At 34.0% G+C, this 66,304-nt stretch overlaps 8 protein-coding genes across 13 annotated transcripts; 3 read left to right on the forward strand and 5 right to left on the reverse strand.

Moving 5' to 3' along the window:
* The first annotated feature begins 2,921 nt into the window (after nucleotides 1-2,921).
* Nucleotides 2,922-5,398, forward strand: LOC133673911 (vacuolar protein sorting-associated protein 2 homolog 1). Its single transcript, XM_062094843.1, has 5 exons — nucleotides 2,922-3,130; nucleotides 3,217-3,347; nucleotides 3,464-3,568; nucleotides 4,679-4,939; nucleotides 5,039-5,398. Exons 1-5 carry the CDS (start codon nucleotides 3,094-3,096, stop codon nucleotides 5,174-5,176), a joined length of 672 nt encoding a protein of 223 aa, XP_061950827.1. The 5' UTR covers nucleotides 2,922-3,093; the 3' UTR covers nucleotides 5,177-5,398.
* Nucleotides 5,399-13,170: 7,772 nt separating this feature from the next.
* Nucleotides 13,171-13,823, forward strand: LOC133674727 (uncharacterized). The gene has a single exon (XM_062095934.1). It carries the CDS (start codon nucleotides 13,276-13,278, stop codon nucleotides 13,642-13,644), a length of 369 nt encoding a protein of 122 aa, XP_061951918.1. The 5' UTR covers nucleotides 13,171-13,275; the 3' UTR covers nucleotides 13,645-13,823.
* Nucleotides 13,824-14,063: 240 nt separating this feature from the next.
* On the reverse strand, nucleotides 14,064-16,968 carry LOC133674726 (replication protein A 70 kDa DNA-binding subunit A-like). Its single transcript, XM_062095933.1, has 2 exons — nucleotides 16,567-16,968; nucleotides 14,064-16,067 (listed from the first exon to the last, which is right to left on the reverse strand). Exons 1-2 carry the CDS (start codon nucleotides 16,824-16,826, stop codon nucleotides 14,315-14,317), a joined length of 2,013 nt encoding a protein of 670 aa, XP_061951917.1. The 5' UTR covers nucleotides 16,827-16,968; the 3' UTR covers nucleotides 14,064-14,314.
* Nucleotides 16,969-26,597: 9,629 nt separating this feature from the next.
* LOC133674128 (growth-regulating factor 1-like) lies at nucleotides 26,598-29,023 on the reverse strand. Of its 2 annotated transcripts, XM_062095116.1 has the most exons (4): nucleotides 28,093-29,018; nucleotides 27,503-27,965; nucleotides 26,897-27,396; nucleotides 26,598-26,772 (listed from the first exon to the last, which is right to left on the reverse strand). In XM_062095116.1, exons 1-4 carry the CDS (start codon nucleotides 28,274-28,276, stop codon nucleotides 26,765-26,767), a joined length of 1,155 nt encoding a protein of 384 aa, XP_061951100.1. In that variant the 5' UTR covers nucleotides 28,277-29,018; the 3' UTR covers nucleotides 26,598-26,764. The 2 variants fall into 2 exon arrangements, with proteins under 2 accessions (XP_061951100.1, XP_061951099.1); XM_062095115.1 differs by having other exon boundaries at nucleotides 26,598-27,396; nucleotides 28,093-29,023.
* Nucleotides 29,024-31,540: 2,517 nt separating this feature from the next.
* Nucleotides 31,541-34,966, reverse strand: LOC133674699 (uncharacterized). Its single transcript, XM_062095906.1, has 4 exons — nucleotides 34,772-34,966; nucleotides 34,538-34,627; nucleotides 33,354-33,428; nucleotides 31,541-33,257 (listed from the first exon to the last, which is right to left on the reverse strand). The coding sequence occupies exons 1-4, from the start codon at nucleotides 34,964-34,966 to the stop codon at nucleotides 33,123-33,125; spliced, it is 495 nt and encodes a 164-aa protein (XP_061951890.1). The 3' UTR covers nucleotides 31,541-33,122.
* Nucleotides 34,967-41,491: 6,525 nt separating this feature from the next.
* Nucleotides 41,492-45,054, forward strand: LOC133673684 (12-oxophytodienoate reductase 3-like). The gene is made up of 5 exons (XM_062094543.1): nucleotides 41,492-41,695; nucleotides 41,873-42,013; nucleotides 43,074-43,204; nucleotides 43,364-43,546; nucleotides 44,186-45,054. The coding sequence occupies exons 1-5, from the start codon at nucleotides 41,625-41,627 to the stop codon at nucleotides 44,845-44,847; spliced, it is 1,188 nt and encodes a 395-aa protein (XP_061950527.1). The 5' UTR covers nucleotides 41,492-41,624; the 3' UTR covers nucleotides 44,848-45,054.
* Nucleotides 45,055-46,547: 1,493 nt separating this feature from the next.
* On the reverse strand, nucleotides 46,548-47,362 carry LOC133673685 (uncharacterized). Its single transcript, XM_062094544.1, has one exon. The coding sequence runs from the start codon at nucleotides 47,307-47,309 to the stop codon at nucleotides 46,677-46,679; it is 633 nt and encodes a 210-aa protein (XP_061950528.1). The 5' UTR covers nucleotides 47,310-47,362; the 3' UTR covers nucleotides 46,548-46,676.
* Nucleotides 47,363-49,589: 2,227 nt separating this feature from the next.
* On the reverse strand, nucleotides 49,590-52,661 carry LOC133674145 (uncharacterized). Of its 5 annotated transcripts, none has more exons than XM_062095144.1 (5): nucleotides 52,523-52,661; nucleotides 52,213-52,351; nucleotides 51,171-51,323; nucleotides 50,844-51,019; nucleotides 49,590-50,666 (listed from the first exon to the last, which is right to left on the reverse strand). In XM_062095144.1, the coding sequence occupies exons 2-5, from the start codon at nucleotides 52,342-52,344 to the stop codon at nucleotides 50,570-50,572; spliced, it is 558 nt and encodes a 185-aa protein (XP_061951128.1). In that variant the 5' UTR covers nucleotides 52,345-52,351; nucleotides 52,523-52,661; the 3' UTR covers nucleotides 49,590-50,569. The 5 variants fall into 5 exon arrangements, with proteins under 5 accessions (XP_061951128.1, XP_061951131.1, XP_061951132.1 ...); XM_062095147.1 differs by lacking the exon at nucleotides 52,523-52,661 and having other exon boundaries at nucleotides 49,590-49,834; nucleotides 50,552-50,666; XM_062095148.1 differs by lacking the exon at nucleotides 52,523-52,661 and having other exon boundaries at nucleotides 49,590-49,862; nucleotides 50,552-50,666.
* Between the last annotated feature and the right edge of the window lie 13,643 nt (nucleotides 52,662-66,304).

Consider the following 66,304-nt stretch of genomic DNA (forward strand, 5'->3'; position numbering starts at 1 on the left):
GCCAAGGCATAAGGATGTGTTTTTGCCAAACACACCCTTAGCAACACAAGTTGGGCCAGCTGGGCTTAAAGCCCAGGCCGGATCCTTTTTTTTTTTTTAGGGCTAGGTCCAGCCTACCCAGTATGGGCGAGGCTGGACCCAGCCGGCCTAGCTTGATCAGTGGCCCAAGCCAGTGACCCGGTTGGGCAGCAGGCACGGGTGAATCAATTCACGCGGGCCCTGTTTTGAAAAGCTCAAAATAGAGTGAGAAGGAAGCTTTACCTGACAAAGACTAAGACGAAGGTAATGGTCCTAGCACCGGCCAATGAATGTTCTCTTCTTCCTCCTCCTTTCAGTTTCTCCTCCCTCTGCTCTTATGTTTTTTTTTTTTTATGAATTATCTCCTCTGTTTTCTATTTTGTCTTCTCTCTGCTTTTTGTTTTTTTTTCTTTCTTCTGTCCCCAGAGCTCTGTATTTATAGGGGACGTGTCTGGTCTTCTCTCCGTGCACGTCTAGTCTCTAGATAAGCACCGCAGGAAGGGACGCGTTGGTGTTTCACTAGGACTTGGATACCTGAGCTTGATCATTATCTTCTCGAGGTAGTGATCTTCATGAGGATAGGGTTTGAGACTTCGTGTTTTGGTTGGATTGGGACACCAACACTCCTGCCATTGTTGGACTGTTTATGGTGGTTTCCTCCAAGCGCCAATGGCTTGTTATGGCGGCGAGGGACACGGAAACGAATTGAGAAGCTGGTGGTGGAAGTCGTGTGCATCACAGTGTGTCTGGTGGTGCTCTGCATTTTCTTCACCGGCAGTCTCCTATGTTTCCAAAGTAAGAAGATGAAGAATAAGAGTGACCAAAATGACGTCGGATCTGTGGGTGGCCCGTTTCTCAATTCAGCCCCTAAAGTTTTGAACTTTTGCATTTAAACCCCTAATCTTTTAAATTTCAAGATATATCCTCCTTAAAATTAAATTAAAAATAAGTGGGTCAAAATTGGTATATAACAAATTCATATATTGTTTATGGCTATCATTGTCAAAAACCTTGATTTTCTTTTACAAGAAGTTTCTTTCATTGAGGAATAACTACTCAGTTCGACATTTTAAATATCTTATACCTCCATACAGTAGTGGTCCTAGCTTTTGATTATCATCTAAAAAATAATAAGGTTGCAAATCATTTAAAAAAATATATTTCTAGATTTTGTTTAAAACATCAAATATGCTTCTATCAATTAATGATTTGGACAAACCATCATCTTTATTATTTGTATTATATCATATATTAATTCCACAATCAATCCATTTGGATTTGTACTTAGTTTTGTAAGTAAAGGGAAACCTTCTGGTTTGGATATAAGACTATTTCATTTATAAGTTTTAGAATCATTTCAAGGAATTTTTTGGGATGACTTTTCTAGAGGTTGGTGACAATGCCATTTTAGGAGAATTAAAGTAAGTTTTATTAATTGCTTTAATTATAGCTTTAATTATTGCTTCTTCTTTTTTTTATTGCAAGTTGTTCCTTTCAAACTAGTTTATTGTTGAACTTCGCATTCAATTTAAGTTTTTCTATAATTGTTTGACATGAATTTATTGGTTTTCGCTATCATAAAATCTACACCCTTTTTCATGCATTAGGTTTTATGCATAATTTTTTTCACTTGCTTAAAAGAAACAAGTTTATATAGGTAACATATAAATTAAAGTATGTTAGGACACAATCATCGTATTTAATTAAAGTTGTAATTAATTAAGTCCACCAATCTATTGGCATTCATAAAACAAATAATAGCATTATAGGAAGGATGATTCTATGAACCAACCTGTATCACTATACCCATTTGAATTAAAAAAAGAAGAAAAGAAGAATATTAATCCCCCAAGTTGCCTTTAATAAAGAAAAATTATATAAAAAAATTATTATTAATGTTGTTCTTGTTTGACTTACATTGGTAAGAGAATGTTGGTTTACCTGCACCTTCGTCTTTGCAAGGCCTCCATCGGAATTCTATTAGACAAGGCAAAGCTATTTTTTTATTATCTAATTGATTAAGCCTCAATCTAATTCATATAATGAATCTATAAAATAATATAATGATTCTTTTCTCAATTTATAATTAAATAGTTATAAAACTCAATCACAAGAAGTTTAAACTTTATATTCTAGACAAGAGATTGCCAAATATAGCTGAAATTATATCGCATCTCGAATTAAGAGACCCAAAAATTATGTGAAAGAAATAAGAGACCCAAAAATTGTGTGAAAGAAAAAAACTATGGATTTGAAAGAAGAGAGATGATAAAGAAGAAAGTGAGCACAAACAAAATGGGTTGAGACTTAAGCTTTTGCTCGGTAATAGACTTCAATCGTTAAAGAATTTTTTTAAAAAAATTTATTTTAAAAAAATATTAAATTAATGTTTTATATATTTTTTTCATAATTTTAATATATTTATTTTAAAAAATTGGATATATCAAACTTAATCAAGGATTTTTTATCTTCATTTCTAAAAATATTTAGAAGCTTTTATGATAGCATTTAATTTTTGTTTCGAAACAAAAAAAAAATAAAAGCAATAAAAAACAAACATGTACAAAAAGACAATGATAAAGATATAAAATTATTTATTATAATTTTAAATTGAATTTTTTTTTTCAAAATAAAAAATATAAAAGAGAAAAATTTATTTGTCCGCTCTATTTCAATACATCCATCAATTACTTGGTACTAAGTTTAAAAAAGGTTTTTTTTTATCTTTTTACTAATTTTAATACATTAATATAGGAATATAAAAATAAACAAATAATAGAAGTCTACAAGAGAGCACGAGTGCGTGAGATGAACCGGTAGATTACAAAAGTCTAAAAGCATGAATGGGGCCTACCATGACAAGGAGACACGTGTAAAATCCGATGATTCTCTGATTATTAACAACTCCTCTAACCGCGTAAAAGAAAAGTAGGGTGGAGGGAAGAATTTCGGACGACGAATACCTCTTCAAGGCAATCTATCAATCTCCCTTCAGACAAAGACTCTGCCGGATCCGATCTATCAGTTTAAGCTCCGGGCGGCCTCCTCTTCTCCGATCCCAATATATACATCGACATGAGTTTCCTCTTCGGCAAGAAAAAAACTCCCGCAGGTATTTATTTATTTTTCATGTTGATTAAGGATGAATTTGAAATTTTATTGGATGCTAATTTGGTTATTGATTCTTGTGAAATTCAGAACTTCTGCGGGAAAATAAGAGAATGTTGGACAAATCTATTAGAGAGATAGAGAGGGAGAGACAAGGTCTACAGACGCAAGAAAAGAAACTAATCGCTGAGATCAAGAAAAGTGCTAAGCAAGGGCAGATGGTGGGTCAGCTGCTATTTAATTCATTTGTTTTTTTAAGAATTTAAAGCTGGATTTTTTGTTCTTTTTTAAATTCATGTGGTTAATTTTAATTTTAATTTTTTGACACTGCTTGCAGGGAGCGGTGAAAGTAATGGCCAAGGACCTTATTAGGACTAGGCATCAAATAGAGAAATTCTATAAGCTCAAGTCACAGCTTCAGGGTGTATCTCTTAGAATTCAGGTATCTCTTGCTTGCTACTACTTCTTGTCTATGTTTGATGCGTTCCCTGATGCTGATGACTTTCCCTTTACTTTTTTATTTCTTAAAAAATATCTGTATCATATATGTATATATATTGAAAATATTTAGTGTTTTGCTTCGCTTACTCTGTGTATTGTAGCAAAACAACATGCATAATTTAATGTTTGTTCTTTTCGGGGGAGGGAGGAATTTTGAAAAGTGACTTGACTGATTTTAAAATCCAAGCAGGTTTTCTTTTCTCACTGTAATTAATTCCCTTCGAATCGTCACCAAAACGTGAACTATGGTTTTCGTGTGCAAGATCATCACAAAACCGAAAGACCAAGAGCATTGGCCCATGTTTTGTTGAAAAAAACTATAACTGCTTGTTTCGTGGCCGAAAATATATTGCTGACAGTTAATAATACATACTGAGTTTTTGTTTGGCTGGCATGCTAGAAATCTTGGAATCTTTGCCACATAGCTATTTTCATGTAGAACAAAGAGACTGACAGAACAAAGAATGGCTTGAATACACAGAAGCCTCTAGGCTATGCCGCTGCATTTTTTAATCCAGAATGAAGTACCTTTTGAATAACAGGAGAAGAAAAAAAAATTCAGAACTTGATATCTCATTTCATCAGACAGGCTTCCTGAGTTCCTGAAGTCATAGATTACATCTGCTTATATATAAGCATGGTAAAACTCTGGAGAGGCTAATCAGAATAGGAGATAGGATTTTAACAAAATAAATTGCCAAGAATCCTAGTTATAAAATGACATCAAATGTTGCCAGAGTTTTATATATAGGCAAGGCTTTTCTATCGAAAATATTCATTTTTTTCCATGCTGCATTGCATTTCAGTTCATTTTGTTTGGTTTTGAGATTGCAAAATATTTAAGATGGGGAGACATGTAAATTTTGATTCTGATTGAAGTTCAAATTTTGAGGTGTTCTTTTTCTTTCCCTCATTTGTGTCTCTAGGGTTTTCAGTGTTGTTGATTTTACAATTTTATTGAACCCTTTTGTTTCGTAAAAAATGTAAATGCATCAAAGTTGGTCATATTGCTTGATGATATTAAGATATGGATGTTTTGAATAAATTTCAGACACTGAAATCGACGCAAGCAATGGGAGAGGCGATGAAAGGTGTAACAAAAGCGATGGGCCAGATGAATAGGCAGATGAACTTGCCATCATTGCAGAAAATTATGCAAGAATTTGAGAGGCAGAATGAAAAGATGGAAATGGTGACTGAGGTGATGGGTGATGCCATTGATGATGCCTTGGAAGGGGATGAGGAAGAGGAAGAAACTGAAGACCTAGTGAACCAAGTTCTTGATGAGATTGGAATTGACGTCAATCAGGAGGTAATATAGTCATTTCAACTTTTACTTTTCCATGCATGCTGGCTAAGTGATTGAGGTTTGAATTGATCATTAATCTATATACAACAATTGTTCTTGCAGCTTGTAAATGCACCATCATCTGCTGTTGCTGCCCCTGCTGCAAAAGGTAAGGTTGCACAAGTGGAAACGACAGGGAATGAAGACGGTGGAATAGACAGTGACTTGCAGGCAAGGCTAGACAATCTGAGAAGAATGTGATAGCGGAATAGACAGTGACATGCAGGCAAGGGTCGACAATCTGAGAAGAATGTGATCTCTTTCCTATTACTCATGTAAAATAATGATTTTAGCTTTATTGTTAAAAGCGAGAATGCCTTGGGGCCGTGTAATGTAATATCTATGAACACTCTGCCAGGAGTTGTTTACTTTTGGTTTGGTGACAGTTGTAGATTTTAATAAACAAAAAGTTCTGATGATGAATTCATATTGTAAATGCCAGAGATTTTGTGTATGAAGATTGGTGCCATGGAAGTGCAAAGATATCAATGCATGACAAAAATTACATGAAGTTAAAAGAAAGATATATATATATATATATATATATATATATATATATATATATCCACGAAAACTTCTGAGTAACCATTACAATCAATAGTTAATTGTGTCTTTCTTTTCTTTTATGTTGGATATTCATCTTTTTTCTTTCTTTCTTTGATTCCAAACAATATTTCTTGGTTTCCCCGAGTGTTAATTTTATAAAATCAAATTATAATTATAATTGTGGTTAAAAAAAGCAGTCAAAATAATACTCCATTTGATGTTAAAATAAAATTGAATGGTCAATTTGATATTTTGGAGAAGGTCAATCACACCACCTCATAAAAAGACCTCATATTAAAACGATTCTAATAACACCAAAGAAGATCGTTGTTGAATCTTGGAAGAAGTCATACACGCCACCACGATACAGTTGCTTTCTTAACATGTTGGCCCGTGTTTTAAATACACCAGCCACTTCTCCACTTTAATCCCTGTTTCGGCAAAATAATAATATTATTAATAATAAATATTTGTTTCAATTTCAAATTTAGTATCTAAAGATTCAAATATTTCAAATCAATAAAATTGTATTTTATTTTGACAAATCGAGTATTAACCAAATCTTGAATTTTTTTCTTGGCACCATGAGAACCCAAAATCAAGCTAAAGAAATAAAAAAATCATCAAGTCCAATCTTACATCAATAATATATGAAATAATTAAATTAAAAAAAATTGAAAATTTTGTCTTTGATTTGACGAGAAGAAAAAAAAGCTAAATATTTGCTTTGGTTTAAATTTAACCCCTAAAGTTTTTATTGTTTTAAATAATTAAAATTAAATTTTATTAAATTAAATTAAACATTGAATTTTTTTTCAAGACACCACATAAACCCAAAATTAAGCCTAAACACATTTGGTATTTGCCCTGACCTGCGTCTACGTGGTGTGCACCACTTGATGATTGATTATAAGATTGTAAATAGCTAGCGCTATAGCAGCTGTGCCACCATCTGGAAGGCCATAACTTTGGCAGGTTAGACTTTTGTGGATAGGAGGTGGTGGCGGCGACTAGAACAAAGGGCCTAAAACGACTAATCGAGAGAGATTTCTAATTTTCTGTCGTTTTCTATTAACTATAACTAAAAATTGATTACTGAAATTCATTATTGTCTTAGGTGAGTTACTATGCACTTTGAATGAATTTATTATAGATTGCACTGTGAGTAAATTTACTATGAATTACAATATTTTACACTATAGTGCGGATACTGTAGACTGTGATGCTTTTACTATGAGCTACATTGTTTGATGGGAGCATGTGGTGAGGCTGCAGTCTGTAGGATCCAAGCGTCACGCTGGAGGCGTGCATACTGGGGCTGTAGACACCTGACACTTGGCTGTCAGGTCTGGACGCTGGGCAGGCCACGCCCTAGGCTGCAATCACCTGGCGCTCAGTTTGCCCAGCCTTGAGTGCTTGGGCCACCTACATGTGTGCTAGGCAGACCCAGCGCACACGTGGTGCTTGGGTTGACGCCTGTGTGAGAAATATTATTACTTTTATTATAATTAATGAAATTTATAAAATGATTAATAAATTTGAAAGAAAATTATTATACAATATACTAAAAGGGCTAAGTGTCCCTCTTACTGTTTACTCAGAATCAAAGCATTGTGGATTGGAGTAGTGTAATGGCAACCCATGTTGGATGTTGGGCGCGGCCAGACCCAACCTCATTTTGGGTCTGACCGCGCCCAACGCCAGGTTGGGCCTAGACGCATCCGTGTCCAATCCCATGTTGGGACTGCACGCGACCGCACCCAACTCCAGGTTGGGCCTGGACCCGTTTGTGCCCCACCTCAAGTTGGGTTTGGACACAACCGTGCCCAACCACATGTTGGACTTGGACGCGCCCGTGCCCACCCCACATTGGGCTAACGCGACTGCACCCGATCAGATGTTGGACTTGGACGCATTCATGCCCCACCCCATGTTGGATCTGTAGGCGGCCCTACCCAACCCCACGTTGGCTTTGGACACGTCCCCGCCTAACCCCATGTTGGGTCTGGACGCAACCGCGTCCAATGCCATGTTGGACCTAGACGCGTCCATGCCCAACCCCATATTGGGCTGGATGAGACCGCGTCCACCTCCATGTTGGACGTTGACGCGTCCCCGCTTAACCCCACATTGGGCTGGACACGACCGCGCTCAACGCCAGGTTGGGCCTGGAGGTGACCGCGCCCAACTCCAGGTTGGCCTGGACCCATCCGCGCCCCACCCCATGTTGAGTCTTGACGCGACCACACCCAACCCCACGTTGGGTGTGGACACGTCCCCAACCAACCCCATATTGGGTGTGGAGGCGTCCCCGGCCAACCTCATATTGGGTATGGCCGCAACCGCGCCCAACCCCATATTGGGTTTAGACTCGACCGCGTCCACCTCCATGTTGGAACTTGACGTGTCCCCGCCCAACCCTACATTGGGTCTGGATGTCATCGTGTCCACCACAATGTTGGACCTGGACGTGTCCTCGCCTAACCCAACGTTGGGATTGGACGCGTCCATAGCGAACCCCACGTTGGGTCTGGGCGCGGTTGGACCTGAACGCGTCCCTGCCCAACCCCACGTTGGGTCTGGATGCGACCGCATCCAACACCATGTTGGAGCTGGACGCAACCGCGGCCAACTCCATGTTATTATTTTTATAATAATTAATATTATTAATAAAATAATTACTAGATTAGAAAAAAAAATATTATTAATATTGAAAGCAACAATAGATTTGAATTGAAAGGTAAAAATTAAAATTACTACGTGGTGACACGTGGGGCTTGGGCTGGCTGCCTGAGTGCTGAGTAGACCAAGCACACACGTGGCGCTTTGGCTGGTTGCTTGTGTGATGGGCAAACCAAGCGCACACGTGGCGCTTTGGCTGCTTGCCTATATGCTGGGTTGTCCATGCGCACACGATACGCGTTGGCTTGCGGTGGCGAGTGCCAACTATTATTATTTTTATTATAATTCTAAATATTCATCTAAAAATATTATTATTTATGTTAGAAATATTTTTATTTATCTTATAAATATTATTTTTTATATAGTTAAAATTATTAAAATTAAAAATAGTTTATGTGTATTATAAATATTATTTTTTTATTATAATTACAACTATTAAAATTTAAAATAGTATTATCAATATCATAAATATTATTATTATAAAAAAAAACATTAATAGATTTGATTAGGATGGTAGAATTACAAATTATTATTAGTGTTATTATTATCATTAGTAAATTGAAAAAAAAATTATTAATACCATAAAAAAGAAACCATACATTTTTAAAAAAATAATTAAAAATAGGATCCAAAATAGCCTTGGATCCTGTCCAGGGCAGGACCCAAATAGCCATGCATCCAGGTTGGGCAACACTCAAAATAACCTTGAGTCCATCCATATGCAGGACCCAAGGCTAGCCTTGGATCCTAGTCGGGTAGGACCCAAAATAACCTTAGGTCTTAGCCGCGAAAAGATCCAAATATTCTTGGGTCCTGCTGGTGCACGACCCAAATAGGCTTGGGTCCTGACTGCAGGACCCAAATAAGCTTGGGTCCTCGCACGGGTACTATAGACTTGGAGTGCTTTCACTGTGGACGGTACTGTTTGGTAAGGGCATGTGGTGAGTAGGCTGCAGCACCCAAAATAATCTTGGGTCATTGGTAGTGCAAGATCCAAAATAGATTTGGATCCTGCTAGTGCAAGACCCAAAATAGTGATGGGTCCTTCTAGCATCAGGACCCAGATTTTTAATAAAAATAAAAAGTGAGTCCGCGGCGTAACGCGAGCCACCTAACTAGTTACAGTCTATTTGTAATCATTCAATTCAATTTAGATAGTTAAATGATTTTTTTTTTTAGACTCTCATAAAATTATGATTTAAATTTCAAATGAAATTTAATTTATAAAAAATATTCAAAAATAAATCAAAGGGATGCTTTTATTTGCTACACTAATCTCTTACAGAGTTTTTAACAAATATATTTTTTTAAATCTTTTTCAACAAATATTTAATAAACAATTAATATAAGATAGTTCTATTTATATCTTCTTTAAAATGCTTTTATTTTATATCATTTAAAAAAATATATGGGTTCTTGTAACAAAGAAAATTATGTAACAAAAATGATTTATAAATTAAAGCTAAAATAGTAAAGTTTGCTAATTCCATTTATTTTTATAGGTATTCCATACATTATAATTGAATTCAATAACATGATTTAATATTTTATATCAAATATAAGAATTATAATAGATTATTTAATTCAAATGTATTTATAAATTGAATTTAATTTATCTTGTTATATAACTAGCAAAGTACAACACATCTTTTATTAGTTGTCAATGTTACTGAAAAACTGGTTCCAATATTTTGGACTAAAAAATCCATGTCCTAGCCCTTTTCACCCAAAAACACAACTAAAAAACATCACATTAACATCTCAATGGGTTTAATTTGACAAGAAAAATTTAATAATGATAGATTTTTTATATAAACATGCCTGAAAAAGAAGACTGGGTTTTTTTTGTGTTCTAGAGTGTTTTAAGGTTAACATGTGGTTTATGAAGATTTTTATGATATTTTAGAGGTGATTTTAGATGAAAATCAATTCAAATATGAGTTTTTGATCCAAAAAGTCATCCTCTCGATTTTATTACCACCATAATGGTAGTCGTAATCTAGATCGTCACCTAGCAGATGATGTGTCATTTATTACAACAAGCATCTTGTCATCTATTACTTAAAAAAAAAAATAAGTGGAGAAAACAAATCTTTCATCCATTTACAAAACAAAAAAATATATAGCCTAAGCGCGTCGGCGACCTAGGCTTACACACCTAGCCTAACCTCTCTATATAGTTATTTTTCTTTTTTTCTAATTTTATCCACTTTCATCCTTCAATATTTAATTAATTTTGAATTGATTTTTATAATTTTTTTAATCGTATAATCAAATAAAAAATATTATTGAAAAAAATATATAACCCTAGGCCTGCCTCGAGCCTATATGCCTAGGCACGATGGCCCACCTAGGTTCGCGCGCTAGAATTTTTTTTCCAAAATTTTTTTAATTTTATTTTTAAACATTAGGTTTTGTTGAGTTTTTAATTGGGTTTTCTTTTTCAATTTTATTATTTAAAGTTTAGTTAATTTTGAATTCATCTTTATATTTTTATTCTTATATTTTTTTAAAAAATATTATTGAATTAGTAAAGTTTATAACTTAAGCCACAAATTTAATGAATTAATTTAGATTAATTTAATATTTTTTATTTAAATTTAACCCATTAAACCAAGTTGGATTACCATTGCAAACATATATTTGTTTTGTGTTAAATAAAAATTGGTAAAACATGCTATCGTAGCACTAGAAGTAACCTAGTGCACAAATAATTAAATTGTCATGGGCAACCATTTAGGTGATGGTCTAGTGGTAACAGTTTATGATCAAGAGGTTTGCTCCCTCTGTGGTTTCAGGTTCGAGCCCTGTGGTTGCTTATATGATGGCCACTGGAGGCTTATATGGTCGTTAACTTCAGGGCCCGTGAGATTAGTCGAGGCGCGCGCAAGCTAGCCCGGACACCCACGTTAAACTAAAAAAAAAATTAAATTGTCATGGGCTCTTTTTATTTGGAAACTCGTGTAAATTGTGTTCTTCTAGATTTAAAAAAAGTTGTTAAAAATTATTTTATATATATTTTTAAATTGTTAAGATATATTGATATTTAAAATAATTTTAAAAAATAAAAAAAATTATTTTAATATATTTTTAAATAAAAAACACTTTAAATCTTATTATCAAAAACTAATGTGAAAAAAAAGGTGTTTCCACTAAAAACCATAGTTATTAAACCCAGACCGGTCCAACGGGTTGACTCACTGGCTGGACCGGCCCGAGTTTATCAAAAAACCGGTCGGTGCAATGACCCGGCAAAATCCTGCTGACCCGGCGGGTCGACTTATAACCTGGACGACTTGGGTAAACTCGGACAAGACTAGGTGTTTTGGAGTTGGGTCTGCTTAAGTCTTTTTTGCAACTCGATCTGGGTTTAGAGATCTTAAGGGTTGGCGTTGGGTTCCATTTCTTCCTTCTAGCCCTAACGATTGATGACTGTAACTTGAAAGAAATTGAAGGTTAATTGGGGCGTGGAAGGAGATGTAAGAAAACTTCAAGCAAGATAACTAAAAATGGCTCAGAAATGGCTGGTAGGAGGACTGCAATTGGAACGTGAGCCTCAGGGAAGGCAAAAAAGAATAGATTAGATATTCGAAGGGAATCCTCCCCTGCTCCTCAGACAGATCATATAAGTGATTGTATAAATCATCCAAGAGGGTACGATCCATTTCATTATCCAGTCCCATCCAATCGAGGAGCTGGTCAGCTATTTTGTTTTTCCTTTTGACGACTCCGATTTGAAGAAACAAAAAAAGCTCTTCACTCACCCGTTTCTTCTTTATTAGCAGGTCTTGGTCGTCGAGTGGGGGGGAACCAAACTCATAGTTTCACGAGCGAGAGAGAGAGAGGCAACAGGTAACAGTACCACAAGCTTTATTACCATCAAGTCTTTAACATCTCTTTTTCTCTCTCTAGCTAATGTTTTCAAGCATGTAGACACCACAAGAATTTACAAGGGAAAGATGTAAAAGAGAGAGAGTTTGTGTGATGTTTTTAAGCTCTAGAGCATGTCAAGGAGCAAGGACTGTACTTCTGGAATTCCAACAGGTTGTGTTCATCCCTACACAAAACAGATGGTTCAAAAAAAAGAGATAACTTGGTTGCTTGTGATGAAGCTAGAGAGGGTAGATAAACTTTGTGAGGAGATGATGATGAGATTAAAAGCCCTTTCTCTACACAAAACAACCGACAACATGACTGCCACATTGGTCCCATTTCATCGCCTTCTTTTTCCATTTCTTATCTTTAACTAAACCTGACCCTTAAATAACCCGGGTTTTATAGGTTGATTCATAAAACCTGGGATCTGGTTTTTTAGTCGAGTCAATCCCCAGATCGAGTTTAATAACTCTGCTGAAAACAGTATAAACAAATCTGAAGAAGTTATTGGAAGGGCCCAACAGCTGTTTGATAAGTGATATCCAGATGATGCAGGGCACTGTTTGGTGCTCCGGTTAAACTATTGTTTTGTTATTTTTTATTTTTTAATTTTATTTTTTTTAATTTTTTTCATATACTGGTATGGAAAATAAATTTAAAAAAATAAAAAAATACTATTAAAAAAAATTTTAATTAAAAACCTCATCGAAAACAATATTTAATAGAGTTCTTAACACCCTTTAAATACCAACGAGTGGATTGTTGAGTTAAAAATAGGTATTTGAAAATCATGATTTTAAAAACTTATTACACTTACAAAATCCGTTCGAAATTTGATATTTATTTTTAAATTATAATTTTATATGCAAACAATGATTTTGAAAATGCAACCCCGAACAAAACTTAAGTAGAGATAGTTGCCCTTCCAAATTTCAAACTTGATGGTGATTGGGCGGCCCAAATCAGATAACCTTATCCACCAGTTACTAACTGAGAAGCTGCCACGTAGGAAAGAGAATCAAGATGACAAGTCCACCTGATATCTCAAATTTCCTCCTCTCATTGGACCTCTTCCCTCCGCCTTGTAAAACAAGCCCCCATAACAATAACACCATCCCCCAGTTTTAAAAGGTGAATTCACCAAAAGAAAGCTTCTTGTTGAGTAGAGAGAGCAGACGCCAAGATTAAAGAAAGAAATGGCTTCAACTTCAGCTGTTTCAATGGCCATGCCATTAACTCATGCGAGCCGAAAGGCGGCCCCAACCTCCGAGGCTTTCTTCAAGCCACTCCCAGTGAGGCCATCTAAGGCTATTGCGGCGGCATCAAGATGCAATGGTAGGTTTCAAGTCAAGGCTTCATTGAAGGAGAAGGTAGTCACTGGATTGACAGCAGGTGCACTCACGGTTTCCATGGTGATTCCAGACGTAGCCGAAGCTGCTGGGCCTGGGGTTTCTCCGTCTCTCAATAACTTCTTGCTCAGCATTGTGGCTGGTGGAGTTGTGCTTGTTGCCATTGCCGGTGCAGTGGTAGGAGTCTCCAATTTCGACCCGGTCAGGCGGAGTTAAGAGATGTATAATCCTGAGATGTCATAAATCTGTGTTTCAATGAAGATCTGCGTCTTTTGTGTGTTTTCTGTGACTCGCCCTTAGACGTAACTTGGTCCAAAACTAGTGAATTCTAAAAATTAATTTTCCTGTCTTGGTGCAATTTAACAGAAATAAAAGAGTTCCATTTTTATGGCTCATCAGCTCTCATTTTTCAGAATGAGAGATCACAGCCTTTACCGCAGTATGCATTGAGCACTAGAAGGATAGAAGGCACAAAATTGCATGACAAAATTAAGTGTCAACTGCACATTTAAAATATGTTCACAAGCTTCAAAAACTTTGGAATCATATCAACCATTCCTTGGCAGAGGCCAACGCTCCCCAGATAAATCAGCGCCAGATGCAGGATATTGAGAGAGAGGGGTAGAGAAAAGACAAAAAAATAAATCTCAAGCTGAATTCAAAGTATGTTGAATACAGGCTACATGGCCCTCAAGCTGAATTCAAAGTATGTTGAATACAGGCTACATGGCCTAATCTGAAAGGTGCCTATAAACGTGTATTGGTTGACAGTATTGATAAAATCACTAACAATGAATCTCCTATAAGCAAGTGGTATAAAGCCTAAATCAACTCTGAAGAGCTTAAGCTACAGGATCTAAAATCAGATGCTTTAGGTTCAGATTATTCAATATGTACGAACGTTGGAAATCAAATCAAGCATGAATCTGCTTTCTGAAGAATAGCTTACCTTGTCAGCCTTAAAAATTGTTATCTTCACCCTTCGTTCATCCCCATACATTTCCTCTTTGATCTTAAGCCTGAAAAGATACTGGTAAAAGAGTCGGCTCCTGATTATGTCTGCAAATCTGGTATCATCATTGGATTCATACTTCAACAAGTACAATTCCTTTGCTGGGTAACCCAATATCTCCTCCCCAGACTCCTGGAATGCTGTTGCCCAAGTCAATCCTGTGTGGTCCTGAATCTGAACTTGAAGAAGATACCTATAATCACAGTCGTCAAATTCTTGATTGCATCTATCGCATTGCCATCTTGAGTTTCCGGATCTCGTCACTTTCTTGTTACACTGTCTATCTCCAATCATCAAAGGGCAGGCTGTGTAACAGAATGTATCTGTTTTGATAAAACTTACGCTTGCCCTCACAGTGGCCCAATCAGGCTTATCTGATCTTCCAAGACCTTCAAGCTTGACCTGGGACACAGTTTTGCGAACCTCGTTCTTGGGTCCTCCTTGCGCAATGTCTTTGGAAATAGACATAGAAGCAACATCACGGCCCCCTCGATCAAACCAGTCTTTCACAGCATGAGCCTCAGGAATATCTGGATTTATAAAGAGCTGAGTAGAAGAAATTGTTCCCAGAGATTTTCCATTGAAGTCACTAACCTTCCCAGCTTTGACAGCTAAAATGGGAAAAAACCCAGAATCAACCATCTCTTGCAGCTTTTGACCTTCCTTGTTGCAGAAATCTCCCCAAAGGGTTAGCTCAACTGTCCAACCAGAACCATCCTTCAGATTCAGAATTCTTCTTTGAGTTTCCATACCATTCTTTCTCAATATAGGAACTGAAGGGTTAACGGATATCACAACACCAATTACATCAAATATGGAATTGTTCTCAGCAATCTCAATTTCACTAATGGGTTTGAAGGAGAATTGCTGTTGTGGTATAGAACCATCTTCTTCAGGGCAAAGATCCACAGTTGAAGTTGCCTCCAAAAATATCTCCCAGTCATTCTTCAGGTGGTTGAAATTCTTCTGAGCAGGTTTTAAGCTACCCTTTGAAATCAGATAAACCTTACCAACTTCAACAACATCGTAGAAGCGGTCAACAACAGCATTGAAGCAGGTCACTCGTATTTCACCTCCATCAAAATCAAGAAGATCAAAGGAAAAGACCTTCCCATCCCCCCGAGCATTATTATAGCGGCGAAGATCCCCTTTAGCAGTTATTCTGGCTTTGATAGCCCAGCGTCCCTGGTAAGGATTCAAAGCATTAATAGGAATTATCCGTGCTGGTGCCTCATTCTTCATAACTGCACCATGATTTCTGTAACTTGGAGGGGGTTGGTACGGAGGTTGAACTGTCGGTCGAAAACTCTGCACATCATTACCATAATTTTGGGCACCCAAAGCAGGCTGGAAACTCCTCATTTTACTGCCCTGATTTTGAGTACTTGAAGTGGGCCGGAAACTTTGCATATTTCCACCATGATTTTGGCTGCTCAAAGCAGGCCTGATGCTGTGCATATTACTTCCATGACTTTGAGAATTCGGATTGTTATAATCAACCGTTGATGACTGCATTGAGTCGGTATTAAGCAATGCCTTCTGAGCAGGAGCATCAGAGACCATTTTTGGATTTCCAATTATTTCACAGTCTGGTATTATAGTTTCCAAGTTGAGCACAACAATAATCCTGTATTAAGAGTGACCAAAAAGAAAAACAGCCAGTGTCAGTCAAAGAAGAGCTAAACACTTAAACAAGTCCCAGAACACACATTCTATCATTAATTCTTTCAGTTTATCACCATTTATAATCTGATCAGCTTATTTAAATTTATGTGATACTCTTCAAAGTATGATCTATTTTATTTAATAGCACGTAGTAAACTCTTAATTAATTTCAAGTATATATTGATAATTAATATAATCCACACACACTTAAAAAAGAAAAAGAAAAAAGAGTTAATAATAAATACATTTCTTCATGTATAGAGATTGTCCAGTTACTAGCTCCTTCTACAACTTCAATTTTAATCAACCAATTATCTTAAATTTCAATTCAAAATAAACTTAGAATTTCCTCAAGAATTTCAATCCACGTTTGAACTTGGCTCTGCAAATGTAATCGATGAGATTCAATTACTTATAATTTGGAAGAAATGAGGAGATTCAATTTAGGGAAACAGACTGACTTGCGCTTTTGAACTTGGCTGCAAATGTAATCGATCAATTGAATGACAGATCCTTTCTTGACAAGGCCAGTCTTGACTCGGTCATTGAGCTGAGTACCGAGCATGGCGTGCTGAGTCAAAACGGAATCAGAGACGAGGAGCCTGAACCTCTCCTGTGCGCTTCCCATCTGTTTTATATCCAAAACCTGAACTAGCGGCTTCAAGTTCACATCGCCGCCGTTTATCATCGCAATTGCATTCGGCGTCAGATTCACAGGCATCGTTTTAGATGGATTTAAATGAGAAATGAGTTTGAGGGCAGCAGAAACCCTAGAAATATGATAGATTTTTTTTACTTGGAGGGTAGCAATGGATCCTGTTTGCACTGCAATTTGCAGGAAGAAATGGAAATAACCGCCTTTGTTTTTGTTTTGTATTTTAGAAAAAAAAAAAAAAGTTATTTATTAAGCTGCGAGGTGCATACCTACTCAAATTACATTTCTACCCAGTTTTAAGTAATATAATTTAATTTTATATGTGTTTCTCTCGTAGCGCGTATTTTAACTTTAGTCTTACTGGGGAAAAAAAAACATTTGGTTAAGAAAGGAATTTTTTATTTGATTTAGTTTTGTATTTTTTTTTACCTATTTTAAAAGTGTTTTGATGTTAGCAAACAAAGTTATATTTAATTTTGTTTTGAGATTATATTTTGACTCATTTAATTGGTTTATTAAAATTTTGTTTTAAATCATTTATTTATTATAAATAAATTTAATTATAGTTTTTAATTTAAATTTAATTAACAAATAAGTTGAATTTATATATTTAAAAGAGATGAAATTAATAAATTCAATTCATTGTATTTTCTATATTACTTGATTACCTTAATCTTATTTATTCAAATGTCTCTTTAAAAAAAAAGATGAGTTGATGAATTATTTGGAAAAAAAAGTTTGAATATTAAATTTTTTCTTTTTGAAATTGTAATTAAGAGGGGTTGCCTTCTCATTTACTTTTATACCAATTTTAGAGATTGAATTCTATTTGATTGAATTATTGACACTCAAAAAAAATTTAAACATAAGATTTCTTAAAAATCTTTTAGTTGAATTTAATTTAAGGGTTTCAAACAATCTATAATCATATTTAATATAGGGTTCTAGGTGAGAATATGTTGAAAAGTGGATTTCTAGGTCCAAAAAAACCCATGACATGACTTTTTAACAAACTCTATAGTTGTGAAAATGTGACCAACAAAACAAAATATTATTTATTTTATTTAAAAAAAAAGTTAGGAAAGTTAGACACTCAAGCATGACTTTGGAGGCCCATAAGTTACTGGGAATGTTAACAAAAAAAATTTCAATCATTATATATCTATTATGAAGAAAAAAATAAATTTTTGCTCATGAATATTTAATGAAAATAAAATTTATATTTATATTTTTTATTAATAAATTTGACATGATTGTATCACATTAATTATTATTTGTTTGTCTTCAATCACATATAAAATATTAAGATATTATTTAAATATTTTTTTATTAAAACTTGCATTTGAGATCCTGATAAGTTTTATTTAGAAAACAATGCTTAAAAAATGAAGTTTAAATTTAAAAGATATATTTTCCATACTTATTTCAAATTATTGAAAATTTTAACAAACCTCTTTGTTTTAATTGTCATTGCCTTTATTCCAAAAACGTATTGCTCACAAGAAAATTTATATAATTGTTTTTAAGAAGATTATGGCTTTTTTACGATGTTATTGTGGATTGATTTTTGAATAATTATGTATTAGCTTGATACAAATAATTTCTAAAATAATTTTTTTATTAATATTAAATGAGAATAAAATATTTTTTTTTATTTTTATATAATTTTTTAAAATTTATTTTTTCTCGTATTGTTTTTTCATATAAGTGCATAGAAATGATTAATTTATGATTTTTTAATTTTTATTGAATCTTACTTTTACAAACATAATAAGTTTTTGTTTAAAAACAATGCTTGTCATAAGAAAACATGTTTTTTTCAAATTAAAAAAGAAATTTGTGAATAAAAAAATTAGGTTTGTGATTAAAAAATATATTTAATTTTCTAAAACGTGATTTCATGGATTAAAACCTTGAAGCCAGCCAAGTTGTAAAAATTACGCTAAGACAAGATATCCAGTAAATAAAAAAACTTCATGAATTATAGTATAATAACAATATTGTAAATAATTATTAATGTATATAAATAGCTTTCTTGGCTTCTATTGGAAGTCAAGAGTTGTCAATTATTAAGAGAAGAAAGGACAGCAAAATTGCATGAATTCTTTGATGTTCTTACATTAAAAAACTTAATAGAGAAAGATTAAAGTGTTTAGAGAAGTATTTTTTAGATTTAAACAAAGTATTTCAAGTTTTAGAAAGGGTTATAAGTTTAGCAATAGAGGCGCTAGAAGTTAGGGAGATAAAATGAAAAAGAAATGAAAAAAAATTGGATTTCTCATCAATTTCTTTGTGATTTATTGTGATTAAGAGGTAAGGATTAATTTCACAATGTTTAAATTTAATTTTTGGTATGTTTTGAAGCTTAGAAAGAAATGTGTATATTATAGAAAGTTGAATTTTATAGGTTAAAATGTTTAAATTTGTATTCTTTGTTAAGAATCATGTTATTAGGCATGAATTATAAATAGAAAATGAGTGAATTATGGAAAAATTAAAGAAAAAAAATCACATTCCCCTTTGAATGGGTATTTCAGCCAAATTAGTGTGAATAATTTCAAAAATTTTATCCAAATCGACATGAAATTGGTATTCAGTTATGTTATATGATAAAATAAATGATTAGGTGAAGAATTAATTACAAAAAAATTTGAAAACTAAATTGATATCTGATGTGTTGCATAAATTGATCGACCGTTTAGGATTACCAAATGACCCGATATGATTATCAAACAATTAAAGAAAATTTAAATATTGACTAGTACCTGAATGATACCAGAGGTGTCAGTTTATTTGAAGATCGAGAATTTAAATATTAACTAGTACATGAGTGGTACTAAATGAGTCAATTTATCTGATGATCAGAAATTTAAATATTGATTATTACCTGAGTGGTAATAGAGACATCGGTTTATTTGATGACCGATAATTTAAATGATAAATATTTTAAAGGAATCAGAGTCATCAAAGTGATAAACTACTTGAATGAGGTAATTTGAGATAATTGATTTGAATGATATAAAAGAATTAATGGTATTGCCAGTTAAGATATCATTGGATAAGTAATGATGTAAATTTTCTTAAATGTTCATTAGTTATATTTATAGTTTGATACTTATTGCTCTAAATAGACATAAATTGTTAAATAGTATTTATTATATTGTAATTATTTTAACTACAGGAACCTCACAAGTTCGATTTGAACAATAGACTTTTTTTGTAATTACTCATGATGGTAAACCTTAATGTTAAATTTAGAAATACTATTTACTTATTATATAACATGTAATTCCAGTATTGTTTTTTGAGATGTAATTAAATCTATTATTAAACATACATGTATTAACTTAAATTTTCTAAATCATTGTAGTATTTTGCATAATCTTTCTCTTTTATATCTTAACTAGAAATGTATGGAATTTAATGTATTAATTTTTTACAAGTTGTTTATGTTAAATTTCAATGAATATGTAGAAATCATTACATGAAATGCAATACGAGAAAGCTAAATGAATGACATAGTCTATTTTATTCTTGTTGGATATTGAAATGATCTCGGATGTTAGATCTTGTGTAAAATTAGGATTTGTATAGATGAATGATAATTTCAACAATTAGAAACATTTAATTTAAGGAAAACTTTGCTGAAATTTCATTAGATATACACACACACACATAAAAAAAATCATTGGTTTCATGTTATCTATGATTTGGAATATGTTAATTTGTGTCCTAAATATAAGGTTGTTATAGTTGATATTAGAGCCCTGACTTTGGTTTAGCAGACGTAGAATGAAGAATGACTTGTGTTAAAATGTAGAGGATGTTACGTACCAGATAAAAAGCCAGAACTAATCCATATCTAGCACAAAGAAGGAATCAAAATTTTGATATAGTTGAGAAGCAGGGGGAAGATCCCGTAGCTGATACCGCATCGTATATGCAAGCAATATTGGTATAGTCAGGACAATCAGTGAGATTTAGGGATGTTTTAACCTACTATTTATAGCCTGGGATTTCACAGCCTGTGAAATCACATAGAGAGAGACAGGGAGTGAGACATCCACACAACCTGTTGATTATGTTTTCTTGAAGGAGATAATGAGAGCAGTGGTTGCCAGCATGTCCAGTGTAACAACTCCAGCAACCCCAACAATCTTGACATTCATATATATCATGGTTGGATTAGTTTGTTTAGTGAAAAGTATGAGAGAGATTGGTTGTGAGCTCTTCTTGGGAGAGAAGGTTATAGAGATTCTAGGGAGATGGATCTGGAAATTGGAAAAGATTGAATCATATATGAGTGCCAAAAAAACTATGGGTTTTAACTATTTTCAGATAGGGCACAAACTTGATGAGAGACTGTATAGATGAGGAGAACCACCAAAGAAATATCTTTGGATGATTTTAGGATAGAGTTTGAGAATGAGTTTTACTCCTGATATCAAATCGACACAATCAGTGGTCAATGACAATAAAAGACACTAGAGAGCTCAAGGAGAAATAACATAGAAGAGAGTATTTCATATAACCTAGAATGAGGTTAAAGTTGCTTTTGATGTGGTGGTAGGTATGTTACGGCTGAATTCCTCATTTGTATATGTTTTGATTGATTCTAGAGTAACACATTCATTTATAACTCAAAAAATTATGAGAGAACTTGGGGAAAAACCTAGTAAAACATAAAGAAATTTATAGTTAGTACCTTGTCAAGAGAAACTGTAGACATTGACCATGTATATAGAGAGGGTTAAGGGTTAGTATTAGTGGACATGAAATGAAAGTAGATTTAAGACCATTAGAATTACTTGACTTTGATATGATTCTAGGAATTGACTGATTGGGTAAGTATATGGATTAAATGGATTGTTTTGCAAAAATGGTAACTCTCAAATAATTGAATGATAGAATAGTGGTGTTTAGAGAAAAAAGGAATGTCATACTAGATCGCATAATTTCAGCCATGACCACTTAGAATTTGATAAGGAAAGGGTGTATGACATACTTTACTTATATGATAGATATGAAAGAGAATAAAACTAAATTGTCTCAACTCCCAATAATAAGGGAGTTCCCTGATATATTTTCAAAAGAGTTACCAAGGTTATCTTTAGAAAAGAAAGTAGAGGTTTCTATTGATATATACTAGGGACCTCTCTTGTAGCCTAACCAATTTATAGAATGACACCTGCAAAGCTAGTTGAGTTAAAGATCCACCTTCAAGAACTACTAGATAAAGCGTTTATACGCCTGAACAATTGTCATGTAGAGCCCTAGTACTATTTGTAAAAAAACGATGACATGCTTAGACTCTACATTGATTGTCAATAGTTGAATAGAGTGATGGTGAAGAATAAATATCCACTTTTAAAAATAAATGACTTATTTGATCAATTTACTAGATCTAGAGTATTTTCAAAGATAGACTTAAGGTCGAGGTATTACCAGTTGAAAATTAAAAAGCAAAATATGCCAAAAACTACTTTTAGAACTTGTTATTAACATTACAAGTTCCTGGTAATGCCATTTGGATTAACTAATGCTTCAACAATGTTTATGAATTTGATGAATAGGGTTTTTTGGCCTTTATTGGATAAATATGTTGTAGCATTTATATATAATATCCTAATTTATTCTAGTTCATACTTAGAGCATGAACAACATTTGAGATGTGTATTGTAGACATTAAAGGACTATCAACTATATGTCAAGCCGAGTAAGTGTGAATTGATTGAAGGAATCTATCTTTTTGGAGCATGTCATATCAGGAGAAGGGATATTTATTGATCCAAGAAAGGTGGAAGTTGTTTTGAAGTAGGAAAGGCCTACTCATATAATGAAATTTCACAATTTCATTGGTTTAGTTGAATATTATAGAAGAGTTTCCATGATAATGACTCATCTGACTCGATTAAATAGGAAGAAGGTTAAATAGAAATGGTCTAAAGGCCGTGAAAAGAGCTTTCAAAAAACTAAGGTTTACCATTGCCCCTATGTTAACCCCTCTTTTAGAATCCAAAATATTTGTAGTCTATAGCGATACATCAAAGAAGGGACCTGGGTGTGTTTTAATGCAACATGAGAAGGTGATTGTCTATGCATACAGACAATTAAAACCACGTAAAGTTAATTACCCAATTCAAGTTCTAAAGTTGGTTGCTGTAGTATTTATCTTGCAAGTTTGGAGACATTATTTGTATGGGTATTGGGTTTAGATTTTCATAGATCATAAAAAGAATTGCATAGACGACATATGAGTTGAAATGACTAAGGATTATTATTGTGTACTATCACCTGAGAAAAACAAATATCGTTGTCGATGCCCTTAATTTAAAAAATAAAGCAGCAGTAGATGAACCAGTGGAATGTTCTAGAATTTTATTCCTTTATTACCAACAACAACCTATACAATTTTTCAAAAGACTCCTCATATGAATAAAAAAGATGCTCAATCACCTTGTATTTTGCAATCCATACTTTGTCATACAAAATTTTATACTTGTAATGCAATTTTATTTCATCATGTATACCTGCAACTATCATTTAAATCTTATTCATAGCAAGGGTTGATATAGCATTAGCAATAAAGTTTGCATCAAGCTAATGGTGATATTATTTTATAAAGGTCAAAACACATGTATGTAGTCCTTTTAACTTTGCTATCTTAAATGAATCTGACCTTTAATAATATCAATCATGCAAATACCACTTATATTCAGGTGCTTGTATACATTATAATTGAACAAATGAAGAGTTCGATCATTGTAGTCAGTATTCAATTAAATGTGCAATGTGTCACCGTTTAACTATATTAACCAATTCACTTTTACTACTAAATGTTTATCCAACCTCCAAATTAAACCCTCATGGCATGCATCTATAACTTAATGCTCAATCATTAGAAACAACAAAACTAGACCAAAAAACATCTCTAAATTCAGGAATAGGAGGTATGATTTCATCATCAACATCATCATCATCATCAACATTCATCATTATATTCGAGTCTAACATATCATCGTCTTCATTGTCACTAGGTTTAGAATGGTTAAATCTATATTGGTCAACAAATATATTGTCAAACATAGTATCATTTATCATTTGTAACAAATCATCCAATAATAAATTGTTTTTACCTTTATTAACTGGATTTGAAGGACTAGCAAAAGTTGAGACACATAAAAAATTTGGTTGACTATTCACATATAATATTATTATATTCAACCACTTTTGATAAAAAAAAAATTAATCATTGTTTTGAAATTGTCATCACACACAATCGGTATAAGATAATATTGATGTTCACCAATCCGACAATTCCAAATTATTTCAACATCAATATCATTATAATTCCACCCAAGTCCATAACAAATGGTTTCTTTTATTTCTGCATATGATATGCCTAAAATACCATTTAACAACAAACTGTTCATGTCATTGTAAGTGATATACTACTATTCACATCATGAACAATAGTGTCACCATAATGACATAACATAAATATGTTATAAGGGCATCTTCAAGGGAAGAGCTAAAAGAAAAGCTAAAAGGAAAAGATAAAATTTTGGCTTTCATCCCTCATTTTTTATTGCTCCAAGGAGAGAACTATGTTAGAGAGCTCTTTCTACATGTTGATCGAAAGAGCTAAAAGTTTGTTTAATTTATTTTTATGCAAAAAAAAAGGTTTTTATTGGAGCTGTATTAGTTAATTACTATTAATAAATAGTTGTATCAATATAAATATATTAAAATAAAATTGGCTTTTCTAAATGACTTTTTTCCATTAAAATGCATATATGAAAAAAATATATTATATTTACACTATTCAAAAAGCCATATTATCAATTTGGCTTTTCTAAATAGTTGTTGGAGATTCTCTAAGGCATTCTGTTAAAAAAATAAATTGGATTCTGGTCAATTAGATGTAATTTTAACTAAATTGCATTAACCCAATTTTAATTGGCAAAACTCATAGAAAATTTAATCAAATTTCTAAAATTTAACGTTGAAGCATACTTCACCAAAAACTAAGCATAATTCATGATACAAAATCTCATTGATCTTTTCATGTTCAATTGTATTAAATCAAACCCAAATTCATAGCAAATTAACATAATTCAAAGAAAATAAAAAATTCATCACCTTATCAATAATTCAATGGAATGTGTAATTCATCATAATTCTACTCCATTCATGTTCTCTTGCATAAAATCAACAAGTATAGTTAAGTACATTATTAGTTGATTCCAACAATACATACAAAATTTCTAATTCAGCAACTTAACCAAAATTAAACGTAACACATAATTAATTCATAATTAATTTAACTTATTTTCATGTTAAATCAACCCTAATTAATGAAATTCTTAACTAATTCATCAAACTCTAAATTCATCATAAACCTTAAATTCAACCTAAATAATTATTTTATTTCAACTAAACTAAATACAAATTCATAGTAATTTGATATATTTAGCTTTCTTGCAGGACTAGAAAAAAGGTTGGGATGGTGATGGTAAAGACAACGGTGGGTTTTGAATACAAAAACATCTAAGAATACTTAGAGATTAGGATAATTTTTATTTTTTTAATGTTTTAAAAGTAAAATAAAAAATTATTGATGAGTTCTTTAGAGAGATAATGAGGGCATCAATAAGTTTATAGAGAGACTGTGTGTCATCTAAATGTTTTTTTTTTTAAAAAAAGAATTTTAATTTTAATTTTAATTTTAATTGATATTACATTTTTAAAACACGGTAACTTCCTTACGGCAATTCTTAATAGTGATATTTACTCGCGGTTGTGTAATATTTTGTCAAAACTTCAAGTTTAATGTGTTAATTAAAAAAAAACCTGATTAAGGAGACAGAGTCCGAGCCTGATAAGAGATGTTTGGTGAGAGGATTAACAAGGGTTGCTGTATGGCTTTGCTTCCGTACTGACTGCAAGATTCAGTGGGGAGTCCTTTTTAAAGTCTAGTCTCTTTGCATTTCTCCTTTTCTGAGGAACGCACCAGACCCACACATGCACTTCCATCAGAAGGTTCAGAACAGAAACAGACTAGTGCTCTTTTACCTTACCTCCCCATGGCTGGCTGGCTTGCTGGCTCCTTTCTCCATGACTGAAACACCCCTCCTCTCATCGCATTATACCCAACCTGATGTTGATTGAGATAAGAGGGAAACAAAATGCCCAGCAAATGCCATACACCAGGGTGCATACCTCATACCTCCCTTCCCATTTCTGCTCAGATCGTTTCTGATTAAAATTCATTCAATAGAAGCACCAAGAAAGGAAAAGTGAAGGAGGTAGCAAGAGGGTTCAAAGCTGGCGTAGTACTGCTCTGCTTATTCCAAAGCGTGCTCATCAAATTCAAGGGCTCCATGAGCAGGAGATATGGCAGAAGTGTGTTGTATGTGAAATGCTCTATTTTCTTTTCCATGTAATTTGTGAGAGTTAGCTCATGCGCAACCATTTTTAAAGAAGATAGAGAGATACAAGTACCCATTCGGTAATTGTCTTCTTCCAAAATATATAGCGCATTGCCCATTTTTGAAGTAATTGTATGCTGTGTCAGTTTGATGATTACAAGTAGGGTTCGTAGGTGAATTGACAAGTGACAAATTAGCAAATCCTGGGGCCATGCATCAGGTCCCTCAACTATAACTGTAGTAAGGGGAAGTGTCCGAAACTAAAAGCAATCCATCAATGAAGTCAGGCCATACATTCATATCAATACTTTAGCTACCATAACATTAAGTAGATTTTGCTTGTGTCCTTGAAATCTTTTTATTTATGAATTCTAAAGTGAAGTGGGGGGAGAAGAACAGAACCAGCAAAGCAAAAGACATTGGATACTTCATTAAACACCCACATAATCCAATCTCAATCACATTTTGGAGAAAGAAACAAAAGAGTTGAGCAGTTCTTATTAGCCCTCTTGACAAAAAGCAGTGAGCCCCCCCACCACCGACTAGTACATCAAGAAACCCACCGATGTAAACTCAACCATCTGCAAAACAAAATAACTTTTATGGATGAAAAAAAAGAAGGTATCTATCTGGTTTAAAAAAGAGAAACCACAGGAAAAAAAAAAGTGAATAGATATTGACCAGAAAAGACTTGGAATTGATTACCATTATTAGTTCTTGAATTAAAGATTGGGAGAAAGTCATGTGATGAAGGAATGGATATTGAGAGCCTCGTTGTTGAAACTGAAGCACTGTTTGATGATCTGTTATCCAAATCAAGCCACGATTCTTTATTCTTTGGTGGCCACTCATCAAAGAAACGATGAACAGTCTTTTGGGGTTCTTCCTTCTCCATTTTTATGGGTCCTAGATTACTTATATCATTTCCCAGAAAATAATTATGTTGATGCTGTTTTTGTTGTTTTGGGATATCATGATCGCATAGGCTTTGAAGCTGCAAATAAGAATACTCATTATGTAAACTAGACAAGCTCCTCTGCTTTGAAGAATTGGTACTAGAAGAAGAAGAAGAAGAGTTCATTGTGAGCGGGGTGAGTTGCCAAGCATCATCCAAAGATGAACCAGACAAGCTTCTCATAGAACCTGAAGGTTCTGAGAAGAAAGCATGTTCGTCAACCTCCTCTTTCAGCCCGTAAACACTCCTCCTGTTTTATATATATATATATAAACACAACACAAACTATTAAGAAAAGCTTTTAATAAAATAGAAAACACAGAAAAAGTACTACTATAAAACTTTTGCAAACAGACCTGAAATCTGTATTGGTCATAGAAGAACCACCAGAGTCCAAAAGCAAGTGGGTAGAATTTTCTTGAGGTAACAGACCAATTCCAGTGGGTGTTGAAGAAAACGAAAATTGATGGTTTGGATGGGCATGGTAACCTGCAGGATAGTGAAGGTGATTCTGGTGTTGGGTCTCAGGTGACATTAATAACGAAAGATGAGAATGGGAGGATGTTGTTAGTAATGAGTTGTTAGAGTGGTTTCTGGTGATTGATGAGACAGTTGGTGGCGATGTTGATTGTGTTTGTGTTGCAACTTCCACAGGCTTTCTTGAACGGTTCTTCCCTCTATGCATGTGTCTCTCACAGTACTTGGAATCTGGGTATGCTTCTTTTGAGCATCTCCATTTCTTTCCATCTGTTCTCCTACACCTCCCTGGTTCTGTATCCGTTTTCCTCCCTAAACCCATCTGAAAACAGCTCCAAGCAACTGTACCCACAAAACACACCAAAAGTACTCGATATATTAGTTAAGAGAAACCCCAGATGAGAGAAAAGAAAGACTTAAAAGAAATTGTGGAGACAGAAATCAAGAGATTAGTGTGTAATGGGCTCACAATGTGGATGTTGGTGAGGAAAGAGCTTTGAAGAGTCCAAACAGACGCTTCTTTTGATGGTGAAGAGGAGATCAGGAGGGATGGGGATGCCAGAAACCATGTACTTGTAGATTAGTGCTTGATGCTCAAGCTCTTGCCACTGGGATGCAGTGAAGGGAAACCTGTTTCCTCCACTCATTATCATTTTACTCTGGAAGGAGAACGAGAAGGAGGGGGAGGGAACTCTCGAAAAGAGAAGAGATTAAGAAGAAGACGGAAAAGAACAACTTTTAAGTTTTAAGAGTGAAGTGAAAGGGCAGGGACTGTTGCAGGAAGAAAGAAAGTAGGTTCTGTGTGTTGAGGTGAGTGAATGCGTGTGGTTTATAATTACTAGATGGCTTGGAGAGTAGAGTAGAGTAGAGTAGGTTTATTTATTTCAGGGACCATTGGCCTGCATAATTTCTGTAGATGGAAAAAACTAACGGTTCTGATTATATTGCTGCTCTCTCTCTCTCTCTCACCCACACACTCTGCTTATGTTATGTCTGAACCTCTCTGATGCTTCTGATGCTGCAAGCTAAGCTGCCTGGCAGCTCTTGTCTCTGACAACACTACGGAAACGCATAAACTAATAGAGGAGGAGAGTGGACTGTAAGAAACAAAAGAGAGAGAAAAAAAAGTACTAATATTTTCTTTTCTTTAGTATCAAGACAGAGGAGGGGAGTTGGTGTCTGGAGCCAATGCTTGCCTGCTCTGAGAAGGATGTACGGTTTGAGTTTTTACTACTACTAACTCCTTTACCTTTTCTGTTCCTTTACCTCAGACCCCAGTACCCTCCTCCTCCACTTACAATTTGACCTTTTTCAATCTGGGAAATTGAGAAAACGAGAGATTCAGGCTAAGGCAGGGGAGGGGAGGGGGGGCTGTTCTGGGTTCTGATAAAACTGAGTGAAACCCCTCTCCCTCATTTTCCTGGCTTCCTTTCCTTTTTACTTTACGAGACAAAAATATTTTATTTTGTTTGGTCTTGGCTCAAATGGTCATCAAGTTAACATGTTTTAGCTTGCTTGTCTTTTTTTTAGAAGACAAGCAAGTCTGTGTGAGACCTTTTTCTTTGTTTTTTTGATGAGGTGACTCACCCACTGGCATTACTTTATTCCCTTTGTGGTTAGTGTTCATCACTCATTAGTCTATGCTTAAACACAGCCTGATTCTCTCTCAATCAGAAACCAAAAGAAGATTAGATCGATATCACAAGGACACAAGTTGTTGATTTTGTTCGATTTGGATATAATCTTCTATCACGTCCAGCTTACTTGTATTATTAGAATATTCCAATTTAAATAAACTTCCCACCTGCCAATCAACTCTTGTTCAATGGAAGTTTACTGTTTCTGTACTTACAAATGATGTACCACAACCTTGTCTCTCTTGAAGGAATTTTTATTTGGGTAGTAGGAGTGAAAACTCATGGCATTGGTTCTGGGATCTCTTTTTTTTTTTTTTTAAATAACATTTTACGCTAAAAGTTTTGGTACAATATTAAAAAGGAATTAGGATATAGCACAGTTTAAAGGCCACCGTATTCCAAAATATGTTTTTCTATATTATCTGAAATAGTTTGAATGTTTCATAATCAATTAACATAAATAAAAATCAATCAAAGATTTGATGAAGATGAAACGGCCAAGAAAATAAAAGGATAAAGTGAAATGAGGAAAAAGATAAAAAAAAATAAAAAAAAAGTTATCAGGACTCTGTTTTACATATATTTGATGTCGTTAGAAAGATCTCGATAAAATAATTATAATTATACCTTAAAAGAATACCAAATGATGTCATAATTAACCCTGAAAAAATTACGATCATATTTGGTGGCTTTTCAGGGTGTGGTTAGAATCATCTCGTTGAGATTTTTTTAATGGTGCTTATTATGTTGAAAAAAGAGCTCCAGTATATCCCTGATAACTCATATTTTTTCGGCCATTGAATTTTAAATCTTATTTCTTGACCATTGTATCCTCGTACAAATCTTAGGTTAATTTTTTATGCATGTTAATTAAATTGAAAGGGATAGTTTTTGGAACAACCTCTATTTCCAATAACAGATTCTCATAGCGAGATTGTTTCAAACTGTGCTGTTTTCTTTATACTTTTATGTCATGCGTTACTTTTCCAAAGCTTTTATGAAACTATGTTATAATTCTAAAATACCCTTGGTTTTGTTGGATTGCCTTTAATTTCCTGAAACTATTCTTCCAGTACAAGTATGGCAGGGGCAAGGGGTTGTCCAAAGTAATGCATTTCTACTCCTTGGCACTGTTGTTATCCACTAGCAGAATCAAACACATGCAAAACACTTTTATTTTTTAGGTCACAGAAGCCCTGCTTGGAACAAAACAGCCCATCAAGGTGCATTTGTGGAATAAGTTCTCTTTCAAGTATCACTAGTAAGCATGTTTGTCCTGCACACTTGACATTATTGCACTGACCTCCAAAAACCATTTCACTTGCAAGTCTTTGATAAAAAAAAAGAGACAACCGGGAAATCTTTAGTTTTCATTGGAGATCTCATAAATGCCGTCTAGTTTGGTAAAGTGAAGGCCACCCTCTTTGGTCCGAGCTCTCAAGTAAAACAGTACCCAATAGAGAAGGAGGGCAAACACACTGTGTGCCTCTCACCTCCCATACACACTGTGTGCCTCTCACCTCCCATTATCACTGTGTGAGCCCACGCAACAGGAGCATTGGCAACCTGCTCCCTAGTGCCCGACATGTAATATGTAAACTTCATTTCCACTTCTCCTTTTGAACATCGCTTAAAACTTTCTGATAGATGGGAATAGTACTGCATGACTAGATATCAGAATTTTCATGCCTCTATCAACCCCAGCTAATAAGAAATTTAAAAAACTCCTTGTAGAGGAGCAAGCCCCCGGGGCCCTATTTACACCCTTTTCCCTGGTGTTAAAACCTCTGGGAATTGCAATGTCTTTAGTGTATTGGGACTGTTACCAGTTGAGCATTGGCCAAGCATCATGAGTATCTAGAACTTGCTACTTACCATAGATTAGTATAGTTACGAATCAACTTCGCATAACAGACCTATTCCTTTTGGAAAAATGAAAGAACAAGATCTGTATATACAGAGAAGAGCTGTGTATCCACGAAAAGCTGCTTGACACGATGAGGAATAAAGAACTCAGTATGGCACCTCTTCTATCCTTACAGTTTAATCCTATTGACAGCAAATATAAGTTGACACTTATAAAGCAAGGGCTCAAACAGCTCTAGACTAATGAAAAATTATCGCTAGTGGCAAGTCAATTTCCAGAAAAACCATCAAGCATGACAAGAAAAATATTATATTTGTTTGCACAACCTCAAAAAGAAGAAGACAAATAAATAGACCACATTTGATTTGATGTTCCAGGAACAAACCTTCATAAATGGTCGATCACTTCTAGGGAACGAATCTACGAAACTCTCCTTTAGGAGCAATGATACCTGTAGATGAAGCTAATAATTCTTTATTTGCCAAAGGTCATTAAAAATCAAAATATAGCACATGCCCTTCAGCAGTACAAGTGCTACTTGTACTTGGCAGCCCAAGGTGCCCATAATATCTCATTTCAAATACCATGCAAAGCTAAATGTCCTATTTATAAAGATATTTCATACTTCACCATCTGAAGAACTGTTTATATGAGAAAAGAAGAATACTCGAAAAAATCCAGATTACTACAGCAGTCCTGCAGTATTGATAGACTCTTCAGATCGAGTCCACAGGTTAAGGGATCTAGATAAGCATTCATGTTCAGTTAAATACTAAGTAATGATCATTTGTTTCCATGTTTTGCTCAGGGTTTATATGGAGGTCAATACTCAAAAAACAAAATGCTAGCTAGTGACAATCTTGTATAGCATATATCACAAAGACTACGTACAGGACTGCCTCTTGCTACGAGCTAGGACATAGTTTTGTGCAGGGACACAATATGAAATTATTAATCTTGTGATTATCAGGATCCAATGCTGCCATTTACCATCACATGCAATCTTACTGATTAAGTTTCACTAATATGCTTACAAAATTAACTGGTAATCCAAAGCTCTATATATAGAGCCATAGTCATCATCTTTGGAAAGGAAAATAAAAAAAATGGAAAATGATTCATTAACAGCATGATGTCATGCTGATAATGAATAGTCGGAGAATTTGGTGTCAAACATTCACACTGAGTTTTACAAAAATAAGACATAATATACTGTCATTTGGAGTAATTTAACTATATTGCAAGCCAACTGTTTCATATATAGTAATTTTATAGTTAGTTCTATACTGCATTTTGTAGTCCCGATACGTTCATACACATCTCGAACTTGTGTAAAACATTCACCTAATTTCACAAAAAAAGCATGACAAAAATACAACGCAAATTGCTAGTTTTGTACGGTAATTTTGTAATTCTATACTGCATTTTAGCAACTTTTGGCGTGTGACCTTCCCTGCTATTCACTACAGCGTGCTGTCATGCTGTCTACTAGTCAGTGTCCACTGGGGAGGATTGATATAAATGAGGAAAAGTAATGGTCAAGCAGAAGCACACCTGCACATCAGTACACTCATACACTGCCCTTTCTCCCACAAGCTTTGAATGATAAGGAATTAGGGATGATATAATAGCTCCCTGTGTTTTGGTAGCTGTGGTATCGCTGGTGACTTCAACTATTAATTACAACAAGTAATGGGAAATACTGGGTTCTTTGTCTCAGCATGTAAAATAGACGAGGCATAAAATTATGGGCCCTAAAAGTTAACTTGTTGATTCTTGTTAGCATCAACCAAAATGACATTACTTAATTTTGTTTTGTTCTTCACACCAACCTAGCTACAAGTGTAATATAAAGTGGTCAAACCAAACAAGTCAGTACCAATATTAGACAAAAAAGTGTGATCATAACAGTGAGATTGTTTGCTTTTAAGCTGTTAGCTTGGATGAGACAGTGGAACAACAGTACTAGCGCACACATAAGAACGCAGAATCCACCTACCTTACACAATAGATATAGTTCATTCCAAACAGATAGGAACCTAGCACTTGAGGATAACGAGGCTGGAAAATGAAACTCACAATGTATGGAACAGGAGCATCCAAAAAGTCCAGCATGTCATCTGGTAAAATCTGAAAATTAGAGCAGATAATTACCAATACAAGATACAGTTAAGAAGACTGATGTTTTCCGCTAAAAAACATAGACAACACTGCTGGAAATCATACCGGCATCAGCAAGCTTTGCCACCGATAGGGACGAATTAGAGGGATAATTGACAAAAATGAAGCAGACAAGATTCCCTGTATAACAAAGTGTTTAACATCATTACAACTCCAAACTGTATTTCATGGCATACAAGAAGAGGAATTATTTCAAGTTATTTGTAATTTCATCGATTCTGTAAGTTTATCATTATTTTTGAAGTTTTGATGTTTGTAACATTAGGATTTTAGCAAGTTTTCTGGTCATTATTTAGGAAATTTTCTTGCTGTGATGTTTGTAACATTAGGATTTTATTATACCCTTCTTCAATTTCTACCCTTGTTCTACACCAGTATCATAACATCCACAAAACTTCAATTGCATAAGAAACTAATCAGTTTAACATCTAAGGGATATGAAAGGATCCTAACTTGAACATTTATGACACAACTGAGGAGCTTTCAGTCAGTTAAGCTGTTCTTCAGCATCCTATTCTCCATGTTTATGCATTAAGTACGCAAAAAATCCAAAATCCAATACAAGATGAGAACAAAGATTGTCAAGCTGACATGACATGTACATACATACCAAATTAGAACAAAGAACCACATTCTGCTTCTCTAGCAGGGCTCCTGCAAACAATGTCAAGATCTGCATGCATGGAGATTAGATTTTGCTTTTATATAAATATTTAAGGCAATAGTACAATAACTACTTTCATTTCAATCACCACATATCAACAAAGAACTTCAGAAGCAACCATGTTCCACATTAGCAACATAAAGCCATATTGAAGGGAAATCACACCCACAGCAAACTTAAAAGGGAAGAGCAACAGCAGCAGCAAGGCAAATTCACTTGTCTTTTCAAGAGAACTAAAGTATCGGGAGGAAACAATACATACAAAAGGCCACCAAATTTGATGCATATCTCAACTTTAACCTGACTAAACAAAAGAATTCCAGTAATTACCCAGCACTGGACAAGTATATCTCCATGATTAAGATGAGCACACAACCTTGACATAACTTTCCAATGCAAGCATCAATATACTACATATTTTGCCGCATCAGAACAGGGGTGAAACAAATTTAGGCACATACAGAGATTGTACATAATCCATGTTAGACTAGCTAGGCACAGTAGGAAACCTAAAACAGACCATTTTAAAGGAATAACAAATCCAAAAACCTAGCAAAGGCATTACATGCTCAAGTCGCATGGATCCGCATATACATGCAACGGCCCAGGTTGATAATGCAGTTGCTTCCTCCTCTGCCAAGAGTGCATGGTGTGCCTGATTAAGATAAACAGCAACCACATGAAATAGTCTAGAAATAAGTACAGCTGATAGTTGAAGTTAGAAAATTGAACTACATGTGACAATAGAAAGGAGGCATTGTCTCATCTCACAAAGCCATCATTCTATAATTGTATCTACCTCCGCAAGTTCCAGACTTGCACTGCAGGATCTCAAATCAGTAGTTGAGCCATTAATATGTAAAACAGCTCCATCAGGTCTATGATATTCCAAGGGATGAAGGTGCTCCAAAGGCTGAAATCTAAGAGTAGAACCCCCAGAAGGGAAATGTAACTGGTAATACTTGTTGAAATAATATTTTAAGTTGCAGTTCATTTCATTGTTATTTTTCAGCTTTGAATTATTCTTTCTGTTTGTTAAGCATATTCCTGTTTAATAGGACCACTCAGTTTAGCTTGATCTGGTCTTATCTGTTTCCTTTTCTTTAGGAATTGTTGAGCTAGACTTCTGCAATTCTGTTATTCCTTGTAAGGTTATTTATAGCCAATTCCAGTTGATGAATAAAATAAGTTTCTTTTGACTTATCTTCTCTGAAATCAACATTTGGTATCAGAGCCTGGTTTTAAAATTGTGAGAAGCAGCAGCTATCTACACAAGAGTTAGAAAGAAACTAAAGGGTTAGAGAGAAACACGAGAGACAGAGAGAAACAAGAGAGACAAAGAGGAAAATGTCAATGGAGGGGAATTTTGTGTAGCCTTCAATCCCAAAGTTTGATGGTCATTATGATCACTGGGTCCATGCTGATGGAAAACTTTCTTCGTTCAAAAGAGTACTGGACGTTGATAGAGAATGGAATACCTGCAATAGCAGAAGGAGTCATGACAGAAGCTCAGAAGAGAACCATTGATGATCTGCGACTAAAAGATCTGAAAACAAAGAACTAACTTTTTCAGGCCATTGATCGGTCTCTCTTAGAAACTATTCTCAAGAGAGACACGGCCAAGGATATCTGGGATTCTTTAAGGCAAAAGTATCAAGGCACGACAAGGGTTAAACGTGCTCAGTTGCAAGCACTGCGCAAAGAATGGGAGACACTACAGATGAAAACTGGTGAATCTGTAAACGAGTACTTTGCTCGTACTCTTACAATAGCCAACAAGAAAAGAATTCACGGGGAGAAGATGGATGATGTTGTTGTCATTGAGAAGATTCTGCGCTCTATGACTACAAAATTTGATTATGTAGTCTGTGCAATTGAGGAGTCCAATGATGTGGAAACAATGTCCATTGATGGACTGCAGAGCAGTCTCTTAGTTCATGAACAACGTATGAACTATCATACGATTAATGAAGAACAGGCCTTGAAGGTGACTTATGGTGACACTACAGGTGGAAGAGGAAGGGGCCGAGGAGTTTTTCGAGGAAGAGGAAGAGGGCGCAGCAGCAGACAATTTTTTGATAAGTCAAATGTGGAGTGTTATTACTGCCATGAATTTGGACATTTCCAGTTTGATTGTCCAAAGAGGGAGCTCAGGGCAAATTTTGCAGATGCCAGTGAAGAAATGTTGCTGATGGCATATACAGATGGCATAAAAATCAGTTCACATGAGGACTGGTTTTTGGACTCGGGATGCAGTAACCACATGTGTGGAACGAAAGAGCTTTTCTGCATTCTTGATGAACATTTCAGAGAGACAGTGAAGTTTGGAAATGGCTCAAGCTTAACAGTCATGGGGAAAGGGAATGTAAGGGTTCGGTTCAATGACAAGACTCAAGTTATCACTGGTGTTTTCTTTGTGCCTGGTCTAAAGAGCAATCTGCTGAGTATTGGTAAGCTCCAAGAGAAGGGTCTTGCAATTCTAATTCAAAATGGGAAATGTAAGATTTATCACCCTACTCAAGGATTGATCATTAAGACCACAATGTCATCAAATAGAATGTTCATTCTACTTGCTCAATGTCAAACAAATGAGCAAACTTGCTGCAATGCAATGACTGAAGAATCAGCTAGGGTGTGGCATCGCAGATATGGTCATCTGCATTACAATGGATTGAAAACCCTTCAGAAGAAAAATATGGTGCATGGATTGCCTCAAATCCAAGAGCCTGCGAAGCTGTGTGAAGAGTGTATGCTAGGGAAGCAGCTAAGGGATCCCTTTCCAAATCACAGCACTTGGAGAGCAACAAAAGTGCTTCAACTTGTGCATGCAGATATCTGCGGACCAATCAACCCCATCTCAACCAGTAACAAAAGGTATTTCCTCAGTTTTATTGATGACTTCAGTAGGAAAATATGGGTCCATTTCTTAACTGAGAAATCAGAAGCATTCAATGGCTTTAGAAGTTTTAAGAATTCTGTTGAGAAGGAATCAGGGACCTATTTGGGTGGATTAAGGACCGATCGTGGTGGTGAGTTCAACTCCAATGAATTCAAAAATTTCTGTGTTGAACATGGAATACGAAGGCAATTAACAGCAACATTCACACCACAACAAAATGGTGTGGCCGAAAGAAAGAATCGAACCATTATGAATATGGTTCGAAGCATGCTAACCGAGAAAAAACTTCCAAAAATTTTCTGGCCTGAAGGTGTTAATTGGTCAATTCATGTACTGAATCGTAGTCCCACGTTTGCTGTGAAAAATATCACCCCAGAAGAAGCATGGAGTACAATCAAGCCTTCAGTCTCATATTTCAGGATTTTTAGATGTATTGCATATGTCCATATTCCTGACAATAAGAGAACAAAGCTTGACAATAAAAGCTTAAAGTGTGTTTTACTTGGTGTTAGTGAAGAATCAAAGGCCTACCGATTGTTTGATCCAATCTCCAAAAAGATTATCATCAGCCGAGATGTGAAGTTTGAAGAAGAAGGAACTTGGGATTGGAATCAAACTCATGCAGATACCACCTTGACTGATCTCGACTGGGGTGACAACAATCCAGATAACATGGGTGCAGCAACAAGGAGAAGCAGTGAAGATGATGAAACTGATAATGCAACCGATAGCATGGGCCCAACAGAAATTAGTGACAGTATAGATGGATCAGGTGCAGCTGTAACATTCAATGAAGATGTCACAGCCATATCAGTTCCTGACAGGGGAACCACGTTTGCAGTCACAGGTGACAGACATTCAATAGAGGGCAGATTAAGAAGATCACCAGCCTGGATGCAGGACTATGAATGTGGGGATGGCTTGTCTGAAGAAGAAGATGATTATGCTTTTTTGGCTTTCTATGCAGGCAGTCCCATAAGTGATCCTTTGAGCTACAATAAAGCAATGAAAAGTGAAAAGTGGCAGAAAGCCATGGAAGCAGAAATTGAGGCAATTGAGAATAACAACACTTGGCAGCTCACTATGCTACCAAAAGAAGGAAAATTGGTGGGAGTGAAATGGATCTTTAAGACAAAACTTAAAGAAAATGGTGAGGTTGACAAGCACAAAGCTCGTCTCGTAGCAAAGGGATACACGCAACAACATGGCATAGATTACGAAGAAGTCTTTGCACCGGTAGCTCGTCTAGACACAATTCGGTTGATCATATCACTTGTAGCTCAGAAAGAGTGGGTTATTTATCAGCTGGATGTCAAGTCAGCCTTTCTACATGGTGAGTTAAATGAAGAAGTCTATATTGAGCAACCTCCTGGCTTTGTGACAAAGGGAAAAGAACAGATGGTATACAAGCTAAAGAAAGCATTGTATGGACTTAAGCAAGCACCTCGTGCATGGTACAGTAGAATTGAATCGTATTTCACAGCTCAAGGTTTCAAGAAATGTCCCTATGAACATACATTGTTCATCAAAACAGGAGGTGAAGGTAAACTTCTAGTTGTGTGCCTTTATGTTGATGATTTATTATACACTGGAAATGATGACAGTATGTTTGCTGAATTTAAACAATCCATGATGAGTGAGTTTGAAATGACTGATTTGGGAAGGATGCACTATTTTTTAGGAATTGAGGTTCAGCAAAATTCGACTGGTATCTTTATTGGGCAGAAGAAATACGCACAACAGGTATTGAAGAAGTTTAAAATGAATGAATGCAACTCTATTACTAATCCTATTGTCCCAGGAACAAAGCTGTGCAAGGATCATGGTGGAACTAGAATAGACAGTACACTATACAAACAAATCGTGGGTAGCTTGATGTATTTAACTCACACACGCCCCGATATTATGTTTGTAGTATGTCTACTTAGCAGATATATGGAATGTCCCACTGAACTACACTTAATGGCTGCTAAGAGGGTATTTAGATACTTAAAGGGAACCATCAATTTCGGGGTGCTCTACAGGAAAGGAGGATCTGAAAGTCTTAGTGCATACTCAGATAGTGACTACGCTGGTGATGTTGAAGATCGCAAAAGTACCTCAGGCTATGTATTTATGCTCAGTTCAGGAGCAATTTCATGGTCATCGAAAAAACAACCTATAGTGACACTTTCCACTACTGAAGCTGAGTTTATCTCAGCAACATCATGTGCGTGCCAGGCCATATGGCTGCGAAGAATTCTGCAACAATTGGGACAAAATCAAGAGGAATCTACAACAATCCACTGTGACAATAGCTCTGCCATTAAGCTCTGCAAAAATCCAGTACTACACGGACGCAGCAAACATATTGATGTTCGTTTTCATTTCATTCGAGAGCTCACCAACATGGGGGTCGTGGAAGTAATACACTGCAACACTCAGAATCAGATTGCAGACATGATGACAAAACCATTGAAGAATGATGCTTTTGTGAAGCTGCGTGGTTTAATGGGAATCTGCTCTATGCCCAGTATAAACTGATGCAATTGGCATGCAGTTTAAAGGAGGATGTTGAAATAATGTTTTAAGTTGCAGTTCATTTCATTGTTATTTTTCAGCTTTGAATTATTTTTTTTGTTTGTTATGCATATTCTTGTTTAATAGGACCACTCAGCTTAGCTTGATCTGGTCTTATCTATTTCCTTTTTTAAAAAAATTATTGAGCTAGACTTCTACAATTCTGTTATTCTTTATAAGGTTATTTATAGTCAATTCCAGTTGATGAATAAAATAAGTTTTTTTTGACTTATCTTCTCTGATATCAACAATACTCACACAGAAGCTGCAATGATCCATGGTTTTTTGCCTGCAAAATAGAGGACACCTGACAACTTTCAGTCATGTCATTACACAAGAATATTGGCCTTAATTAAAACATGTACAAAGCTACATCTAATACAAAAGAGATGCAGACCTTAGCCCATTCAAGAATATCAATGCGATCACTCGAATCTTCTTGGCCAGAAAAAGATGCCTCTTCTGTCTCTGTGTCATCAACAATATCACTCCTAAAGTTTCTGTCCTCACTGGGAGAACCCTGGAAGCTACAGAGAATGCATTTTTACTGAACTAGGAAGAATGTCAATATCTCCACCCACACACCGATGGATACGTATATAAATGCTGTGCAATTATAAAAGCTTATCCGATAAAGCATGGATTGTGTTATGTAAACAAGCAAACTCATGACGTGGGTATAAGAATATTTATTAATCACACCATACATACATACATACATACATATATATATATATACATACATACATATATATATATATATATATATATATATATATATATTGTTAAAAGAAGAAATCATGAATGATTTCATGGAAAACTATTTCAAGAAAACTTTATCCGTCACAATTAATTTAATCACTTTATTTAGAAAAAAAATCACTATTTATAAGATGCAATGTATATTTATATAGTTTCATTCATAGTAACTATTAAATCCTCTTGGCAAATTGTCTTCCAAAACAAGTGAAAGTGGTTACCATTTGACCCTACTTTCTTTCAAAACGTGTGTGCGTGCGTGTAAGGAATATTCAACATTTTATCTCCCATCTTATATAAATATATAAAGGTTAATATTGTTTAGTTTTTTTGACTAGTCTATGGTACGTTGTGCATTAGATAAGAATATTCGGGTCAAAGAAAAATAATTAATGTTATTATTAAATCTAATTTAAAGCATTAATCTTAAAATTACTCAATTCAATTCATATAACTCAATTGACTTGAACAATTCAAAAATATAAGGTGTTGACAGGTATAATGAAATTGACCTAATTAACTTGATCAGTTCAAAAATATACTAATCAATTGATAAAAAAATACAAAAATAAAATTAAAAAAAATAAAATTTATAGGAAAAAAACATGTTAACTTGATTTCTTGTTTAGTTAGAATTTAAAATTGAATCGTGCGAGAGTTGTTCCGATATGATCTAATCAATTTCATCGGATTACTAATAAAAACTTGAGGATAAAATTAAAAAATAAATAAATAAATAAAAACCAGAATTGAAAGGAAAAAAAAAACTTAACTTTGCTAATTTTTAGTACAGTAGGTAATTCATTTTTTACATGGTTGATAAAGAGGGTGATTGGCATGGTTTTTTTTAAAAAATAATTTTTAAAAGTATTTTTTATTTGAAAAAAAATAAATTAATTTTTTATATATAATTTTTTTTTTTATGATTATAACATATAAGTACCAAGAATAAAAAAAATATTAAAAAAAAAAAACATTTTACACACCGAAATCTAAAACACCCGCAGAGTATCGGCAATTTTAATAAGAGACGGCTGCCCCTAACCAGCACCCCATGAATATCTCGAGAATCGCTAAGAAACACGTGAACAGTGTGCCTAATTGAACTTAGACAGTCGTAGGAGACCCCACAAGTTTGTGCGCCGACCACTCCAGTCATCATCAGCCTGCACAGTGCACACCTCGGAATAATTTCAGAAATTTACAACAATGGCAGGATATTTTTTATTTGAAAATGTGTTTCTTAAAACATCATGTGCCTGGTAGCAGAGCATCCATATATATATATATATATATATTCGCCCGCTTATAGCTGCTATAACATTCTTCTCAGACAACAAAAAAGTGTATTAATATTATATTATTCACTCTCTCTCTTTGTCAGATCCATCCATTGACAGATCAGTTGAGACTTGTGAGAGAACAAGCAAGAATAATGGCAGAAAATAGAACTGGGACCTCTCTGTTCTCTCCTTGCAAGATGGGCAAGTTCAGCCTCTCTCACAGGTCAGTAGTTATTCCCGTTTTCTCTCTACTCTCAACCGCCCGCCTCAGCAGTTGTCATTTATGGACAAGCTGGAGTTTGGAAAGCGAGGATCCTTATCAACATTGCTATGCCTTACCTGGTATATGAAGCACAAAACAAATGAGCCTTCTATTCTTATCTTTTTTGTCCCTGGACAGGGTGGTGCTGGCTCCCATGACAAGATGTAGGGCGTTGAATGGGATTCCAGGGGATGCGCTCGCGGAGTACTACGCGCAGAGGTCAACTCCTGGCGGATTTCTCATCACCGAAGGAGCTCTGATCTCCCCGACTGCTCCTGGGTAATTTCCGTGATTTTATTTTTATTCTTATCTTTCTCATCTTTGCACTCCAAAAAAACAAAACACGCGCTCTAATTGGGGTTCTAGTCTAGTCTAGGATGCTAATGTTATCGTGGGTGCCGTGGAACCGCAGTGCTTGTTGGGCCTAGCGATAGCATTACCTAAACTTTCCTTTTTGAAAACCTGACTGGCTTTCTCTGTTCAAATGACGGGGACTCGCCTGGACTGGCCTGGCCTGGCTGCTAATGTTTGGACTTAGACCCGGTCATGTTTGATGTCTTCTTAGGTGTTGACTTGTGAAGAGTTTTTTTTCTTTTTTTTTCTTTTTCATAGTCTTCCGCGTGGAATAATACAGTCGAGACCGAAAGGGAAAACTGGGGTGCCAAGCCCTCCATGTATCATGACAATGGCTCTGAAAATAGCGCGTTTACTCTCAAAAGCGTGTTATTATGAAAAAAAGATCATAACCAACCAACTTTCTTGCTGTTGATTCTACATATGGTTTTCCTCATCTACTTTTGATTTTTGATGAATATTGGGTGATAATCTTTCTTTCGCGAGGAGGTGACCTATTTCTTAAAGAATCCTTGTAAATCATAGATCAATCAAGGTGCTTTCAACAATCTTTCTCCAATAGAATGACATTGTTTTGTACACGTTGGATTAAAAGCAATAGGCATCTGCATACCTCTCTGAGCAACAGGATGAGACTTATGTACACGTGAAGATGGGCAACAGTCGGACTGCATTTTATAGTCATTGTTGCTCAAACTAGTTCTTTATGTGTAAGGTTGTCGAAAATGCATATCCGACAATGTTTTTTCTTCTTCTTCTTTTAATTTGTTATACACAATGAAAATATAAGTTTAGCACATAATATAAACAAAAATGCTGAGCATTAAAAGAAGACGGCAATAAATATTTTAAAAAAAATACACATGAATTATTGGATTAATGGGACCCACCATTGGAAATGCTTTCTCACGTATCACATTGCATTGTTCATGGCGTGCATCTTTTGTAGAATCTTTCTGATGTCTTTAATAATGGTGGGGACCAGGTTTCCTCATGTGCCTGGAATTTACTCAGATGCACAGGTGGAGGCATGGAAGAAGGTGGTGGATGCAGTTCATGCCAAAGGGAGCGTCATATTCTGTCAACTGTGGCACGTTGGCCGTGCATCTCATCAAGGTAAGTTTGCTTCCTCTGTTATGAAACTTGAAATCAACCTGCTATCATTTTCATTCTCCCAGCATTTGCCTTGCACTATTTCTTACTGGCATTGTAGGCTAAAATTATCATCATTGAATCACTGGTTATTTGCATATTTTAATTTGGGTAATACATCAGTTTATCAACCTGGGGGGGTTCCACCAATTTCATCGACACACAAGCCCATCTCAAACAGATGGAGAATTCTCATGCCAGATGGTACCTACGGCATATACCCAGCACCTCGAGCCTTGAAAACCTCTGAAATACTAGAGTTGGTGGAACATTATAGCCAGGCAGCCTTGAATGCCATTCGAGCAGGTCAGTATAATCACATTTGTTTGTTTCATTTCAATGCTTTGGAGCCTTTTTCATTTCATCGGGCATAATTACATGTTAGAGCAAATGGAGTAAGCTTCAATGAGATTTTTGCTTAAACGGTGACCATGATGCCTCTCTGTGTTGGGAATTCTAGTTATGATTTAAATTTGCAGAAACATGGCAACACTTGGCATGAACTATAATTTTCTACTTTTGGCATCTAAAAAATAACTTACTCCTTGAAAAAGTTCCATTACTCACGAGTCATGATTATCTCATTTTTCATCAAGGGAATAGAAAACAACGGTGGATCTCTGTGCAACTTTCTAGTGTTTCAATGGTGGTCCGTGGGTGGATTTGTTAAGAGACTTATCTCACCTAAGAGATGCTGGAATCATGCATGGAATGAAAATTGTAGTGTCAACTGAAACCGGATGGCTTTACTGCTATAGTGACTGGCTTTTTTAAATGGCCAGTTTTGTTGATTCAAGTTTTGGGTTCGTAATTGATTAGATAATCAGCTTACACTGCTACTCTAGCTCGCAAAACAAAGAAACAGGCGCTTCTTAAGCACACCTGGTTACCATGTGATTATATCAATGATATCACTAGACAACGTAATGAAAATATGATATGCAGGTTTTGATGGAGTTGAGATCCACGGGGCGCATGGTTACCTCATTGATCAATTCTTAAAGAACGGAATCAATGACAGAGTAGATGAGTATGGTGGATCAATAGAAAACCGGTGCAGATTCATGATGCAGGTGATTCAGGCAGTAGTTTCAGCTGTTGGTGCAGAACGAGTAGCTTTCCGAATGTCGCCAGCAATTGATCACCTTGATGCCACAGACTCCGATCCACTCAACTTAGGACTTTCAGTGATTGAGAGGATTAACAAGCTCCAGCTGCAGGTCGGCTCAAAACTCACCTATCTGCATGTCACTCAGCCACGCTACACAGCTTCAGGCCAAACAGAGTCACGCAGAACTGGTAGCGAAGATGAAGAGGCCCAAATGATTAGGACTTGGAGAAGGGCATATCAGGGTACTTTCATGTGCAGTGGCGGGTTCACCAGGGAGCTGGGGATACAAGCTGTAACTGAAGGTGATGCTGATTTGGTATCATATGGTAGACTTTTTATCTCAAACCCAGATTTAGTCTTGAGATTGAAGCTTAATGCACCACTGAATAAGTATATCAGGAAAACGTTCTACACCCAGGATCCTGTTGTTGGGTACACAGATTACCCTTTCCTAAGCAAAGCAAATGGAGTCCAGGTGCCACTGTCACGCCTCTGAAAGGGAATTTTTGGTATTCTTGGAGGCCTACAATTGTTGATTATCTTGGTCGAGAGTTTGTGTCTACAGAACATGATCATCTTCGCTAAATAGGTAAGTAGCTCTTGGTAACAGAGCAATGGTAGTCAAGAAGTTGCATCAGTTTAATGTAATAATTGGAACTCATTTTTTGTCCAAAAACAAATGTAAGATTAAGTATTTCTCTTACCTAGCATTAGTATTCTTTCTTATTTCAAGAAGTTTCAAATTCAAGGGGTTTTTTTTTTAAAAAAAAAAACAATATATTTATAATGAAAAATTTATAATATCTTGGTGAAGGCAAAACAAGGATTTAACCTTTGGTATGCTCTTGTTATTATGTCAAGCATTAAATCCATTTTGTTTGGTCCCCTTGTAAAATAAAAAATAATTAACAATTTAAATATTTTTCTTGTTAGACCGTGTGAAATTAATAAAATTGGCTCACAAATTGTTTGAGAGGCTACCTTCTAGAGAGATGTATGTTTAAATACAAAATAACAATGTTAGAAAAGATGCCTGTATCTTTTATAACCCGATTTAAGAGTAAGCTACATTGCTTGAATTTTTCTTTTGTAATAAAATAAAATAGAAAATAAAAACTATAAGAAATTAAATATTTGGTGAAGGTACGTTTTCTTAAATCGGGAGTTCTTTTTTTCCTAAGAAAATATCTCTTTCTAGAGTATTTCTCTATCTAGAAAAAATATTCACGAAAATACTTATTGTGTTGTATTGGTTGCGCTTTGCTGCAGGTCATATTAATTTTTTAGCATAGAAAATCATATTAAATTTTTGGTATAAAAAACTATTTATTTTTAGTTAAAAAAAGATAAATAAATTATATTATATTGAGATTGATTTGATGTGATGTTATTGACTTAATAAATTTAAAAACAACCAAAATAACTAATAAAAATATATTTCGATATAAAAAATCAGGTCAACATCATTTTTTTATATATTGAAACAACAACATATTAGATCAACTTAGAATAACTTAGGTTAACTTGTCAAATCCGATGCTCAGATGATAAGACCCTAATAACCTTATAAAAAATATTATTTTTTTTATAAAATTCAATTCTTATTAACTCAAAATAAAAAAATAAAATTCAACTAAAAAAATAAATCGATCAAGTAAACTTGGTTAACTTGTGAAACATGTATCATAAAACTAAATGCACTGAGAGCTCAAGGAAAAGCAATTTCAAAAGGTGAGCTGGCATGTTCGAATCTGCATCATACAAAATTAAGTATAACAGCACTTCAGAATTGGTTTGGATTTTCTTTCCATAGACTTGCCAGTTGCCACTGTAGGTGACTTGTTGTCTGCTCTTGAAGAAAAAAAGAAACGAGAGCAAGCCTGTGCTTCTTATCCCAGGAGTAATTTTTATTTATTGATTTAAATACCCTATTGTCCACCTTGCATTTTTTGTTTTTTTCTTATCCTTTTCTTTAATTTTTTTATTTAATATTGAGATTTAAATACCCTTTCTCTTAATGTTTAAACAAATTGGATCGACTTTATTTTTTAGATAGTAATTGATTTCTTTATAATTTTTTAGCTGTAAGATATTTTAAAGAGATTAGTTTGATTTTATTTTTTTTAATTTTATATTTTATATAGGGCGGGTAAGTACTTAGCTAATATGAGCTACAGGTATTAGACATCTGAGAAATATGGAAGAAAACAAAGAAATGCATTTCACTAATAAATATGGCGATAAAACACACAATCTAATAAGAGCATCCATGGCCACCACAGCAGTGACCCCGAAGGGGCAGAAACGTGAAGGACCAGAGAGAGTTTAGCCTTCAAAATCTGTTTTAACCCACTGGGTGTGGCCGTACTTGCTCTTCATCTTATCATCAAACTCCTTCTCTTTAATTTCGACAATTTTAGCTACATTTGCCATGGATTCCTCTTGTACTCTTGCAATCCTTCTGCTCCTCTTCTTGGCTGTAGCCTCCCTCTCAGCTTCCAACCCCTCGTACTCTCTAACCCAACAGTTATGCACGGCACAACTCAATACTAACACAACCAGCTGCATCATGAGCATCGCCATCAAAACCCCACATTCCAATCTCACCAAGAGCTTAGCCTCTCTGGGGTCTCTGCTGGATTTGAGCATAGCAAGGCTGGGCTTCTCTCTTGTAAACAAGGCTAATATGCTCAAGACTTGTCCAACTAGAGAGGCAAGGAGAAGAGAAACGTGGGTTATGAAACAAATGTGAGTGAGCTGGGAGTAGAAGCCAACGAAGGAGGAGAGTAGAGAAATGCAGGAGCCAACAAGTAACGCAAAACCCAGTGAAGTCGGAGGCATTTTGAGGAGAACTATGGGAACTATAGAGGCTGAGGAAAGGATAAAAAGAGTGAAATTCAAGCATGAAAGGAGAAGGCTTGGGAAAGAACACGAGCTTCTAAGCTTAGAGGAGGCCATGTTTTTGGTTGATGTTCGAATTGGCCCGAGTTTTTGCTGTTGAAAAGAGTGAGGGTTTTTGAATTCATATATAGTGGGGGTGGGATTTGGCCGTTGGAGGCTAAGGACAACGGCTAGGGAGGAGATGGGCCACTCTATCACCTCTAATGGTTATGATGATGCATCGTTCCCTCTCCACATGGTTCAAACTTTGAACTTTGGAGTAAGTGGTTCGATTTTAATTTTCAAGGCGTGCTGTTCGGGCTTCAAATTATCAAATTAGGAAAATCACTTTTTGTCTATATTATACTTTATATTAAAGTTGAGCTATCATTCGAGCAAGGTTAATATAGAAAAATAAAGACAAGTGTGATGGTACCCCAAGCCCGTGACCGAATTTCCATTGCTTATATTCAAAAACAGCTGCCCACAATTGGAGAGAAACATGGCCATGGAAAGGTTCAAGAAAGAGACAATGGAGGCTCCCAGCAATATTGGTGCGCGTACTGTCAGGAGGAGCAAGAAACATTCATGGTTTTTTGTTTTTTTTGTTTTTTATCAGATTATGGAGAAGAACTGAGGATGATGATTATGAAATCGGGGATGGTTTGGCACAAGGATCAAATTACTTTTAAAATTGAGTACAACGTTAATTGATGTCAAGAAAGTGAAGTTTACATAGATTTGTACGAGCATTAATCCAGATAATTAATTTTGGAAGGATGAACTGAGAAACTTTCGACAAGGATGATTTTGGTAATAAATCACTTTAAACTTGAGATTATCTTCAAATAACTTCAACTTCAATTAGTCAAGCAACAGAATATTCCTAACTTTTTTGGATGACAAATACTCATAAATCGGATTGGATTTTATAATATTCATACTCTAACCTAAACCCTAAACTATTACATGAACCCAATCGGGTATAAATTAAACTCGATGTAATCGGGTTTCAAGTATATCCATTAAATATCAAACAACTCGAATATAAACCCTTATCACCTTTCTCTCTCCAGCCAAATAACCTTCACAATCCAACTCAAGGATAATATGCTCCCGAAAGGAAATTCTAAAACACACAATTGCAAGCCACGAAATAACTATTAAAAATAACATATTCACCTCGCTTACTACCATCATCCACCTCAGAATAGATCTACCTAAAGGAATGATCTCCTATGTAGAACTCTTAAGAAGTTTCCAACCCCACAACCTTGGGATGCATGATGCTAAGAAGAGTAACCCACTTACTTAATGCATCAACCAGCTTGTTGAAGCTGCAAGATTGGTGCCTTAAGGAGTAAACTCCGGGAGATATGACACTTATTTGGCATAACGATGACTCAGATTCTAGTGCCCATTGATGTGCTATAAGGGCTGGTGATCAGTAATGAGAATAAACTCCTTTTGCACCAATTATTGATGCCAATCTTCAATTACTAAGCAATAGCATGGAACTCAAGGTCATAAATGGAGTAGTTCTTGAAACTCAATAGCTTCTCACTAAAAAAGCCACGAGACACTGACATAGTAGGGAGTGACCGGCATGGTAACAGAGCTTTTTCTAAATCAGAGTCATTAAAGACTATAAACACCATAACTATAAAGAGACACATAAAATATTCAATTTTTATTCATCCAAGTCTCATTGTCAAAAGGCTATTACAATCTTTAGTGTAAAAGAAACTAGAAAACCCTAAAAATACCAAATAAAAAAATAAAAGCGGAAAACTATTTCCATTAAATAGAAAACAATAAAAGCATAATAATACTAAATAGAAAAAAAAATTATAAATTGAAAAGGAAGAACCACGCAAAATATTTATTTTTTCCAATAAGCTCATGCATCAATCTCCTCCATTTGGAAAGAACTTGTCCTCAAGTTCAAACTTCAATCATAGAAAACTATGTTCCATCATGAACATGTGGTACGTAATGTTTTTAGGGTAGAACATCCTAAATCAGAAACCATCCTCAACCGTGAACATGTTCTTAAAGCAAAACCACGACTAAACCAATGATCCTTTTGTTTGTGGGTCAACCGATCGTGGGTCCCTAACACCTATATATAGGCCGCCCCATCATATTTCCCTCACACCTTTGTGCAAGCCACTCCTCGTGAATCCCTAACATCACGAACAAGTGGTACATAATGTTCTTAGGACAGAACCTCCTTGATCAAAAAAACCAATGATCTTTTTGTGTGTGGGCTTCCCTACCTTTATTGTTCATTTCTATCACTTTAATTGAAAAAATAAATAAATAAACTCTTATTGTTCAATAGAAAAGTCGCAACTCTTGAACAAGATAGCTTTTAAGTAGCTAGAAATAAGGCATTGAGCAATTCTCAAAAAGGCTTTAAATAGTTCACTTCCTATACATTAAACAGGTGATAAGATAGAGAAACAAGACGTAGCCAAAAACATTTACAAACTTAAGAATGGTGCCCTAACCCATCCTATGTTCCTCTTGAACTAGGGTATTGCCCATCTGGAAACGCCCTTTTGTTTTCTCTCCATGCCTTGTCCTTCACCTTCTCAATGCTGGCATCACCGTTTTAAGCACAATTATCTAAGACATAAATTCAAAGTTGCAGGAAAAAATACCCTGATGCTCTTATAATTGAGAATCATTGATATCCAACATATCATCAAAGATGTATATCCATAATACAAATGTGGAGTACTTGGAGAAACCTTCACAGCCCATTTCCTCTACCACTACGGTCTCCATGCCCACACGGCAAGAATTAAAACATGCATTCCATTTTACTAATTTTCTATGAAACTCGTTTTGGTTAAGAGTTGTCACCATATAATAGTACACTTATATCACTAGTGGGCTGGGCTTCATTCTCTCTCGCATCACTAATAATGTTTAATATTTTTCTCTCCTGTCACTAACAATATATCCTAAATTAGGAAGAAAACCCACGTCTTTACACAAGTAATGAGATGCACAAACTTCAGCCATACCAGACCTGAAAGGATTTGATATAAGCAAATAACTGCTCAAACAATAAATGTGCCTTTATCATAAGCTAGTAAACAATAGCCCCAAAGAAATGATCATTAATGCTGGGCAAGGACAAAAAAAATGCTAATATCATAAGCTAATAGCAACAAATAATAACTCCAAAGAACCAGTAGAATGGTCATTGACGTTGGGGAAAAAATAAACAACAAACGACATTTATGTTCCATGGAAATTCTGTAAGAAATCAAATGACCAAAGTAAATGACAAGGATGGGCAACTCTACCTTTTTTTCTAACACAAATCATGATGGATGGGCTAGAATGGCCTCAACTCTATCTAATGATGCTTGCAGCCTTCCTGAGTTCATGTTGAACAACGGCTCATCAGCGCCCAAAGCCCTGAAAGCATAATAAGGTTTCATCTATGAGCCATAACATGCGAATAAATAAACAATGGCAGCAAATTGAATTATTTGGCATGTAACCCCAACATGAGAAACAGTTAACAACAGTAGCACTATAATCATAAACTTCTCCTTCATGAGCTAATAATGCACTGAAGATCCAAGAACTTGCCCAGTAATTTCTGGAAGAACATAATCTGCCCTCCACCCAAACCGCAAATCCATGCCAGGGAACAACCCGAGTGACGTCTTATTCTGAATCCGAGATATGCCATCTCCACCTAAACAAGTTGTAAGCTTCCATTTCCAACCAGTAGCATGCAACTGAAAATTATGGCCTACGCCGACCTATATTTCCAAGATTTACGAGTCCAATTACCACAAAATGCATACATCTGAGTCCAATAACCAATAAACTATCCAAAGTACAAGCTCTTCACTTTGAAAACTAACCAAACACACTAAAATTCTCAAGATGTGGAAAAGGATCAAACCACACCTGGAGATTTAGAAACTTGGTAACAGGAATCTTCTTCGAAAGAATGCGTACATCCTGATGTATTGGCTCATATATGAATTTCCACCTCCGCTCAGGGGACAAAGGTTTTAGAACAATCTTGCCTTGAAATTCATTGATTGGAGCATTATAGAACTGAATCAAAATAGGGACTCCAAAAATCACAACCAGGCAAACAACAGATCAATTAATGCATGTATAGCAGCACATCATAGGAAAAACAACAAAACAATTGAGTATGCATAGCCAAAATAGACATCTATTCATTGAAAGAAAAAAAAATCCATTCAACTATAGCTGCAATGAGAACAGGAACATGGATATTTTTTTATGTTTCGTTTGACAACATACCGATATTCGTCACTCTAACAGGAGCAATGAATCAGTTATTTATTTCCTTTTGCTACCCACTACCTTGTCAAGTTTTCCAAGCAATAAAATCTCACAAAAGCTTAAGGTTCCACTCAGAAGTTCAAAAATTTCATGATCACATCTTGGTGCTTTCATTAGATTAGTTGTCTATCTTTGATAACAGAAAAATGCTCCCCAGTCATTTGTGTCAATTACTCTGCACAGAAATGTGAATCCATGTGAAGGATCCACAACAACGAATTCAAGTAGAAATACGACATTTGTCAAACATGGAAAGCTTGCACGATTTTCCAAAATGGTCAAAGCCAGAGCTATTCAACAGACAGCATAGTAGATAGAAAAAGGCAGGGACAACGCACAAGAATACAAGTAGATTGCCATAACAGATCAATCTTCATATTTACAAGTATCTTACATCTGAAAGGAATAACCAGCACCACAAAAAACACATTTTCTTTTACAATATTACATTTCCAGCATAGGACAAAAAGAAAAGAATAAAAGAAAAAAGAAAACCCTCACATCTTCACTCTCAGTGATCATTTTCCACACATAACATAGCAAGAACTAGCAATAACAAAAATAATCCATTTTTCCAACCTGTACTGTATATCTTGGCAAGCAAAAAAGGGCAAGAAAATTCAAATTATACCTCTAAATTGACACCAACGCGAATCCCCTCAATCTCCTTTCTAAACTTGAGAAACAACTCAGATGGAATCAAATTGATATTGTAAAGCTCTTCCCATGAAGTGGGCTCCTCTCCATTTGAACCAGAATCCATTTTTCAACTGCAAAATAAACCAACCAGCCAGCTCTCTCAAACTTTATTATTATTGCTATTATTGTGCATAAAAAATAAACGTTTTTGCTTGCTTTGAAATGAACGAAATTTCTTTCATGTTTCTCTATTACTGAAAAAGCTTATGAAGAAGACGAATTCTATGGCGAAGCAACAGTACCTTATTGCTATACTACTGTGTACGTATACGAGTATTTGTCCTTGTATAATTAACCACGTACGGACTGAGAAAGGAAAACGAGCTTTGTAAGAGTGAAGGACACCACTGAGGTTTCGTTCCAGAACAAGACTGGTTAGTGGGGTGCAATCTATTAGATACCCCTTCTCTCGTTTAATTACAATTCTGTCCTTTTAATTTTTTCATCAAAACTAATTAATTAATTCATATAGTATAAAAATTAACTAATATTCTAAACCGCGTGGGGGATTTATTGTTCCCCCACACACAAAACGCTGTGGATTACAACAGTAATCCACAGTGATTCTTCTTTTTTTTTCTTTTTTTTTTTTAGCTTTTCCTTTTTTTTCTTTTTTTTTCTTTTTTTTTCAAATTTTTTTTTCAACTTTTTTTTTTGTCATTTATTTTTTTTTCAAAATTATTTTTGTTGATTTTACCTTTTAAAATTTTTGCTTTGTAATTTTTTTCTTTAAAATACTATGGATTGCTATGATGTTTTTCCACTTAGTTTTTCTATTTTATTTCTTTATTTTTCAAATTTTTTTTTTAGCTTTTCCCTTTTTTTCTTTTTTTTTCGTTTTTTTTTCAACTTTCTTATTTTTTCTTTTTTGTCATTTATTTTTTTTTTCAAAATTATTTTTGTTGATTTTACCTTTTAAAATTTTTGCTTTGTAATTTTTTTCTTTAAAATACTATGGATTGCTATGATGTTTTTCCACTTAGTTTTTCTATTTTATTTCTTTATTTTTCAAAATTATATTTGTCGATTTTTTTTTAATATTGAGCTGATTAAGAATTTAGCTTTATAATTTTTTTCTTTAAAACACTGTGAATTGTTGCAGTGTTTTTCCATGTGATTTTTTTATGATTTTTTTCAAAATTATCTTTGTTGATATTTTTAAAATATTGAGTTGGTTAAGAATTATAATTACAATAAAACTAAATCATATGAGGAAAGCGTTGTAGTTTTTCTCACAAAACACTGCGGATTGCTACAATATTTCTCTAAATGGTTTTTTATTTTATTTTATTTGAAAAAAGTGTTATAGTTTTCCTCGCAAAACATTGTCAATTGCTGCAACGTTTTTTCTCATGGGTTTTTTTCCTTCCAAAATTATCTTTGTTGGTTTTTTTTTTAATATTAAGTTGGTAGAGAATTTAGCTTTGTAATTTTTTTTTCTTTTTATTAACTGAAAAGCTAAATCATGTGGCGAAAGCACTGTATCTTTTCTCACAAAACACTGTAAATTACTACAAATCATTTTGTTCAGTCTCTAAGTTTTGGATCACCAACACAATTTTTTTTTTCGTCATGAAATATTTGCTCCATCATACCTTTAATTTCTATTACTTATCTAGCGCTGGTTTATAATTATAACACTATTAAATACATTTGTTTTATAAACACGCGGCAGCGCGCGAGCATGTCATCTCGTAATTAAATTATTCCTTGATGATCATCATTAATACATCCTCAATTAGTTTTTTTACCTCCCAAAATTTCCTTAGTTTCCCATTACAACTATTTCTCTTTCTATTTTTTTCTTTTTTTCCATACAGAAATAAATAAAATGAAAGGATTAAATTGTAAAAGAATTTTTAAAAAGTCAAATGTATAGCTTTTAAACACATAAAAATTATTTAATTACTTAATTTCCTTTGACTATATGAACTAAAATAATTATTAAAAAAGAACTAGAACAACATGGCTTTTTTATTTTTCCAAATTCTCAATTCAAACACACAATTTACTATGCATTTACTATGCATTTCTTCCTTTATTAACATTTTGTTTCCAATAATTTACACAGTTTATAATTCAATCACTAAATTTTATTTCTTTTCAATTTCATCCCATAAAGTTATATTTTCATGGTTTATGTGATGAAATCTATTTTTATTTGTTTTCTTTTATTTATCTAACGTTTTGTTAAATATCTCAATGTTATCGATTTTACAAAATATAATTTTAGCTTTTGGTAAAAACAAATTGACATCTGAAGGACTAAGATTAACATAAAAAGAGAAACATATCCCTTTTCCATAAATAATTAAAAAAAAAATGCAAAAGTTCCACTTGATCACTCAAGTTTAATTTTTTTTTTCAAATTTCATCCATATTCTTTTAGGTTATTATGTTTTGAACTTAAACTTTATTTTTATCATGTTTTAATCCTTCGAGATTGAGAGAGAAGAAAGAAAATCATCAAAAAAATTGAGGATGAGAAAGGTTTTAGACTCTTGATTTTCAGCAACCAATAACTTTGATTTTGAAAGAAAGAAACTCATTGGAAGTGGTTTTTATCTTTAATGATGCTAGAAAAAATTGATTGTGTTTTGAAAAAATATTGATTTGATTTGATTTTGAGTTTTCAAGCCAATAAAAAAATATTTTGTTATTGAAAATGAAGTTTAAGATGTCCACTAGTTATTTAGCTTGCACTTCGCCATGAGTTTAATAAAAAATCTTTTACATAAAAAAATATGCAACCATTGTCAATGCATTTTCTAGTAGTAAGAAAAGTTATGAACGTAAATTCAAAACTTAAAGTATATTTTAGTCTAGATGCACATCAATCATCTAAAGGTTTTGATGATAACAAAATATGTTATTAATATTGTATAAATTTGATGATAACAAAATATATGATTGATGTTGTTTAATATATGTTTATGTTTATGTATATGTTTTACATTGATGTCTTGAATTAACATAAAAGAGTGATGTTTTGTTGACTTTATTTGTTGCATTAATATGCTTGAAAAAGACTAGTTAAGTAATATTTTGATTTGAATAATATATTTATATGAATAAGTGAATTATGCAATTATGAATATATTGCTTAGCACTACTAATGTTATATTGTGCAATGTTTTTAAGATATACTTAAAGTTCTTTAAAAAAACATGATAGATTATTTCAAGTACAACGAAGGAATCAAATCAAGTTTCATTGAAGATGATCTTTATTAGAAGAGAAACATCGAAAGAGTAAATGAAAACTTATCTTTTATCAAAGAGTCATGGTCTCAATCTTGTATCCTCTTAATCAAATCAATCTTGTATATAATATGTGACTTTATGTTTCCTCATGTTTATCTTGATTATATTTTTGTGGAATAAATAATTTGATTTGGATGATCTTTTGTCTAGAAGATATCTTTTAATAATGATATACACTTGATATACATTTTGTAGCATTATATTTATGTCATCATTGTATAAGAAGAAATACATATGTTGTCTTAATTGAAAGTATTCATGTTCAAGTTGATATGATTAATGAGTTGTATCATTTTCAACCAAGTGGTCTAGCAATACTTTTAAACTTAATACTTAACATGGTAAGTTGTTTTAAAATTAATGCTTAACCTCGTTTTATACTTAAAAGTTAAGTTGTTTTAAAATTAGTGCTTAACATGGTTTTATACTTAAAAGTTAAGTTGTTTTAAACTTAATATTTGACTTGTTTTACTTTTAAGAGTCAACTTGTCTTAAACTTAATACTTAACTTAATTTATCTTATATGCTTAAAGTTTATGATATCATAATTGGATCATTATGTTTCTAAACGATGAGATAATAATTTATTTATTTGAATGCCTTTATGAAAAATACATGTATGAAATATGCATTAGTGCTTAAATTAAATGATGATTAATACAATGTCTAGGCATGTGTAAAAGCTAGGGTAAGTAGGTCTACTTAATAAATATGAAAATATATTATTTGCATGTTTATGTTGTTCAAGATTTGTGATTATTTAGATAAATTTTAAAAGAATGGAATCTTTCAAGGAAATCATTAAAGAAGCAAGGCATGAATACATAAAGTAACACAGTAATGGTTGTTACATGTGTGTGATATCACGATGATCATCCTCCTAGATCAAGATTTTGGTTTGGTGTGCATAGAATAAGGAATTCTTGACCTTTTTATGGTTGAAAAATTTTGGAGTTACCGCCTAGTATTTTGATCACTAGAAACCCTAACTTGTTTTCAGAGTCTAGATAAAAGAACTAATTGTGTATAAGAACAATATCACCCCTAACACACCCTACATATGGTCATCTGCATTGTTTATCTATCTGGTTATTACTAGGACAATGTTGTGTTTTTCTAACCATTGGTCTATCTATTGGTAAAAATAAGTCCATCTTAGTAGAGTAGACCATGACTTTATGGGTCAAACCTAACTGTTTTAGAGTTAAAGCATAACTGTTTTAGAGTTAAAGCATATTTTTGTATTTATTTCTTTTAATAATGAGAATATATTTTAAAGTATAAGTTTATAATTTTTTATATAAACAAGTTATGTTTTTGATGTTTTTGAAATTTAAATCAAGTCTTCAAGGCTTTAATAATCTTATTATTAAATCCATGATTCATGTAAAATATAAAAACTATTTCTTTTATTTTTCCGGTATGCTAAATCATACAATATTTTTTGTATTTTTATTTTTTATTAAAAATGCTAACATGATTTTTTTTGGAGGAACTTGGCAATACGCAATTTAAAAAATAAATGTAATTTTAAAAGTAGAACTTTTATGTTGTTTTTATATTTTTTTTAAACAAGAAATTGATTTATTTAATACCGGAAAAATATCTTACATATAAGTTTACAATCCCAAATATGAAATATAAAAGGATAAAAAATGATGGTAAAAGCACAAAATTAATTGCAAAATAGTTCTTTAAAAATCTAAAAAATAATTAAAATTCAACTAGGGCATGTTTGGGAAAATACAAAGGAAAATAACGGTTGGTAAAAATAGGTTAGGGCGTGTTTTCTTTAGCTAAAAAACACAAGCTTAAAAGTTTTTTTAAGAATGTGTTTGCCAAATACTCCTTAAAGATCTAAAAATGTATTTTTTTTTATTTGGTAAATTTCTATCTTGCCAAACACAACCTTAAACCTTTTAAGGCTAGCCCAACCATATGGACAACTTCATAGCTTGGCCCAAAACTTATGCTAAGATCCAAGTTCAAAGGAAACAAATAAGCTTAAACAAAACCAACCAACCCAACGTTTCTTTTAAAACAAAGGAATTACAAAAACCTATTCCATATACAAAAACCAAGAAAAGCTTTTTATGTTTTAAATGTCAAAATCAACAGATTATACAAACTTTACCTAACACTTGTATTATTTTCTACTGCTTAATATTAGAAAATATGAGACTAAAGAGGAAAGTACAAAGAATCAATAAAAGTATGAGAAATATACCAAGAATGACCATAACTATAATTTTGACTTATTCACTAACTATTCCCACCAACTTGGCTTCCTCTCTGGTTTATACAAGTTACTAACATTATTGTTAACCTTTATATCCTTTAAGGTTGTTGTTGAAGCTCTTTGAACTCCAGGAATCAACCCATGACTTTTGGCTTTATAGTACCAATGCCTTCAATAACTACCTATGTTTTTTACTATCCAAAGTGAAACCAGATCACCATACATTACTACTACAACAACTAAAGAAGAGGATGAAAGGTGATGCTTAAGATGATTGTTGTTGTTTAGTTTTGCTTGAAATGGAGCATAGACTGTGAATTGAGAGAAATGGGTTTTGATTTTTCCTTCTTTTTTTATTACTTCCTCTGATTTTTTTCCCACTCCTTAAAAGTCCTAAAATCTAGTGTTTAACGTGTTTTTTAAGGGGTTTTGGAAGAATGAAAACAAAATTTCTAGCTTTCCTTTTTTTAGGCTCACTGATTCTCCCCCCATTAGGTTAAGGTTTTTCGGGATTTTTATATGAGAAATGGAAATGTTCTGAAGGGTGTGAGTTAGGTGAATTTATCACCTTGATGTTTGGGAAGATATTTGGACTGTAGGTGAGAAATTAAGATGATTATTCTTCTAGTTCTGCAGCTAGCAAAATGGTTAGTCATACCATCTAGAAATTTCAGTAGTGAGGGTGTAAGTTTGTTATGATTTTTTCTTAAATCTTGGGGTAAAGAAAGTAGATCTGAGTAGTTAGAATTAGATAAAAACATTATGACCATTGATTTAAGCACCTATGATCTTGATTGATGCAAATATAAAGGTGTGGAAAAGTCTAGAAGAGTGCAAGTTAGGTATGTTCTTCATAAGCTATGATTGAAATGAGTCATTGTCGAATTTGTTTCGAATCTTTTAGAGATAAAATAAAGATTCTGATGGTTGGATCTTGTTGAGGGGAATCATTACTACATTTTGATATAAAAAAAAGGGTATCTTGGTGAAAGGATGTGGGTCAAAATCGAGTCAAAATAAGGCAACTTAAGTAATCTTTTGGGTTAAAATGAAGAAAAAAATGAATAGCAACCAAACAACATGTCATCTATGGTTTGTCTTTTACAAATAAACAAATTGTCATCTATAGTACCTTCTTCAATTTAATCCTTACTCTTTTAAATTTTTTAATTAAGCCCTTAATTGAACTCACTTTTTGGAGATTTCTTCAATTTCATCATTGGAACATCTCAATCGGATCATCTGACTTTAGTGCCTTTGCAACATGGTTCTTGGTCTTGAATATTTTCAATTTCATTCTCAATTGGCCCTTTAAACTTCCAATTCCTTTTAATTTAGCCCCTAACAACACCAATTAGTGATGCAAACCTCGTGATCATGTGATCACATAACCCATAATAAGATTGACAATGAATCTAAAAAAACCAAAACATGTCTGATAGGAGTGTAAGATAATGGAAAACTATCCCAAGATACCAATATTATTGGAATAAAAACTCCTACCCTATGAATACCAATTCATGAATGTGAATTATAAGGTAGACGCCACTAAGATAATTAATCTTTGATAAGTTAATTTATTTCATTACAGAACCAGAGAATGCAAGAATCTATCTTATACAACTTGAATAAATTTGACATCAATAGTATTATAAAGTCTTGATATTTTATCCTTACAAATAGGATTTACACTCCTGAAAATAAAACTCTAACACTAATGGATCAAACATGCACTTAATTTAAATAAAGCCTAAACTAATTAAAATAAGGTTTAACAATAATAAAAATAAATAAAACAATAGTTTAAAATTATTTTTCACCTTTTATCGCATATGATAGTGAAAAATACCTTAGATAAATAATTGTTGAAGAATCCCTACTAAACAAAAGTCTGATACCTTGTAAAATAAGAATTAATTTTTCTTGTTTGATATGGTATCCTTGTAAAATAAGTAAGCTAAAGACTGCCATATAAATCCCCAATAGCATTAAGAACTCTTTGTAGTGAATGGAATCCATAACTTTTAAATAAACAATATGTTTCTCATTTTCACACTTTGCTGGCAAATTCTGGACCTAACTTTAAACACATGAATTAGTGGGACTACCATATATCAACCACACTTCAAACCCAATTAGAATTACATCCAAAATCCTCTTGCAGCTTAAGCTATGACCCAAACAATAGACATAACTCAAGATGTGTAAATTTGAACCTTTTTAATCCAAGTCTCTTGACATAACTCATTGAACTCCTCTTAGATCCATTTTGTTTTAGGTCTTATAATAAACCTAATAGACACTTCTAATGGATCATTTGATGTCGTAGTTAGGATCGCATCAATTAGACTCTTCAAAGTTTAATCAGGTCACTAATCTTCCAATTATTGCAAATTAACCCGAATTAGGTCGTCAAACTTAATTTTGTTTCAATTAAGTCAATTAAACCCATTAAAAGTTTAATTAAGCCTTGAACTTAATTAATTCTTCTAATTTTGGCCAAATTGACTTTCAAATTTAAATTTGCTTTAATTAAATCAATTAAACCCATTAAAAGTTTAATTACGCCTTGAATTTAAATTAATTCTCCCAATTTTGGTCAAATTGACTTTCAGACTTAATTTTGCTTCAATGAAGTATTTCTTCATCCTATCTCACCAATAATATTCCAATTTGACTTTCTGTCTAGTGTTTTGACATGTTGCATCTCAAAAGCTTATTTATTTGTGTCCTAAAAATATTTTTGGATTTTAAATTTTTTGGATTTTTGAATGTTTCAAATAAAATATTTTTCACATAAAAGAATTTTAGGAAACATAAAATTGGGTTATGACATTTTGACTTCAAACAAGAATCTTGAGACAGTAATGACTTTTAACTTCAAAGATCAAGATCTTGTAAAAAGGGTTTGCCAAATAACTTTCAATTTGTTTAAGAATAATTTTCCATACCTATAAAACCTATACGAACTAAAAAGAACATAAGAAAACCAAGAAAATATCAAAGAACACAAAATGAGAGAATTTTTCAAGTGCCTAAATCGGTCTAACTGATTTAGAAAACAAGTTATTGTTTTGAGAAATGGTTGACCGGTTTGCAAAATAGCCCAACTATTTTTCAGAAATTCAAGTTTTTACATAGCATCTTTAAAATGGTCTAATTAGTTCTAGCAAATCTATTAGATTCTTCAACATGCATAAATATTTTAAAAAGTGTGCCCTATGATTTGTTTGATCTTTTAGCCCTACAAATACCTCTCTCTTTAACAAAATAATCAAGAACATCCAAGGAAAACTTTTGATCATATTCTTGCTCTCATACAACCTTTATTAATGAACTCCAAATTAACAGCTCTAATGCTACCCTTTCAACCTCCTCTCTCTCTCTTCTACCTTTACCATATAAGAAAAGAAACATGCCACCCTTATAACTTGATAATGTACTACACCCTCAACTCAAAACCCAATCAACTTTATATATTAGTTTTGCAGGACCAGGTTGTTGCTTTATGGCCACCAAATAGGATCCTCCTCATATAAATCAATGACCATAAACCATGCTCGCGAGACCCTCATATGCTCTTTTCTCACCCCTATAAATAAATGTAGATTTTATATAAGAAAAAGAGAAAAATGGTAGCAAAAGAATACCCCTACATCAGCCTAAAGAAGCCAAAAACCACCATTTTCCAACAACCCCTCTTTCACATCAAATCAACAAAGAAAACCTGAAACCAAATGATGTAACCATATTATTCGATAGTTTCACCTATATTTAACTAGTGTTTTGCCTATGTTTTATGCATAAAATGTCTTGATATTCTTTGTTTTATATTTTGAAGGCACCTTTAGATGAAAGATGCAAAAAGGAGTAAATTAAAGGTAATTGGCATATTTGACCCTCAGTCGATGTTTTGTGCAGAACGTGAGTTCTAGAAGTCAAAATGAAGTGATTCCAGTGGAATTAGAAAGCTAACATCCATACCTTTTTGGAAATCTAAGTCAAGAAAAATAAAAATACAAAGAGCATGGAAATCACATCCTTCAAAGTCAAAACTCACATTCTGCTAGTGTTGACCTTTGTCCATTCAAAATTCCATATCTGGAGCTGTAGATATGCAAACTTAATTGTTTTGGATTCCTGACATAAAGGTCTATAAACATTCCAAATTTCAGCAAAAAACGATGTCATATGAGGGAGATATGAGTTTTCAAAGATGACAACTGAATTCTGCAAGCAAACAGGTTTCGTGAAGAAAGGAATCCAAATTATATCCCGAAGCATCAAAACCGACATCCAAGTTTTAATTTCAGCAATTTAGCTCCTCAAGAAAATCAATCCAGAAGGTCAAGGAAGGTAGTCACCAACCTCAAACCACCAACCATAAACCAACTGCCAGCCACCAGCCGCCAGCCGCCTTCACACTACCACCATCTATTGATGTTCACACTTGAACTTTGATTTTTCTTACTTATAATTTGTGTATAAATAGGTAGCTAAGTTTATGCTATTAAGAGAGCCAAGAGAGAGGGAGAGGGAGTGCAATAGAACAAAAGAAAGAGGGGTAGCAGCCATAAGAAAAGAAACACATACTCTCCCCTTTACAAATCAGAAATCATGTATTCTTTCATCTTTATGAGTAGTTGTTCAATAGTTATGCAAGGCTAAGCTCGTTTTCTTGGTTGCAAGGACGCAAACACTTTCAGATTTCAAGAACTGTGAGATTTATTCTTCCATTTATTTTCAGTTTGTATTATGAATGAGTATGTTTGTGCATATTTCCTATGATTGTTTATCTTAATTGCTAGAGCGGACTCTAAGTTATTATTGTGAACAATCTATTGCTAAGTTTGATATCAAAACCGGAGTTATGGTATATAAACTTGTGAAGCAACTAGGCTTGATAATTGTAGCGGAACTACGTTATTAACCTTAGGGAGAACATTCGATCAAAGCAATACAAGCTGACAACTTGGTTGTTAAGATTAATGAATTTATCTAGATCTTAAGGTTGCCATTGGATTACATCATTAGTGCAGACACTGTGATTGTTTGTTGGTTAGGGCTAGTTATACAGCGGATCCGTTAATTAACCAATGTTAAGAAAAGATAAAAATCCAGAATATAAACTGGAGTTTCGTTTCAAGGATCGGTTTTGATTTCTGTAGGTGGATGTGTACTTGCAACCAAGGTTTGTTTTCTTGATATATTTCAGTTTCAATTGATTTTATTTGTTAGTGTAATTTCTACCATAGTTTAGATCATCACAAATCAAAACCCCCCAATTGCATAACATATAGCATAAAAATCTAAACTAAATTTCCTCGTGGGATTGACCCCTTGCTTACTCTATACTATCTTGTATGTTTTAAGTTAGGGTAATTAATTTGTGCGACCATGACATCGCAACACCAAACCACCCCTACCATACCCTACAATAACTCACGGTTCACCCCAACCAAAGAGAACCTGAAAAACGCCATAAACCACCACCATCTCCACCATTTTTATCCTCTTACAACCCCATGGATTTTCCTTCTCTTTTCTTGGTTCTACCACTGTCAACTACTGTTACTAACCATTAATAACGATCGCACTGATTAGCAAGGCCACTACCTTAAACTAAGTACCCTCTGTTCTTTTTTTTCCAATTGTAACCTGTATGCAAAATAGAGCTAAAACCTATAAAACGTGAAATGTAATTCACATTTTACATGTTATAAAATGCAAGGTCAATGAGCCGGGCCATTAACCATGCTAGGCTTAGGCAAGATCCAAGCCCAACCCGTATGGCTAGGCTAAGTCCAACCCACTTCAAAAAAAAAGAAAAAAGAAGGTTAGTTGGGTTGTCTGGTGGCCCAACAAAATAATTTAGGCCGTTTGTCGACCTAACAAAATAAGTTTGGCTAGGTCTGAGCCCAACCCATATATAGGGCTTGAACCTCAAGCCCAAAAAACCCAACCCATGTAGTTAGGCCAAGCCCAAACCCATACATGAAGGTGTGTTTAGCATGCCCTATTTTTCTTTATGGTATAAGGCCTTGTTTGGCTCCTTAGAGCGTGTTTGCCAAACACACTCTTAAGGTATTTTTTGTCTTTGATTTTAGGCTAAGGGCACGTTTGACAAACATGCCCAAAGTCTTTTCCTTCAGTGTTAATTTTTCTATATTTATGTATCTAACCAAAAAGACCTTTAAAATTTTCAAAACAATCTGAAAAAATTCAGGGACCATTTTGAAATTATTTACGAGTCCCTCATGTGTTTCCCTAACATTTGTTTTGTCTAATATCGAGCTATAGATTTACATTGTAAGATATGGATCCGGTATTAAAAATACCTGATTTTTCTCAAAAAATTTCAAAATTTCAATAAAAATTCCTTTGTTTTAGAAAACGCAAAAACATATTGTTTTTTAAAATTTTCATTTAATATTGGTCTGTAGACTTACACTGTAAGATACAAACCCGATATTAAAAATTCATGGGTTTCTCCAAAAGTTTAAAAAAAATCTGAAAAAATTCAAAACAATTCCTTATTTCAAAAACACAAAAAATATGTTTTGTTTTCACGAACACGATCAAATTCTAAAGGTCTTTCATGCATATATATATATATATATATATATATATATATATATATATCACATTTTATCATGCAAAATGGATATCATAACCAGTTTATGATTATCCATTAGGAATGATCCAAAATGCCAAAAATCCCACAACTATTAATTTGTTTAATTAACATTCAAAGTGTTAATTACATTGTAAAATATACCCTCAGGTATTAAATATAAAAATAGAAAATAAATGCAATACTAAAATTTAGGTCTTATAACAGTTAGGATTTAATCCGATAAAATAGAGATTTTCTCATGAAGAAAGATCTGTCTTGAATCTTAGATAAGACCAATAAATAAAAACATATCTTAAATGAAAAATCAATCAGCGATGCAACTTACCATAAGTAAGGTGCACTGAGGGTGGTACGTCTTCCACTTGCATAACTAGTCCCCTTATTCAGATCTCGCAGATCTAGTGACCTTAAATTCAATGATTTTTTTCGAGTACATGCAAAAAATAAGATGATGTAATTAATTGAAGTGGATTGTTTAGGGAGCAAGGTCGGGGAATTACCACGCATAACCAAAGTACATTGCTCTATGGATAATATAGAGAAGTTTGTGTTAGTCTTGGGTTATATGGATGAGACCCTGTTTGAGAGAAGGTATGAGACAACTACCTATCTGGTAATGCTCCTAGTATAGATTTCTGTAGTTAAGACCTTGATGTATTTCTAGAACTCGAGTTACAAATGTTTCACCTTCGGGGATGTTGACATGACCCTCACCATTGAGGAATATGCTTAAATCATAAATCATAAACTGTACTTTAGATAAAGGATTAGAGACATGGCTACCGAGGTTGCCAAATTATTGTGCTTAAACCAAGTCAATCAGTACAAGATAACCAACAAGGGGGTTCAAGTGGAAACTCATTAAGATTATGTTAAAGGCAGATGAAGATAAGGGAAATCTGGGAGAAGAGAGATACCGGGAAATTGCTTTTACTATCTTTGGGTTAGTCTTGTATACTTCATAAGCTGTTGGGATCATCAATGTCAAAGCTGTCAATGCCTTTATTGAATATGAATAGACAAAGAGTAAACTTTCTTTAACTATCTTAGCTAAAAAATTCTTGTCGCTAAATCACTATAAGGTGTATGGAAAGGGAGTAATGCAGTGTTGTATTCCTTTATTATTTATAAGGATTGTCAGTCACTTAGAAACCCTAAAAGAGGTTTTCAATCATTTCTGATGGTTCAACATGAGGCACTTGAAGCTGATTTTGAGTGAAGATTAGAAAGCCTAGATGAGAACGTATTAGTAGAAAAATATCATGATCTTTCTCAGAGTGACTTCAGGTGGAAAGCCCTTTGGGTAGATAATTCATCTTATCTTATGAGTTATGGAGATAATGCATGGGACTCACTAATTAGTTTAACTAGTTACATTAGTTAATAACCCTCACTAGTTGCCAGACAATTGAGAGGCATTCAATACATGAAGAAGACTTGGGGTTTAGTCAAGTATCTGGTTTTTTTTTTTAAGGTTTCTAATTCTTTAGCTGAGTTAAAAGCCATTAAACATGATTAGGGCAGCTTATATTAGTCTACAAAGGTGAGCTGGAAAAGGAATCCTTAGTCAACCCTAATTACTTAGTATGGAGAAATGATGGATTATCCAAGGTACTTGGAAGCACAGGAATACAAATCCAAATGATAGTTAGCAAAACAAGATCATTTGTCATTAGAGAACCCAAGAGAAAAAAGGTCAACAATGAACAAGAACTACAAAATGAGTTGGATAAGTTAAGAATTGAGCTAAGGAACAACAAGAGTCAATAGAAGTTCTTAAAAAACTAGTTATTTGAAGAAGAAAAGATGAAAGGCTTCCTAAACCAACAATTGAGATAGAAGAATGAAAGGATGGCCACATTAATGCAAAACTTAGAACAGGAAA

Source organism: Populus nigra, chromosome 15, assembly GCF_951802175.1.
Source record: "Populus nigra chromosome 15, ddPopNigr1.1, whole genome shotgun sequence".
In the NCBI taxonomy this organism is placed as follows: Eukaryota; Viridiplantae; Streptophyta; class Magnoliopsida; order Malpighiales; family Salicaceae; genus Populus; species Populus nigra.

Bases quoted from the DNA above. Each gene is read 5' to 3' on its own strand.
- LOC133674727 (XM_062095934.1), top strand. From the start codon at position 13,276: ATGGCTTCAACTTCAGCTGTTTCAATGGCCATGCCATTAACTCATGCG.
- LOC133674145 (XM_062095144.1), bottom strand. From the start codon at position 52,344: ATGGATTCTGGTTCAAATGGAGAGGAGCCCACTTCATGGGAAGAGCTT. The intron at 51,324-52,212 runs GTATAATTTGAA...ATTTTGATTCAG, and splicing joins GCGTTGGTGTCAATTTAGAG to TTCTATAATGCTCCAATCAA. The intron at 51,020-51,170 runs GTGTGGTTTGAT...TTGGAAATATAG, and splicing joins CCAAGTTTCTAAATCTCCAG to GTCGGCGTAGGCCATAATTT.
- LOC133674128 (XM_062095115.1), bottom strand. From the start codon at position 28,276: ATGATAATGAGTGGAGGAAACAGGTTTCCCTTCACTGCATCCCAGTGG. The intron at 27,966-28,092 runs GTGAGCCCATTA...TTGTGGGTACAG, and splicing joins TCCTCACCAACATCCACATT to TTGCTTGGAGCTGTTTTCAG. The intron at 27,397-27,502 runs GTCTGTTTGCAA...TATATAAAACAG, and splicing joins ATGACCAATACAGATTTCAG to GAGGAGTGTTTACGGGCTGA.
- LOC133673685 (XM_062094544.1), bottom strand. From the start codon at position 47,309: ATGGCCTCCTCTAAGCTTAGAAGCTCGTGTTCTTTCCCAAGCCTTCTC.
- LOC133673684 (XM_062094543.1), top strand. From the start codon at position 41,625: ATGGCAGAAAATAGAACTGGGACCTCTCTGTTCTCTCCTTGCAAGATG. The intron at 41,696-41,872 runs GTCAGTAGTTAT...GTCCCTGGACAG, and splicing joins AAGTTCAGCCTCTCTCACAG to GGTGGTGCTGGCTCCCATGA. The intron at 43,205-43,363 runs GTAAGTTTGCTT...GTAATACATCAG, and splicing joins TGGCCGTGCATCTCATCAAG to TTTATCAACCTGGGGGGGTT.
- LOC133674699 (XM_062095906.1), bottom strand. From the start codon at position 34,966: ATGAACTGCAACTTAAAATATTATTTCAACAAGTATTACCAGTTACAT. The intron at 34,628-34,771 runs GTAGATACAATT...TATCTTAATCAG, and splicing joins CAAGTCTGGAACTTGCGGAG to GCACACCATGCACTCTTGGC. The intron at 33,258-33,353 runs GTATGATTTCCA...TCTAATTTTCAG, and splicing joins GGCAAAGCTTGCTGATGCCG to ATTTTACCAGATGACATGCT.
- LOC133674726 (XM_062095933.1), bottom strand. From the start codon at position 16,826: ATGCCTGTGAATCTGACGCCGAATGCAATTGCGATGATAAACGGCGGC. The intron at 16,068-16,566 runs GTCAGTCTGTTT...CTCTTAATACAG, and splicing joins AGCCAAGTTCAAAAGCGCAA to GATTATTGTTGTGCTCAACT.
- LOC133673911 (XM_062094843.1), top strand. From the start codon at position 3,094: ATGAGTTTCCTCTTCGGCAAGAAAAAAACTCCCGCAG. The intron at 3,131-3,216 runs GTATTTATTTAT...TGTGAAATTCAG, and splicing joins CAAGAAAAAAACTCCCGCAG to AACTTCTGCGGGAAAATAAG. The intron at 3,348-3,463 runs GTGGGTCAGCTG...CACTGCTTGCAG, and splicing joins GTGCTAAGCAAGGGCAGATG to GGAGCGGTGAAAGTAATGGC.